We start from the raw sequence: 72089 nt of genomic DNA, 5'->3' as shown, positions 1-72089 counted from the left end.
ATCAAAAGATGAAGAAGTTACGAAAGATTAAAGAAAATGAGTTTTTAAAGGAAATGTTGGAAAAGAGTTAATAAGTGAATTTTGAGAAGGAATTTGACTTGTTATCAATAAAAATAAGAGAGTTATGAAGTTGGAAAGGATTTATAACAAAGTTGAAAATTTTAGTAAGATTCTTAATTTTAAGAATCATGATGAGATATGGAAGATAAATATGGTTTATATGGATATAAGTTGGTTTAAGTAATGGTAGTTGAGTTTAAGGGCATGATAGGGGATTAAAATAGAAGAATTGAATGAAGAGTTGAATAATTTCGTACTTAAAATGGAATTTCTGAGTTGTGTGCATCGATGCATATTCAATGTGCATCGATGCACTCTCAAATAAACAAACATCGAATACAAGTAGTGCATCGATGCATAAGTAGTGCATCGATGCACCCCCTTAAAATACAAACATCAAATGTATTTTATGCACTGATGCACAAGTAGTGCATCGATGCATCGTTAGGGAATGTATCTATACACTGTGCAGTGCATCGATGCATACCTTCATTAAAAGATGAAATTGGCTTTTCTCTTAGCCTAAAGAGTGATAGTTTCGAATAGTATATTATGTATAAATGTATTATTATGTAGATATAGAATGAAAGCTTGTTCCGGAACAAACTAAGGATTAGGATTGATTCGAAGCAAAAGCGGCACAGGTGAGTGCATACAAGTTAGTTTATGATGTTTAATGGAAATAAGACTTGCGACGAGTCTATTTCCTATATTAGAATGTATGAATTTATGATCATATGTATATGTTTGATTTGAGTATATATGATATAAATTACAGTAGGTGTTAAATGATTTGTGTGAATACATGTAGTGTGATCAGTTATAGGATCTAATATGATCTATGATTGTATGGGAAGTGAAATAAGTTATATGATGGACCATACATGTTTCAGGGTATAGGTGATTAATTATGAGAATCTAATATATTTATGACTACATGAGATGGGTGATGAGTTAAATAAGACCAGACTATAGAGTAATATGAGAATATTTAAGAGAATAATATATAAGTCAGAAGATAATAAATTAAGAGACTTTATGAAACTGGTATATATATAAATTAGGGGACATGAGCATAACAATGATACGAACCTATAAGATAAACACTATAGGAAAAGTGATATGCTTAAAGAAAACTATGATATAGAAGTTATAAAATGAAGAACTATAAACCTTATGAGGTTATAGGAGCTATAGAACTAAATAAATGGATAGAATTCAGAATTAAATAACGTGAGATGTGTACAAGGGAATTAAGCTCTGATATGGATCCATGTGAGTATAAGTAACGTGATTGCATAAACTATATATATTTATATGTTTGGTATATCCATTTGATTCCTGGGTATGTAGATAATATATATGGATATAAGCTATGCAAAGTGATCTATGTGACTAGATTATATGAAATCTAAGTGATATGACTTATAGGTTTTTCTATTATAATGTTACATGTTATGTATGTATGTGATATGTGATAAGAAATGATATGAATTATATAGGCGAAAACATTATTTATGAGATAAGACATATGACTATGAGTTATGTGAAAAGCTATGTGATACGTGATATGTGAAAGTAAATTTCATGTTTATGTGAATATTTGAAATGAAATAAATGATAATGCCCATGTTATGTGTCATGAGAGCTAGGGGTATAGTTGGCATGCCAGAGTCGGGGTCTACGTGGTCCTTCGGGACATATGTATATTCTTTGGAACATTTATGAGGTCTTTGAGACACATATTTGGTCCTTGGTATATGTAAATGATTCTTAAGGAATTTCTATGTGGTCCTTATGGATATTATATGGCACTACGGTGCCTTTCTACACGGCACTTCGGTGCAATTCTACGTGGCACTACGATTTCTATGCAGCACTTCGGTGCATTATACGAGCTGTGGTGACAGCATTAGTGCACAACCTCTATAGACTATCTATAGTCTCACAAGTGTACCATGGGCTCAAAGAGATAACATGAATACAATATATATTTATATATATATATATATATATTATATATATATATATATATATATATATAATGTATGCGCTTTTGGTTACAGGAATTATGATTTATGGGTGTTTCTTGGTGAAATGATATATGTGTGATATGATATATAAATAAGTAACATCAGGTGATAATAATTGGATGATAATGATAGAAATAGTTATAATAATATATGATAATGCTAAGAAAGTAGATGATGATATATGTACATGAGTGTATTTGTTATATAAAAAGGTGTGATTTTGTATGAAATTGTTATGTGATTTTGTATGAAATTGTTATATGATTTCGTATGATAAGTTAGTATTAAATGTTCATGTGGTTTGTTATATGGAATGTTTTATGATTTCTATTATATGTTTTATTTGCCTCACTAAGTCATCGACTTAGCGTGTGATTGTTTCACACGTAGGTTTGAGAAGATATAGAGAGCATTGGGGAGCAAGACAGGTCAGTATATCCTTTACAAAGTTCAAATCAGAAAATATATGTATTTGGCATGTAAATAAAAATTTGAATTCGATATACTCGAATTGGTTTTGTAAAATCATATGATACTAATTTATGTAAATTAGTCAATTGTATTTAGTAAAAGTTTTACAATTATTCACTATTTTGTTCAAGTAAAGGTTTTGAAAAGTCAATGTGACATCTCGGACTCGTAGCCGGGTCGGGTACGGGTTGGGGGTGTTACACATAATCTAGATTTATTTAAAGGAAAGTTATCTTCAAGGAACTCAACATCTTCATATTCACAACTATAGAAGTCATGCAAACACATGAATTTGTATGCCTGACTTCAAGATTGAATATGACTTCAAGATTGAATACAATTAGATTTTGTATGCGACACATAATCTAGAAACTTGGAATATGGTTGATAAGTAAATTTTAAAGTTAAATTTGACTTGTCAATGGTTAAATTAAAAGATATGAAGTGTTAGAAGTGAATTTAGAACATGTTGAAATTTGAGTATGATTCTTGAATTTTATATAGAAGATTGAATTTTGAAGTTAAAGAGGTATTGAATGAGTATTAATTGGTTTAAGTAGGTGTATTGTAAGTTAAGGATATGAAAGGGGTTGAAATATGGCACAATTGAGCTAAAAGGAAGTTATTTTCGTGCTTAAAATATAATTCTGGGCTAGAGTGTATCGGTACACATTCAACATGTACCAATACATCAAGGGTAAATTTCCAGAAATTATTCAGTGTGTATCGATGCACCCGTTAAAATGAAAACATCGAATGTAATTTGTGTATGATGCATAGGTAGTGTATCGATACACACGTTAAGGAATGTACCGATACACTATAGTGTGTATCGATACACTCAAAAGGAAAAATGGAATTAGACCTTTCTTTTAGTCTAAGAAATGTAAGATTAGAATATGTCATGTGGAATACTGATATGTATAATGTATGATTATGTAGATATCAATCGAAAGTAAGTCCATATCAGGCAATAAGTAGTGGGCATTGAAGAAAAGATAAGAGAACGGTATTGGCTAGTGAAGCCAGGTGAGTGCATCTTATTTTGATATAGGATTACATAGAAATTGGACTTACGATAAGTCCATTTCCTATAAGTCTAATGTATGAAGGTATGAACAAAAGTATGTGAATGACATGATTTATATGTATGCAGGCTTATACATGTTGATGTGTTTTTGGTATGAACTGTAAGATTATATGTTTATGTGATAACAGTGATAACATGAAAATAGGAGAGAAGTCATGTGGTATTAACCTAAGTAATTATATGAATGTTAGTTTATGTGGTTGATACGACTATTATGTATGCATGAATACATGGATAGATTAATAGAGGTTATATATTATTTGGTGTGATAAGGATATATAAATAGTTATGTGATAACAAGGTATAAATGATATGATATACTAGATAAGAAATTAGGAGTTTATATGTTATGTGATATGAACATATGAAGATATGACTAAGAGCCATGAGATATATGAAAGAGAAAGTATATGTGATACTTGAAAGTGAATCATATGATTATATGAATATGGGAAGTGATATGATAAAAACTATGAGCATATGAGATATGACTATGTGAAAAGATATAAAAGAGATTGCCCATGTAAGTGTTAGGAGAGCTAGAGGTATAGTTGGCATGTCAAGAGTCGAGTGTCACACCCCAATTAAGGGGCTAAAATTTAAGAAATTATAAAATGGTGATTTTAATTGGTATTTTGAAAGAAACGGTGGATTAAATTAAAAAAATTTCAAAGTTGGCATACCGTTTTAAGAAGTGCAGGAAATTCAGTGACTAAACACATGATTTAACCATTTTTTATATGATGAAATATAAACTCTCCCTCGTGCGCAGGTTCTGCAGATTTTCCAGTTTTCCCTCCCCCTTTAACCATCCTTTCAACTCCGATTTACTCACCGTCTGGTGTCCATTTGACGAACCAAAACAACCATCGTGTTCGTTGTCGACCGATGAACAAAACCCCTCAAACATTTCGTAGTGAATCGTCATCGTTCGTCGTTAATTTCAGTCGGAAGTATCGTCAGTATTAACTCGATTTCAGTTGGTTTTTCTTCGATTCACGACTATCCGACCATCCGTTTTCGACATCTCTCGTACCATCGTGTTCCTTGCATCGTTCTGAGTCCATTGGTGTCCTTCGTTTCTCTGTCGTCGCCGACGCGTGGAGGGGTGAGAAAATCAAAGTTTTCAATATTTCAGAATCGAGCTATCCGCCGTTCAAAATTGTGAACCGAGCTCGGTAAGTGTCTCAAAATGCCTTAAAATAATTATTAGGAATTTTTTCATGAATTTTTCGACACCGTATCACTGTTCACGCGTCGCCACTGTGCGCAGGGGTGTTAATTTTGTAATTAATTTCTGTTAGGGTGATATTTATGTAAAATTTGGGTGTTAGTTTTGTAAATATTTTTAGAAGGTGGCTAATTTTGTAATTAATTTCTGTTAGGGTGATATTTGTGTAAAATGGTTGACTGTTGACCACTATTGACCAGAACTTTGACCAACGTTGACCGGCCATTGAACGACCATTGACTTTGACCGGGTATACCTATTCTGACGTTTTTCGATGTTCTGAATCCATTTTTGGGGTCTGTTTTGCCAAATTCAAACCCATTAAGTTGGTTTTCACTGATTAATCACCCGATTCGATCATTTTTTCGGAATTAAGCCTGTTTTTTATGAAATGTTTATTTTTATGTATCTGAGGAATTTTTGGAAGATGATTTCTAGATAAAGGGTATTTGAATGGAATTTAATGGTTGATCAGTATGGCACGAAAATCGAGATAATACTTTACTACCTCTTTATGCTTTATGGAACATGTTGATATTGGTAAATGCATGAATAAGATAATATTGGTCACTTTTGTGGAGTTAATTAATGAAGTTCTACACTCGATACGAATGCGGTAGAAAGTAAGTAACTGAATATGGCTCAGATGACTATTATAAGAAATTGGAGGACAATTGGAATTAAATTACAAGTTCTGGAATTAAATGATAAAGGAATCAACCATGGATATGTAGATTATAATTTTTTCTCATTAAAGGTACTTAGATCATAAATTATGAGAATATTTTGATTAGGTAAAATTATGAAAATACCCCTATGTTATTAAATGACAATAATTATCCCTGAAAGTGGATTAATAACTCTAAAAAGGCATATTGATATGATAAATTTACAGATGTGTATAAAAAATGCTAGTTTTGCTTGGAAAATTTGGATAACCGGTTTTTAACCCCAAGAAGGTTTGTGCAAGATACTAGAAGTTTGTTAAGGAATCATTTCAAGATAAGATAATGTTCGGGAAAACAAATGAAAATAACATCTCTAATTTATAATTATTTTTGTTAAGAGTTAATACCGAAATTATTTGGTTAAGAAATTACAAAAATGGCCTTGAAAGGTAAAAATAGTCCAAGTTGACTCTGAATGGGAAAGTAACCTCAGAATTTGTACTTAAACCGATAAATTACTGATTTGATTGTTTAGACTTACCTTTGTATGGAAAATTCCTGATAATTCGTTAATAACATCTGAAAAGACTTTTAACCTGGAAATCTCCGATTTGAGAATAAATTATCAAGGGTGTTCTTTTGTCAGAACTATTCAAAAGGACTGGAAAAGATGATACGTTTGAATTTAATAATAAGATCGGACGGAATAAATTATTGGACTACAATGGAACTGTAAAATGACCAGAATTCCCTTAGAATGCAAATGACCAAGAATATCACCAAGCTCAAGAATGAATGGATATCCTCGAGCTCTGAAATGAATGGAATAAAACTCAACACCAAAATGACCAAAATACCCTTATGACCTATACTGAGTAAATGTCTTGGATTAATTAAGGAATCCAAATAAGCATAAGTGTTGGACTACCTTTAGAAGTTATGGAACACAACTTAAGCTAGTTGATCAATCGTAATAATATGTTAGTGTCTGGACGACATAGATATTACTTGAATACGTGTTTGTCTTCTCAAGTGTAGCTTGATGATAATTTTGTAAGTATTCAGTTCAGCTAAACTCTAGATCGCATTCAATATTAAGAAGTGGATATTTATTAGATAAATCAACTACGACTACCAAATTGAATTGAACGGAAGTACAATATGTATATGAAATTCAGAAACGTCTGAATTACTATAGAAAACCACGAAGTAACTGTAAAGGACTTGAATGCTAAATGAACTAAGTAACCTCAAGGACTGGGGATTAAGTAAGAGATTGGAATAAGTTTGGAAACAAGGATAAACTTATGTGATGTATCATCCCTATGGATTATGAACCATAAATCAAGTACGTCGACATTTTTTGGTATAGTTGAAACATGGAAATGAAATAAAGACCATTAGAATATTTGTTTGCATCCTTAAGATCTGTTCAGTGATGACTCAGAAGATGGTCTATGGATAAGAATATTTGGTATTAAAGAGTAAATACCCTGGAAGGTTAATAAATTGACAAGTTGATAAGTATTGGTTCTGGGAGATATTCATCTGGAGTTGTTTGATAATCGGATTAATCACCATAGATTGTAAAGATTCTGAATACCTTCAGATTTCATAGAGCTTCCAAAAAGTGTCCGAATAAGATGATCCCGATAAATCATATTATGAATAACTGATGATTCTGTCAGTTAATGAACTTCTCAAATAGTGATTCTAACTTCCGACATTCTATCGGTAAACTGAAGATTCGTGTTTCTCTACCTGAAGATTATCCAGTATCTCTGAATAATATTTGTAAAGGCTAGTGTGTTCCATAATCACATAAATATTTTATCTGATTTCTGACTTGAATTCTATTCTGATACATGACCTGGATTCTGTTCTGATTTCTGATCTGGATTCTATTTTGATATCCGATTTGAATTCTGTTTTGATTTTTGATATCTCTGTTTAATGACGGAGAAATGTTTTATCTGGGGGGGTTTATTATTGGAGGAAGATTATCTGCAGAATCCTCGGCTTTGTGCTCAGGGTCTAAATGGCATGTGCGGTTGGGTGTATAGTTCTGGGGAACCTACACATTTATGATGTGAACGGATGAGGGTATATATATATGTTTAAAAAAAATTGTATCTTTTTACTAGTTTTACGGGAACACACTAGATAACCTATTCTGATCTCCTTAACCTAGACATTCGAAATATTTCTATTTGAACTGAATATTATCTGTTATTACCTAAGATATCAATGGGATCTCATCTCAGCCTAAAAATCTATGGATGTTCGGAACCAATAAGAAAATATATGTTTATCTGTATCTGTACGTTCTTTAGCATCATCTGGTAGTTTTGTATTACTCAGCTTTCCAAAGCTCATTCTGTTACTCATCTTTTCAGGTTAAAAGAATCGTACCAGTATATCTATCGACATCAGTAGGGGAGTTCTTTCGAGTTTGCTTACAGAGTATGGTACATGTGATTAGGGGGCATGTAATTGTATTTTGTTTTATATTTAAGTCTGAAAATCTTTTTTAATTTTGCATACCAATTAATGATTTTATAAGTTTACATGTTTTGATAAAAAGTTTTAAATTTTCCGTTATTTTTACAATGGGTCGCTCCGGTGGCCCTAATGTGACACTCCAGATCGGATCGGGTTACCCGTATCGGTCTGAGGGGGTTATATTTAGTGGTATCAGAGCTATGGTTGAGTCAAATATTTTTCAAGATAGACCGACCGGTCGAATTTCAAAAAGATGTATGATCAATACATGCCCTTAGACTACAATCATACTTCTCTGAGCCAGAACTCCAAGGTTGAATCCCTATCTGTAATGAGTAAACCTAAGTTTTCTATTCGTTAAGACTCTAACTTTTTAAAAAGGAATACCAATAACGTCTGTCTAAACTCTGTAAAGTATCTAATGAGCCATGTGAGAGCTACTCATCTGAGAAATTTCGATTCAACTCCGGAAATGAAATTTTGATATGCTACTACTCTATGAGCCTATTCTTATAACCAAGGTTGAATTGATTTCACAATGATAAATGGGTTTTGATTATTTTATTGGAATGAGGAAGAGTTATTAAAAAAATGTATACTCAACTGGTTAAGGATTAGTGGAGGATCCATATTACTATAAAAGCTACTTGAAGGTATGGAATAATTGATGAAATTTTCATTTATGTAATTATGTGACATGAATGAATTTCGAGGACGAAATTATTTTAAGGATGAGAGAATTATCACACCCCAATTAAGGGGCTAAAATTTAAGAAATTATAAAATTGTGATTTTAATTGGTATTTTGAAAGAAACGATGGATTAAATTGTAAAAATTTCAAAGTTTGCAGACCATTTTAAGAAGTGTAGGAAATTCAGTGACTAAACCCATGATTTAACTATTTTTTTATATGATGAAATATAAACTCCCCCTGTGCACAGGTTCTGCAGATTTTCCAGTTTTCCCTCCCCCTTCAACCCTCCTTTCAACTCCGATTTACTCACCGTCCGGTGTCCGTTTGACGAACCGAAACCACCATCATGTTCATTGTAGACCGATGAACAAGACCCCTCAAACCTTTCATCGTGAATCGGCGTCGTTCGTCGTTAATTTCAGTCGAAAGTATCGTCGGTATTAACTCGATTTCAGTTGGTTTTTCATCGATTCACGACAATCCGACCATCCTTTTTCGACACCTCTCGCACCATTGTGTTCCTTGCATCGTTTCGAGTCCACCGGTGTCCTCTGTTTCTCCATCGTCGCCGGTGTGTGGAGGGTGAGAAAATCAAAGTTTTCGATGTTTCGAAATCGAGCTCTCCGCCGTTCAAAATTATGAACCGAGCTCGGTGAGTGTCTCAAAATGCCTTAAAATAATTATTAGGAATTTTCCGACACCGTATTATTGTTCACGCACCGCCACTGCGGGTGTTAATTTTGTAATTAATTTCTGTTAGGGTGATATTTGTGTAAAATTCGGGTGTTAGTTTGTAAATATTTTTAGAAAGTGGCTAATTTTGTAATTAATTTGTGTTAGGGTGATATTTGTGTTAAACAATCGATTGTTGACCGTTGACCGGCGTTGACCACTCTTGACCAGAACTTTGATCGGCGTTGACAGAGCGTTGAACGACCTTTGACTTTGACTGGGTATACCTATTCTGACATTTTTTGATGTTCTGAATCTGTTTTTGGGGTTCGTTTCACCAAATTCAAACCCGGTAAGTTGGTTTTCACTGATTAATCACCCGATTCGATCCGTTTTTCAGAATTAAGCCCATTTTTTATGAAATGTTTATTGTTATGTATCTGAGGAATTTTTGGAAGATGATTTCAAGATAGAGGGCGTTAGAATGGAATTTAATGGTCGATCAGTATGGAACAAAAGTCGAGATAATACTTTACTACCTCTTTATGCTTTATGGAACATGTTGATATTGGTAAATGCATGAATAAGATAATGTTGGTCACTTTTGTGGAGTTAATTAACGAAGTTCTACACTCGATATGAATGCGGTAGAAAGTAAGTAACTGAATATGGCTTAGATGACTATTATAAGAAATTGGAGGATAATTAGAATTAAATTACAAGTTCTGTAATTAAGTGATAAAGGAATCAACCATGGATATGTAGATTATAATTTATCTCATTAAAGGTACTTAGATGATAAATTATGAGAATATTTCAATTAGGTAAAATTATGAAAATACCCTTGTGTTGTTAAATGACAAGAATTATCCCTGGAAGTGGATTAATAACTCTGAAAAGGCATATTGATCTGATAAATTTACAGATGTGCATAAGAAATGCTAGTTTTGCTTGAAAAATTTGGATAACCGATTTTTAACCCCAAGAAGGTTTGTGCAAGATACTAGAAGTCTGTTAAGAAATCATTTCAAGATAAGAGAATGTTCGGGAAAGTAATTGACCATATGATCTCTACTTTATAATTATTTTCGTTAAGAGTTAATACCGAAATTATTTGGTTAAGAAATTACAAAAATGCCCTTGAAAGGTAAAAATAGTTCGAGTCGACTCTAAATGGGAAAGTAACCTGAGAATTTGTACTTAAACCGATAAATTACTGATTTGATTGTTTAGACCTACCTTTGTATGGAAAATTCCTAATAATTCGTTAGTAACATCTGAAAAGACTTTTAACCTGGAAATCTCCGATTTGAGAATAAATTATCAAGGGTGTTCTTTTGTCAGAACTATTCAAAAGGACTGGAAAATATAATACGTTTGAATTTAATAATAAGATCGGACTGAATGAATTATTGGACTATAATGGAACTGTAAAATGACCATAATACCCTTAGAATACAAATGACCAAGAATATCACCAAGCTCAGGAATGAATGGATATCCTCGAGCTCTGAAATGAATGGAATAAAACTGAAAACCAAAATGACCAAAATACCCTTATGGCCTATACTAAGTAAATGTCTTGGATTAATTAAGGAATCCAAATAAGTATAGGTGTTGGACTACCTTTAGAAGTTATGGAACACAGCTTAAGTGAGCTGATCAATTGTAATGATATGTCAGTACTTGGACGACATAGATATTACTTGAATGCGTGTTTATCTTCTCAAGTGTGGCTTGATGATAATTTTGGAAGTATTTAGCTCAGCTAAACTCTAGATCGCATTCAATATTAAGAAGTGGATATTCATTAGACAAATCAACTACGACTACCAAATTGAATTGAACGGAAGTACAATATGTATATGAAATTCAGAAACGTTTGAATTACTATAGAAAACCACGAAGTAACTATAAAGGACTTGACTGCTAAATGAACTAAGTAACCTCAAGGACTGAGGATTAAATAAGAGATTGGAATAAGTTTGGAAACAAGGATAAACTTATGTGATGTATCATCCCTATGGATTATGAACCATAAATCAAGTACGTCGGCATTTCCTGGTATAGTTGAAACATGGAAATGAAATAAAGACCATTAGAATATTTGTTTGTATCCTTAAGATCTGTTCAGTGATGACTCAGAAGATGATCTATGGATAAGAATATTTGGTATTAAAGAGTAAATACCCTGGAAGGTTAATAAATTGACAAGTTGATAAGTATTAGTTCTGAGAGCTATTCATCTAGAGTTGTTCGATAATCGGATTAATCGCCATAGATTGTAAAGATTTTGAATACCTTCAGATTTCTTAGAGCTTCCAAAAAATATTCGAATAAGATGATCCCGATAAATCATATTCTGAATAACTGATGATTCTGTCAGTTAATTAACTTTTCAAATAGTGATTCTAACTTCTGACATTCTATCGGTAAATTGAAGATTCATGTTTCTCTACCCGATAAGATTATCTAGTATCTCTGAATAATATCTGTAAAGGCTAGTGTGTTCCCTAACCACATAAATATTTTATTTAATTTCTGACTTGAATTTTATTCTGATACATGACTTGGATTCTATTCTAATTTCTGATCTGGTTTCTGATCTGATATCTGATTTGAATTCTGTTTTGAATTCTGATATCTCCGTTTACCGACGGAGAAATGTTTTATCTGGGGGGTTTATTATTGGAGGAAGATTATCTACAGACTCCTTGACTTTGTTCTCAGGGTCTAAATGGCATGTGCAGTTGGGTGTATGGTTCTAGGGAACTTACACATTTATGATGTGAACGGATGGGGGTATATATCTATGTTTAAAAAAAACTGTATCTTTTTACTGGTTTTACGGGAACACACTAGATAACCTATTCTGATCTCCTGAACCTAGACATCCAAAATATTTCCATTTGAACTGAATATTATCTGTTACTACCTGAGATACCAATGGGATCTCAGCTCAGCCTAAAAATCTATGGATGTTCGGAACCAATAAGAAAATATATGTTTATCTGTATATGTATGTTCTTCAGCATCATCTAGTAGTTCTGTATTACTGAGCTTTCCAAAGCTCACTCTATTACTCATATTTTCAGGTTAAATGAATTGTACCAGTATATCTATCAACATCAGTAGGGGAGTTCTTCTGGGTTTGCTTACAGAGTATGGTACATGTGATTAGAGGACATGTAATTGTATTTTGTTTTATATTTGAGTCTGAAAATCTGTTTTAATTTTGCATACCAATTATTGATTTTATGAGTTTACATGTTTTGATAAAAAGATTTAAATTTTTTGTTATTTTTACAGTGATTCGCTTCGATGGCCCTAATGTGACACTCTAGATCGGACCGAGTTACAAATATATGTCTGAGGGGGTTACATTTAGGGTTACCTATATCTTTCAAGATATATGGATAGTTTACTTATGTTCTTCGGGACATATGGACAGTGTTACCTTTGTTCTTCGGAACATATGGATAGTGGTCCTTCGAGACAAATGCATAGGTCATTCGAGAAAAATTTCACATGCCCCTAGTGGGATCCCATACGATCTGTGGTGACAGCATAGTGCACAACCTCAATGTACTCGCATATCTTTAGTTCTTACATATGTACATGGGCTAACAAAGAGATAACTTTGAATATAATGTATGTAATATATATATGATGTGTGATAGGAATTTTATGACATGATATATGTGTGTTATGGGTTAGTGTATATATTATATGATATACATGAACATATATTAATATATGTATGAATGAACATAAATGACTTGTATGATGATATAAGAATTTGTTATAAGATATAGAATATGAACGTAAGAGATCGTATAAACAAGAGATAAGAGATATAAAGGATAATACTATAGAAGTATGATAAAAACATAAATGATGACATGTATATGTGTATGTATGTAATTGTTATATGAAAAAATGTATGAGTTGTATGATATGATAGTATAAAATATTAATGCATGGTTAGTAGATATTAATTATATTAGATGTGCTTTATGCCTCACTAAGTCATAGACTTAGCGTGTGATTGTTTCACAGGTAGGTTCCAAAAATCGAGAAGAGAAACGATGAATATCAAGACAGGTCAGATTCTCCTTTCCACGGATCAGATCAGAAAATAAATGATTAGTATGTATTTTGTTTAATATATATATATAGTTGGCATGTAATTAAGAGATTTAAACAGTTTACGCTCTGATATGTTTTGTAAATTAATTGTTTTAATAAATTAGAAATTCTTTATTCTTTGGGAATTAAAGACAAATTATTAAGTGCAACTGTGAAAAATTAAAGTAATGAAAGTAACATGGAAAAATTTGAAGGTATATGTAGATAATGTTTATATCGATATATGCAGTGAAAATTTGAGGATGAATTTTCTTTAAATGAGGGGAGATTTGTAACATCCTAAAAGTCGGGTCAGTGACCAAAATAGAAGTTTTGAAAACTTAGTGACCAATCTTAAAAAAGAGTAAAAGTTTAGGGACTTAATTGGAAAATTTTGATGTTGGATTTAATAATAAAGTTTGAATGTAATAAGGGTATTATGGTCATTTTTGCAAGGAAGATTTTTATTTCCCTTTATAAAGGGTATTAAGAACGTGGGAATGGAGAAATTTCTCCAGAGTCTTCTTCCATTTTTCTTCTCCTCTTCCCGTGGCTCCATTGATAAGGTAAGTTGGTTTCAAGTTGGTTAATTCTCTCGTTTAAAAGTTAGTTTTGATTCTTGGAGTGATAGAAAAGCTTAAGGAAGGCTTAAGTTAGGTTTAAAAAAAGAATGAAAGAGTTTGAGAGATTAAATATTTGGAGTTTTTGAATGAAAACTTAGAATATGGTTGATAAGTAGAATTAGAAGTTAAATTTGACTTGTCAATGGTTAAATTAAAAGATATGAGTGTTAGAAGTGAATTTAGAACATGTTGAAATTTGAGTATGATTCTTGAATTTTATATAGAAGATTGAATTTTGAAGTTAAAGAGGTATTGAATGAGTATTAATTGGTTTAATTAGGTGTATGTAAGTTAAGGATATGAAAGGGGTTGAAATATGGCATAATTGAGCTAAAAGGAAGTGATTTTCGTGCTCAAAAATATAATTCTGGGCTACAGTGTATCTGTATACATTCAACATGTATCGATACATCAAGGGTAAATTTCCAGAAATTATTCAGTGTGTATCGTTGCAAAGGGAGTGTATCGATGCACCCCTTAAAATGAAAACATCGAATGTAATGTATCGATGCATAGCTAGTGTATCGATATACACGTTAAGAAACATACTGATACACTATAGTGTGTATTAATACACTCAAAAGGGAAAATGGAATTAGACCTTTCTTTTAGTCTAAGAAATATAAGATTAGAATATGTCATGGGGAATACTGATATGTATAATGTATGATTATGTAGATATCAATCGAAAGCAAGTCCATATCAGTCGATTAGTATTGGGCATCGAAGAAAAAAATAAAAGAATGATATTAACTAGTGAGGCCAGGTGAGTGCATCTTATTTTGATATAGGATTACATAAAAATTGGACTTACGATAAGTTCATTTCCTATAAGTCTAATGTATGAAAGCATGAACATAAGTATGTGAATGACATGATTTATATGTATGCATGCTTATACGTGTTGATGTGTTTTTGGTATGAACTGTAAGATTATATGTTTATGTGATAACATGAAAATAGAAGATAAGTCATGTGGTATTAACATAAGTAATTATATGAATGTTAGTTTATGTGGTTGATACGACTATTATTTATGCATGAATACATGGATAGATTGATAGAGGTTATATGTTATTTGGTGTGATAAGGATATATAAATAGTTATGTGATAATAAGGTATAAATGATATGATATACTAGATAAGAAATTAGGAGTTTATATGTTATATGATAGGAACATATGAAGATATGACTAAGAGCCATGAGATATATGAAAGAGAATGTATATGTTATACTTGAAAGTGAATCATATGATTATATGAATATGAGAAGTTATATGATAAAAGCTATGAACATTTGAGATATGACTATGAGAAACGATATAAAAGAGATTGCCCATGTAAGTGTTAGGAGAGCTAGAGGTATAGTTGGCATGCCAAGAGTCGAGGGTTACCTATGACTTTCGAGACATATGGATAGTTTACCTATGTCCTTCGAAACATATGGAAAGTGTTACCTATGTTCTTTGGAACATATGGATAGTGGTCATTCGGGACAAATGCATAGGTCCTTCAGGACAAATTTCACATGCCCCTAGTGGAACCCCATACGAGCTGTGGTGACAGCATAATGCACAACCTCAATGTACTCAAATATCTTTAGTTCTCACATATATTCATGGGCTAAGAAAGAGATAACTTTGAATACAATGTATGTAATATATATATGATGTGTGATAGGAATTTTATGACATGATATATGTGTGTTATGGGTTAGTGTATTTGTTATATGATATACATGAACATTTATTAATGTATGTATGAATGAACATAAATGACTTGTATGATGATATAAGAATTTGTTATAAGATATAGAATATGAACGTAAGAGATCATATAAACAAGAGATAAGAGATATGAAGGATAATACTATAGAAGTATGATAAAAACATAAATGATGACATGTATGTATGTGTGTATGTATGTAATTGTTATATGAAAAAGCGTATGAGTTGTATGATATGATAGTATAAAATATTCATGCATGGTTAGTGGATATAAATTACATTAGATGTGTTTTTATGCCTCACTAAGTCATAGACTTAGCGTGTAATTATTTCACACGTAGGTTTCGAAAATCGATAAGAGAAACGAAGAAGAGCAAGACAGGTCAGATTCTCCTTTCCACGGATCAGATCAGAAAATAAATGATTAGTATATATTTTGTTTAATATATATATATATATATATAGTTGGCATGTAATTAAGTGATTTGAACAATTTACGCTCTGATATGTTTTGTAAATTAATTATTTTAATAAATTAGAAATTCTTTATTCTTGTAAAAGTGATTGTTTAAAAAGCCAATGTGACACCTCAGACTCGAATCCGGGTCGGATACGGGTTGGTGTGTTACATTTAATGGTATCAGAGCTAAGGTTTAGCCGATTTTAGGCTTAAACCGAAAGTAAAAGAGTTTTAAATATGTGTACATGCCAACATAGAGTGAAAATTTATGATCTGATAGTGTAAGGAGTATTCTCTCTTGCTAATAGAATTAGCCTGTTAAGTTATAATAGAAGTATGATTATGATGATTTTGAAATGAAGTTAGAGGTAAACCTGATGGTGATGACAATTCACTTGCCCTGACCAGGAAGAATGAAGAGCGGACACCTCAGGAAGTGCCTCGTAAGATCGAAAGTTGATTTTAGAAAGTTGAAGTCATATCTGAATAGTGATAGAAAGTGTTCATTGTTTTGAATCGGAAAAGTGATATGGAGTTGTTTTGTTATTTCGTTGATAAGATAGAATATGGTGAACAAGTGTCACTATAAGAGCGTTAAAAGATCAAATGATGTAGTGAGAATTGGTAGAAGAGTTCAAGAATAAGTGTATCAGTGATAAACGTATAAGATATATATATAAAGTCATAGCTTATGAGTTTGAAACGAAAGGATAATATTGTGTATAAGCAAGAGTGTGGATATAATAAGGGTTAATATTTTAGATGGAAAGAGTTAGCGTTGGCTAACAAGAGTATGTGATGAAAATGTATTGGAATAATAAGATTTTAAGATATTGTTAGGATAAGATATGCAGACATGAAGTGGATGTGGATACAATTGTATATTTTGATCATATTAATGTGAGATAGTGAATGAGGTGAAGATTCGTATGTTTGAGAAAAGATAAGGATTGATAAGAAGAGTCTAAGAATGAGTACATTGGTGATCAGTTTATAGGACAAAGCAAGTAAGAATGTTGAGTTTGAACAACAGAAACTACATAGTGTATGATAATAAATGTGGACTTGATAAGTTATGAAAATTATTGTTGAGATAATTCCGTTTGGAAAAGATGTATATGATTGTTTGATTAAGGCTTGTACTCCAGATTGAACAATTGATATTGACTAGCTGTAATATTAAATGTGATAGAGTTGTAAGATTCGGAAAAGATATAAGACTGAGTTAATCAAGTATGATGTGGATTTGGATATGGTGGTATATTCAGAGTAAGTAAAAGAAGATAAGGATTTGTGTATCCAAAGAAAGCTAAAGATAGTAGTAGAATATGTATATTGTAAATAGAATAAGGATTTTGTATAAGAACAAGATTTTGGGCAATTCATATGTATTATAAGAGTTATGAAGAAGTAATAAAGATTGATAATCAGAGATAGGCATAAGTGATATGAAAAGAGTATGAGAGTCTGAAGAAAAGACATGATCTATATTACAAGGAGATCTTGATTTTTGGAGAAGTAAAGGGATAAGGAAAAATTGATTTAAAGGATTAAGTATGACAAAGGTTACATGAAAGCGTAGGTTATAAGTTCGATATAGAAGTAAGAGAAGTGTGTAAGGTAAGGTGAAAAGATTATTTGATTCCGTAAAGTATATGTTTAATTATATTCGATGAAGATTTAAGGTTATATTTCCCGGTCAAATGGACGTTATCAGAGAAATAAAAATTTATTTATACGTATTAAGGAAGTTTAGAATAATTCAATTGATGATGAAATAAAAGTTCGGTTATTATTATAAGGCAATTAGAGATTGATGGGGAAATAATGGATTTATGATTTTGAGTAATAAGAATAGATGTTACTATCTACATGATGAGTAACATTATATGGATTTTATAAAGGTCAAAGGAAAGTGTAGAATTGAATGAGTGAAAAGATAGGAATTTGATTGAGTTCATCGGGAATTAAAGACAAATTATTAAGTGCAACTGTGAAAAATTAAAGTAATGAAAGTAACATGGAAAAATTTGAAGGTATATGTAGATAATATTTCTATCGATATGTGCAGTGAAAATTCGAGGACGAATTTTGTAATAGCCTCAATACCGGGTTAGTGACTAAATTGTAAAACTTCAGAATTTGGTGACTAAAGTATAATAATTGAATAGTATTGTAATTGGTATAGGGTTAAATTGCAAGGAAGAAGGAATAGAAGGATAAAATGGTCATTTGCATGGGAAAGAATTAAAGAAGAGATATTTATATATTAACTCCACGTGGAAGAGAAGAAAGAAAAACAAGGTTCCAGAGTTCTCTTCTTCTCTTCTTTCTCCACACGTGAAGAAGGCAAAACAAAGGTGAGATCTTTTAAAAGCTAATGGTTTGCTGAAATTTAAGTATGGTTTTGATCCTTAGATGCTAATTAAGCTTATGGAAAGCTTAATTTGTTTTAAAGTAACAAGATGAAGAAGTTATAAGAGATTAAAGAAAATGGGTTTTTAAATGAATTTATGGAAAAGAGTTGATAAGTTGAATTTGAAGATAAATTTGACTTATCATCATGCTAATTAAGGAATATGAAGTGTTAGAATTGTATTTAGAACATATTGAAATTTGAGTATGATTCTTGAATCACATATGAGGGATAGGATTTTGAGGTTAAAGATGATTTTCATGGATATAAGTTGGTTTAAGTAATGATGGTCGAGTTTAATGACATGATAGGGGTTTAAATAGAAGAATTGAGTTAAGAATTGATCATTTTCGGGCTTAAAATACAAATTCAGGGTTGTGTGCATCGATGCACATTCAATGTGTATCGATGCACTATCAAATAATTGAACATCGAATGCAATTCGTGCATCGATGCACCTACTTAAAACACAAATTTCGAATGGGATTTATGCATCGATGCATAGATAGTGCATCGATGCACCCGTCAAGGGATGCATCGATACATGATGTAGTGTATCGATGCATACCTTCATTAAAAGATAAAAATAGCTTTCTTTTTATCATAAGGAGTGATAGTTTAGAATATATCAATTAGTATACTGATATGTATCAATGTATTACTATGTAGATTTAGAACGTAATCTCGTTCCGGAACAATCGAGAGATTAGAATTGAGTCAAAGCAAGGCTAAGGTGAGTGCCCATACTGGATAAAATTGTATGGAGATAAGACTTGCGATAAGTCTATTTCTTATAGTTGAATTCCTGATTTCATATTCATGTACATGCATCCACATATATATATATTGTATACAATGATTTCATGTATAGTTCATTCATACTTTACTATGATATTATATGAAAGAATGAAATTGTCAGATGATCAATCCAGGTATGTGAAATAATTAAAGTGATCACATATGTGTATATGAAGTGAAATACATGTTTATATGAAAAGTGATGAGAAGATATGAAAATGAGAAATGTATTCATATTTAAGCCTATGTGAGTTAATATGAGAGTTGTAGGTATAATTGGCATGCCAAGAGTCGAGGGTTCTACGTGGTCCTTCGGGACATATATGTAATTCTGTGGAACATATATGTGGTACTTTGGTACACTTATTTGGTCCATTGTATTATGTATATGGTTCTTAAGGAGTGGTCCTTCGGGACATATACAGTGGTCCTTCGGGATATAGTGGTTCTTCGGAACAATCAGTGGTCCTTCGGGATATAGTGGTCCTTCGGGACAAATATTCAATGCCCCTTGAGGGAATTATACGAGTTGTGGTGATAGAATAGTGCACAACCTCTATGTACTCACATACCTTTGTTCTCAATAATGTACATGGGCAATCCAAAGATAAATTAAAACGAAATCAACATAAAAATATATGTCTTATATGTGCTTACTATCATCATATATGTTATAGTATAATAAATATATGCAAGTTAAGATGTCATGATCAATGGTAAGGATGCATGTTCATAAATTCATTTTTATATGTACGTATACATATATTTATGTTATGCCTTACTAAGTCTATGACTTAGCGTGTAAGTGATTTACACGTAGGTACCAAGAATCGAGAAGAACAGAAATAGGAGTGGCAATAACAGCAGCACTGCCAGAATATCAGATCAGAAGTAACTGATAAAGTATGTATTTTGTCGTGTATAGTATGTTGGCATGTAAGTAAAGTGTCAGTTATAAATGCTCTGATCGATTTTGGTTGTTTTGGTTATTTTATGTAAATAAACCGCTTTTGTGTTAATGAAGGTTTTAAATTTTCCTTGAATTTTGTCAAGAGTCAAAGTTTGAAAAGTCAATGTGACACCTCAGACTCGTATTCGGGTCGGATACGGGTTGGGGGTGTTACAAATTTTCTTTGAAGGAGTGGAGATTTGTAACATCCTAAAAGTCAGGTCAGTGACCAAAATAGAAGTTTTGAAAACTTAGTGACCAATCTCAGGAAAGAGTAAAAGTTTAGGGACTTAATTGGAAAATTTTGATGTTGGATTTAATAATAAAGTTTGAATGTAATAAGGGTATTATGGTCATTTTTGCAAGGAAGATTTTTATTTCCCTTTATAAAGGGTATTAAGTACGTGGGAATGGAGAAATTTCTCCAGAGTCTTCTTCCATTTTTCTTCTCCTCTTCCCGTGGCTCCATTGATAAGGTAAGTTGGTTTCAAGTTGGTTAATTCTCTCGTTTAAAAGTTGGTTTTGATTCTTGGAGTGATAGAAAAGCTTAAGGAAGGCTTAAGTTAGGTTTAAAACAAAGAATGAAAGAGTTATGAGAGATTACATATTTGGAGTTTTTGAATGAAAACTTGGAATAAGGATGATAAGTAGAATTAGAAGTTAAATTTGACTTGTCATGGGAATGGAGAAATTTCTCCAGAGTCTTCTTCCATTTTTCTTCTCCTCTTCTCGTGGCTCAATTGATAAGGTAAGTTGGTTTCAAGTTGGTTAATTCTCTCGTTTAAAAGTTGGTTTTGATTCTTGGAGTGATAGAAAAGCTTAAGGAAGGCTTAAGTTAGGTTTAAAACAAAGAATGAAAGAGTTATGAGAGATTAAATATTTGGAGTTTTTGAATGAAAACTTGGAATAAGGTTGATAAGTAGAATTGGATGTTAAATTTGACTTGTCAATGGTTAAATTAAAAGATATGAAGTGTTAGAAGTGAATTTAGAACATGTTGAAATTTGAGTATGATTCTTGAATTTTATATAGAATATTGAATTTTGATTTTAAAGAGGTATTGAATGAGTATTAATTGGTTTAAGTAGGTGTATGTAAGTTAAGGATATGAAAGGAGTTGAAATATGGCACAATTGAGCTAAAAGGAAGTGATTTTCGTGCTCAAAATATAATTCTGGGCTAGAGTGTATCCGTACACATTCAACATGTACTGATACATCAAGGGTAAATTTCCAGAAATTATTCAGTGTGTATCGATGCACAGGAAGTGTATCGATGCACCCCTTAAATTGAAAACATCAAATGTTATTTGTGAATCGATGCATAGCTAGTGTATCAATTCACACGTTAAGGAATGTACCGATACACTATAGTGTGTATTGATACACTCAAAAGGGAAAATGGAATTAGACCTTTCTTTTAGTCTAAGAAATATAAGATTAGAATATGTCATGGGGAATACTGATATGTATAATGTATGATTATGTAGATATCAATCGAAAGCAAGTCCAGATCAGTCGATAAGTATTGGGCATCGAAAAAAAGATAAGAGAACGATATTAACTAGTGAGGCCAGGTGAGTGCATCTTATTTTGATATAGGATTACATAGAGATTGGACTTACGATAAGTCCATTTCCTATAAGTCTAATGTATGAAGGCATGAACATAAGTATGTGAATGACATGATTTATATGTATGCATGCTTATACGTGTTGATGTGTTTTTGGTATGAACTGTAAGAGTATATGTTTATGTGATAACATGAAAATAGAAGATAAGTCATGTGGTATTAACATAAGTAATTATATGAATGTTAGTTTATGTGGTTGATACGACTATTATGTATGCATGAATACATGGATAGATTAATAGAGGTTATATGTTATTTGGTGTGATAAGGATATATAAATAGTTATGTGATAATAAGGTATAAATGATATGATATACTGGATAAGAAATTAAGAGTTTATATGTTATATGATATGAACATATGAAGATATGAGTCAGAGCCATGAGATATATGAAAGAGAAAGTATATGTGATACTTGAAAGTGAATCATATGATTATATGAATATGAGAAGTGATATGATAAAAGCTATGAGCATATGAGATATGGCTATGTGAAACGATATAAAAGAGATTGCCCATGTAAGTGTTAGGAGAGATAGAGGTATAATTCGCACGCCAAGAGTCGAGGGTTACCTATGACTTTCGAGACATATAGATAGTTTACCTATGTCCTTCGGGACATATGGACAATGTTACCTATGTTCTTCGAAACATATGGATAATGGTCCTTCGGGACAAATGCATAGGTCCTTCAGGACAAATTTCACATGCCCCTAGTGGAACCCCATACGAGCTGTGGTGACAGCATAGTGCATAACCTCAATGTACTCGCATATCTTTAGTTCTCACATATGTACATGGGCCAACAAAGAGATAACTTTGAATACAATGTATGTAATATATAAATGATGTGTGATAGGAATTGTATGACATGATATGTGTGTTATGGGTTAGTGTATCTGTTATATGATATACATGAACATATATTAATATATGTATGAATGAACATAAATGACTTGTATGATGATATAAGAATTTGTTATAAGATATAGAATATGAACGTAAGAGATCATATAAACAAGAGATATGAAGGATAATACTATAGAAGTATGATAAAAACATAAATGATGACATGTATATGTGTATGTATGTAATTGTTATATGAAAAAGCATATGAGTTGTATGATATGATAGTATAAAATATTCATGCATGGTTAGTGGATATAAACTACATTAGATGTGTTTTTATGCCTCACTAAGTCATAGACTTAGTATGTATTTTTTTTAATATATACATATATAGTTGGCATGTAATTAAGAGATTTGAACAGTTTATGCTCTGATATGTTTTGTAAATTAATTATTTTAATAAATTAGAACTTCTTCATTCTTTTGTAAAAGTGATTGTTTGAAAAGTCAATGTGACACCTTGGACTCGGATTCGGGTTAGATACGGGTTGGGGACGTTATAATTTTTTTCCAACAGATTGCTTCAAAAATCACCGCAGATATGACATCATCAACATTCTCAGCAACGTTAAATTATGGTTTATTCTCATTCTGCCAATTGATCGATGTTGGCATTGGTAGGTTTTGTATCTGGCCCGTTAGTACACATAACAATTGAAGGGCCTTGGTGGAGCCTTATACTTCACAGGCTTCTTAAAATCGATAGTCTTATGGGTTTTAACTTTTTGCTTTTGGCAAACTCGTCTTTTGGACATATTAAAATTTAATCTCGAGGCAGACCCTGATTTAACCATATTAGTCTTAAAAGATAGATTATTAGAAGTATTCAACTTATCCTTAAGAAAGTTGGTTTCCTCCATCTTCATGTAGCTTACTATCTCCTCAATTTCGAAGACCCTCTTCTTGTGCTTCAAAGAGTTATCATAGTCTGACCAGGACTTAAACAAATTCTCAATGAAGATATTTGCTTGAAGAACTTCATACAATTTAATGTTCTTTACTAGGAAATTAGAGACCAACTTCTCATAATCATGAACCTGATTCATGATTGGCTCGTCATTGGACATATGGAATTTAAGCCACTCGCCGACCACATACTTCTTTGTCGACATCATTGGCTCCATACATTTTCTCCAGCGTGTCTCAAATGCACTCTGCATTCTTATCTTTGAGAAACATATCAAACATTTTATTCAATATATGACTCAAGAGATACCCACGAACTGTCTTGTTGTCCTTCTTGTTCTTGTCTATGGACACTTGAGCGGGGGGAAAACAACTACAAACTGAAGAACCTCACTAGTGGAAGTAGGAGTGGCATCACCGCTAACAACATTAAAGGCATCATCTATTGACAATGAAATGGGTTGTGGCAGCGGCTTGAGAAACAAGTAGTAAAAGCCATGTTACTCGAAGAAGATGATTATCCATTGGGACCACCTTCAATAATTGGTCCCCGAGTGTGTCAAGCTTAGACAAGTCTAGAATAAGCTTTGACCTGGGATTTGACATTTTGCAGTATTAAAATCATTTCAAAATTGTTGGAAAATATTACTACAAGATTAAATCGTTAGCATTGAGTGGATAATAATAAACAAAATCAATAATAAAAAATAGTTGTGTCGTGGTATGAACCACTACCTTAGAAAGGATTTCGTCTCGATATGTGTAATTGCAGTAGTATGTAGCTCCGAGCTCCGAATAATCATACACTCAAAAATGACAGTGGTACTGATCTTCTCTTAGCACCAGAAAAAACAAGCTTAGGAAAGCTTTAAGAAGAAAAGAGGATTTCTTAAGAAATCGAGAGAAATAGAAATGATTTTGAGAAATTTTTTTGTTTGGATGATTAGATATGTCTCTCAGACTCATTATTTAAATGCTATCAGAATTAATAAGGCATTAAGCACAAACACCTCTCACGCTTATAAATCATCAATTAACGGTTGTAAACACAACCTATAAATCAACTATTATAACAGCCGATAATCAGCAACTGACTAGGCGAATAAATAGACCACCAATTCCGTCCAGGTTCAGGAGTTGATATCAGAATGAAAACAGTTGAATTAATCACAAAAAATTATGATAATTAATCAAATAATTCTGAACGCCTAAACATTAAGAGAAAATTCTTATGAGTTTACTCTAAAAAGAAAGAACATGGACATATCAAAGACACGTATTTCTATGACAACTAATCAAAATCAAATCAAAGCGAACCAAATCAACCGGACGACAATTACAGCAGCGTACGCGTGCGAGGGCCTTATCTTCTATCATTAAACAATGAATGAAATGAGTGGAATAATAAATACCCTTCTAAAGAGATTTTCCTTCCCAATGTGAGACATACATGCTTTAACCCCTTGAGCATTACCAAAAGTGATAATATGCATCATGGTCAAAAAATTTTGAGGTCAAACTGAACTAAAAAATTCTCTAGGTACCAAAGCAATAACAATGTACAAGTTCAATGATAGAAATACCATTTAACTATTGAAAAAATAACACCATTAATCTTGAGTAATTTTGTGTCGCATTTTTAAAGTTAAGGGAACAATTTGACCTTACTTGCTAAGTTCATTGAGTAATTATCGAGGAAAGATTATGGTTCATTTGTTTGAACTTATTAAGTTTAGGTATTAATTTGGCAGAGTTTGTTAAATTTAAGGGTTAATTTGATAAAATTTATTAAGTTTAAAAGTCAATTTAATTAATTTTACGGTTAACTACATGGTTCATCACTTATCTTTATATTTTGTCCACTTTTATTCACTCATTTCAAAAAACATAGTATATAGTCATTTTCGCTTATATTTAATTAAGATATGGTTACTTTTGTTTTTATTTAATTTAGATGTGCTCACCACGAGTTAAATACCGTTAACAATTAATATATTAGGTGACAAGGTATTTTGGTATAATCATACATTTGATCCATGTTATTTATATATTCTCTCAATTTAGTCATACGTTTAATAAATTAAAATAAATTTAGTCCTTTAATCAAATGATACCACATGGCATTGGTGCCATGTGTCACTAACGCCACATATCACTATTCGATTGGAGGACTAACTTTATTTTAATTTAATATATTTACTTTCTACCAATACTTTGAAAAGTTAATCCTCCAATCGAATGGTGACACGTGGTACCAATGACACGTGGAATCATTCGATTGAGAGATTAAATTTATTTTAATTTTGTTGGGATTTTTGATGAAGCTCAATGATCAACCGAATGATTTGCCAAGAGGGGTTGAATTGGTTTTTGAGTTTAGGGAGTAAGGAGATTAAAAAGATAGACAATTGGCACAATGATTTATAGTGGTTCAACTTCTCAACCAAGTCTACATCCACTACCTTAGCTCCTCACTAAGGACAAATTCACTAATTTGTTATTTCTTTTTACAGGATCAAGTGATAACCTTTACACTCCCTAGCTTTTCAAAGACTTGGCTAGAACCAATCTCCTTTTACAAAGGTTAAGAAATGTAAACAAGAAAACCTCCCTAAGGTAGGGTGTTTACAAGAAAATTAAGCTCATAAGAAAACAATTAAAAATTTGCAATGAGCTTAAAAACACAAATATTTACAAGAGAAAGGGAAAATAAGAATAAAAGCTCTTCTCTTGTGTTTGATTGCTTGGATAGGTGTTCTAACCCTTCTTCAAGTGTCTTCAACTTGTTTTTATAGGTTGGAATGTGTTTGTGGCTGCTTCGCCGTTGGAGATTATTTTTCTACAAAACAAAACTACCCAAGACAGGGAGTATCGATACTCCTTTAATGAGTATCAGTACTTCCTTTATAATTTTTAAATCAACTAGCCGTTGCAAACTGTTGGGCTTGACCATTATCGATACTATGCTCATGGTATCAATACTACTGTGTAAAGTAGTATCGGTACTTTTTTGAGTATCGGTACCTATTTTGCATTCTGGAATTTGAGCAATTTGGAAAACACATGGTAGTATCGATACTACATAGAGAGTATCGATACTTCTCTTACCTTTGGTATAAGTACCACATGAACAATATCAATATTGTTTATACAGTAACGATATTGTAAGAACATTATCGGTACTACGTACCCAGAAAATCAATTTTGTGCTCAAATTCTATTTTAATAGACTTTGAATTATTTTTGAAAACTTTTGAAAATTTTGAACAAATTTAATTCAAGTCCAAAAACATTTTGCCTTAATTTGTTATATCAAAACATTATAAAACATGGTTCTACAATCTCTCCCTTTTTGATATAACAAAACATTTGAAAAATTATTTTTGGCAAAACATACCCTTAATAAAATATTTCATGAAAAAGAAAAATATTTGGAAAATATTAAAGCTCCCCCTTTTTCATTCTTGAAATTGAAATTTTCAAACATATACTTCTTCCCCTTTTTGTTATATAAAAAATAATTCAAATTTAAAGTTAAAAAATAACAATGGAGAGTAAAGGTAAATTTTAGCATGAAATCATTTGAAAAATCAAAGCTCCCCCCTCAATAAAAGCATTCCAAACAAAAATTTGACTTTAAAAGCTTGACACTTAAAATACATTGAATTTCAACAAAGATGAACAAACATGTTAGTAACATAAGAAATTCAATATATCCAAGTCTAATATACTTTATGCAATGCCAATTGTTGTATTTAAGTGCATGTGCATAAAGCTATCCAAGAATGTTATGCATTTGAAAAATTGATAGCAATTGTTAGAGAGATATCATTTTCAACAAATCACATGCATAAACATTTAAATTAAGGTCAAAAATTAAAATTTGTAAAAACAAAGCATTAAAACCAATTTTGACCAAAATTCATTATGATAAACAAACATTTATGAAAAATCATTAAAACTTTGCAAATGTTCATCACAATTCTTTTTAACATACAAGAGATAGAAAACATAAAATTATTTAAAATCAAAACTCATGCATGCATATAACAAATAGACAACCAATTAATCAAAACAAAAGCATTAAGCTTAGAGGTTACCCATTTCTTTTCAAGTGTGGCTAGAGCATTTTAATGTCTTCACTTTCATCACCATTACTCTCACACATCTACAAGAGACATTTAATTAGATTTTGGTATCCAAATTGCTTTGGATCCTTGAACGTTAGTTTCAATGCCCCTTGTTCACTTAGGAATCCATACTTGTTTAATTTTAAAATGTTTTCATTTGCTTGAAGGACAAGTATGTTCGTTGTGACCATGATAATGACAATGTGAGCATTCTATCATTATGAAATTGGATGAATTATTTAAAATAATTTCATTTTCTTTTGTTAAGCATTCAAGCTTAACTTTTAAATCAAAGCATTCTTTTTCAAAAAAATTAATTTTTACTTTTGAAAGCTCTAAATCCTTTTTCAAAAGTTCATTTTGATTTTCAAAATCCATTTTTGCTTTCAAAATAAAATCGTTTTCAACTTTAAATTTTGAAATCATTTTCTTATATTTGGAGTTCATGGTCTCAAACTCCAAAAATAATTCATCAGTATGCATCTTGTAACTCATTGAAAGAATATGAATTAGATTAACTAGAGTTAGAAGATACCTCGGGCTCTTCAAGAGCCATTAAGCACACCACATTTGTTGGTTCTTCTTTCTTGTTTTCATGAATCACTTCGAGCTTATTCCAAAGCTTATTGGCATTTGAACAAGAAGAAACACCTTTATAGACATCGGAACCAAATGCACAAAACAACATGTGCATGGCCTTGGCATTTTGTTGGATGTTGTTTTGTTCTAGGGCACTCCACTCCTTTATATTCTTCTTTGGAGAAGAGTAGACATTCTTGATTATCTCCCATGCATTAAGATTATTGGGTTGTATGAATAGTTTCATTAATTCCTTCCAATGACGGTAGTTGGCTCCATTGAAGTATGAATGCTTGTCGATCTGTTGGGAGTTTTCCATATGGAACGAGCCAAAGGTGAAAGCCATTTTCTCAGTTACTTCAAATATGGATAGAGTTTCTTCAAGGATCGTCTCAAGGTTGTTAGACCTTCTAATGAGTCAAGCTATGATACCAATTGTTAGGATTTTCGATGAAGCTCAATGATTAACCGAATGATTTGCCAAGAGGGGTTGAATTGATTTTTGAGTTTAGGGAGTAAGGAGATTAAAAAGATAGACAATTGGCACGAGGATTTATAGTGGTTCGACTTCTCAACCAAATCTACATCTGCTACTTTAGCTCTTCACTAAAGATTTTCAAACAAATTCACTAATTTGTTCTTTCTTTTTACAAGATCAAGAGATAACCTTTACACTCCCTAGATTTTCAAAGGCTTATCTAGAACCAATCCTCTTTTATAAAGGTTAAGAAATGTAAACAATAAAACCTCTATAAGGTAGGGTGTTTACAAGAAAATTAAGCTCACAAGAAAATAACTAAAGATTTACAATAAGGTTAAAAACACAAATATTTACAAGAGAAAGGAAAAATAAGAATAAAAGCTATTCTCTTGTGTTTGATTGCTTGGATATGTGTTCTAACCCTTCTTCAAGTGTCATCAACTTGTTTTTATAGGTTGAAATGTGTTTGTAGCCGCTTCTAGCCGTTGGGGGTGATTTGGAGCCGTTTGGGATTATTTTTCTGCAAAATAAAACTGCCAAGGACAGGGAGTATCAATACACCTTTAATGAGTATCGGTACTTTCTTTATAATTTTTAAATCAACTAGCCGTTGGGCTTGACAAGTATCGATACTATGCTCATGGTATCGATACTATTGTGTAAATTAGTATCGGTACTCTTTTGAGTATCGGTACCTATTTTGGATTCTGGAATTTGAGCAATTTGGAAAACACGTGGTAGTATCGATACTACCTAGAGAGTATCAATACTTCTCTTACCATTAGTATCGATACCACATGAACAGTATCGGTACTACGTACCCAGAAAATAAGTTTTGTGCTCAAATTCTATTTTAATGGACTTTGAATTATTTTTGAAAACTTTTGAAACTTTGAACAAATTCAATTCAAGTCCAAAAACATTTTTCCTTAATTTGTTATATCAAAACATTATAAAACATGGTTAAATAAATTTGTTTAAAGTAAGACTAAATTAAGAGAATATATAAATAATAGGGACCAAATGTGTGATTATATCAAAATTTTTAACGACATTTAACTTTTAATGATCACATCTTAACTAAATAAAAACGAAAGTGACCATATATTATGTTTTCTGAAATCAGTAAGAAAAAGTAGACAAAACACAAACATAAATGACCAACCATTTAGTTACCCCTTATTTTTATTAATTTAGAGATTAATTTATATTTTAAGAAGAAGGAAAGTATTAAGTAATTTACTTATATACTATTCATATATATATATATATATATATATATATTTTATTAAGTAATAGGTATTATTGTTTAGCAAATTTCGATATTCAAATTCAGATAAAATGAGATAATATGAATATTCTTAATCACTCGATTAATTAATAGATCTTTTATTTGAAAACATTTTATTAATGTTTTAGATGAAAAAAATATTGGACTTTTGTTGAAAAACATTAACATTTTGATGGAAAGGTAAGACCAAAGTAAGGTCGAACTTACTGTAATTAAGTGTCTTCCAAAAGCACCGGCATATGGTTTTGATACCAATTGATGGGTTTTAACTATTAATAGAAGCTCCAACTAAATGGTTTCTACGATAAATGAATTGCTGTTACTTTTTTAAGACTCGAATTCGAACACCATGAATATCATAGGTGTGAGTGTCCAATGTCCAAGGATTAAAAATTATCTTTGAACATATACTACCTTATATATACTTACCCGAACCAACAAAAAAAATAACTACTAATAGAAAAGGGGAAAAATGAAGTTTAGCGATTGAATTGATTGTTTTGGTAAACTAGTTGAAACAAAGATCTACATTTCCTATTTGTAGCAATAACTTTGAAAGAGCCAATATTTACACAAAATGTATGACTAGAAAATTAACAAGAAAATCCATCTGCTGCAAATTTGGGTTGATAAACTCCCCCTCGTCACTAAGTTTCAAAATCTGCTTAAATCTCTTGGAGTTCCCAATTATACTCTTAATCATAGACTATATAAATTTAAAACTTTAAAACATCAATAAAAAAATGTGTTTTTCAAAAAAATACAGCCAACGCATTTTTATAAAAAAATATATACTTTTTTAAATAAATTTTCGAGTTTTTTTACCTAAATAAAAAAAGAAAATGAAATTTTCTAATAAAATTACCTGTTTTATGTGTTTGCAAATCTCCTTTAAAAGATTATGTGTTTGCAAATCAAACTCAGTTTCCCGATGTCACCACCTCCATGACCCAAAAACACCAAATGGTGCAGTTCTCAATTTGTAATTTAAGAAAAAGCAAAAGTAACCCAATATATATAATTAATATAAAGATTAGGTATCCCATTGGGTTGATGATGGTAGCTGTTGTACATCAGTTAACGGCTGCTTCTTGTTGAGGATTTAGGCAACAAAAGTGAAGGTGAACCGCCACCAAATTCTCATCTAATTCTCTTGAAAAAGAAGCCCCACTCTCTACATCAAACCATGGTGCACAAGGTGGAATGATAATGCTATTCCATCTTTACGTTTGGTCGGGACACTCGCTTAGCTTAAAAGCCAGCCCTTAATTATAACCCATTCACTACCCACTACTCTTCATTTACTTAAACAATAACCAGTCTACCTCATAAACTGCACTCCCACCAATAAGTAAATAAATATCATTTTATTTTGATAACACATAATGTGAGCTGTGAAGAAAGAAAATGTAATATTTTATGCAATGACTAGTTGTTTGTTATGCCATTGGTGTAAATGCTCCCAAATGGAAAATTGGGTCACGTTGTCCCTTAAATCCTGCATTATTCATGATCTATTAAAATTATTACAATTAAATCATATTTTATAAATAATTTTTTATGATTTGATATGTATATAAGTATTTAACATGAATTTATTCATCTCATTACAATATACTAAAATTTAATTTTAAAATTTTATATTTGATTTCGGTATTTATCTTTGACTTCAATTATAGATAAATTCATGTATACTTGTAAATAAAGTTACTCAAATTCGGATCATGTTAAGAAAATAACATTTATTTTACCATCGGAACAACTTCTTAAGTTGAATTTATATTAATATTTAAATATAAATCAACTGTATTTATCACATTATTATATTCATCATGTATGTACATGTTATAATTGTCATACTGGTGTCATTTTTTTTTCATTTTTCATGTCATGTGTATTAAATATAATTTGAACATAATGATCAAACATTTAATTGTTGAACCATACCCTTTAGCATAGTTTCCTATATATTTAGTTCACGGATCCAATCTCAACACCTCTAAGCATCCTAGACCCTTCCAAATAATCAAAATTTCCAATACAAATTAAAAACACAAATATTACTAATTTAAAAATGAAGCCTCCACTGCCTTCGTCTTCCTCAGCTGTTCTTAGAAAGCCTCGTCTATCTCCTTACCTCTTCACTTTGTTAACTTTCATTGTTTTCGTTGCTATTCTCTATGGAGAAGACTTCATCTGCATTTTTGGACAGTTTGAACCAATACCAGGCCGAGCTATCTCTAGTCCAGGTGATTTAACTCACTCATTAAACCTAACCTCCTTCTCTCTCTATTTTCTTGAACTGCTTTGGGTTTGACTGAGCTTTGGGGTGGAAAGAGCGAAGTTGCCATTCGCTATAGGGAAGAGTGAGGAGAAATGTGATATATTCCAAGGGAGGTGGGTTAAGGACGAGTTGACTCGTCCTCTCTATCAAGAATCGGAGTGTCCGTACATCCAACCACAGTTGACGTTTCAAGAACATGGAAGACCCGACACAGAGTATCAGAAATGGAGATGGCAACCCCATGGCTGTGATCTTCCTAGGTAAAATCTTAATACGTATTATGTTCTTTCATTTTTTTCGTCTAGATTGGTATAATTTCGAAAATGATTTTTAACGAGTTTTCTATTTTAATTGAACAGATTCAATGCGACATTAATGTTGGAGACCCTAAGAGGGAAGAGAATGATGCTCGTGGGAGACTCATTGAACCGAGGCCAATACGTATCATTGATCTGCCTTCTTCACAGCCTCATCCCTAAGCATGCAAAATCCATGAAATAGTACAAGAATGACGCCATCACTGTTTTTCGAGCCAAGGTGCGTACGACAACAATATAACTACCTTAAAACTTGTTTAACTTTCCACTGGTTCTCATCTTGTAATTGTTCTTGGTGTATAGGATTACAATGCCAGCATCGAATTTTACTGGGCTCCGTTCCTTCTAGAATCGAACTCGGATAACGCGGTTGTTCACAAGATATCCGATCGGATAGTGAGAAAAGGCTCCATAACTAAGCATGGGAAGCACTGGAAGGGCGTTGATATTTTGGTTTTCAACACCTACTTGTGGTGGATGACTGGATTGGAGATGAAGATCTTGTATTATCTCATATCTTCTCTGAATTGTTACATTGATATATTATGGGTTCTGTCAATAATGGTGCATGCTTTCATCAGGAAAGGGTCGTTTGAGGATGAGGAGAAAGAAATAATTAAGTGCCGACCGAGGATGCTTATCGTATGGCAATAAAAAGCATGCTGAGATGGTTGAAGATAAATATGGATCGCAAGAAGACCAGAGTGTTTTTCACCAGCATGTCACCTACTCATGCAAAGTGAGTATACATTCTGATGATGAGTTTGAGCAATATTTTCGGATGAAAAAATAATATATTTTTACAGGGGAGGTGAAGCAGGGGAGAATTGTTACAACCAAACAAGTATGATTGAGGATCCGAAATTGGGGTTCGGACAGTAGAAAAAGCATAATGCAAGTGATTGGGGAAGTGCTGGAGAAACCCAAGTTTCCGGTCACATTTCTCAACATCACTCAACTGTCGAGCTACCGCAAAGACGCGCACACGTCGATTTAAAAGAAACAATGGAATCCATTGACGCCGGAGCAGTTAGTCAACCCTTTTAGCTATGCCGATTGCGTGCATTGGTGTTTACCGGGCCTTCAGGATACTTGGAACGAGCTTCTCTTTGCCAAGCTATTCTATCCTTGAAAATACGTTCTCTCATCGTTCAAGTCGTTTTCTTCTTTCTAATTGATTTTTTCCTCCTCAAGCAGTCATTTAAGAATTTGTTTCTAATTTTCTCCACTACAAGATTTTGGTGTTTGGGGGTGGTGTCAACTGGTGGATAAAGGAAGAAGAAAAATGAGCTCGAGAGAGATTTACGAGAAATGGATAAACAAAATGATGCACTTTTAATGAAGGTCGCCTTTAATATTATCGCCAATAAACATAAGCTTTGAGTGCGTTATTTTAGAGCTAAATACAAAATTGTGGAAGATATTCCAGAGACGCTTAACAACAATAAGCGCTCACGTTTATGGAGAGGGGTAATATTAGTTTGGGATGATGTTCGACAAAATATTTCTTGACACATTAGGATGGGCGGTTTCTAGACTTCTGGTTCGATGCAGGGGTGAAAGAACTTGACCCCCTTATTGATTACTGCAATGCGGCTGGTGCAACCAGCCTTGAAAAAGTGATGGTAACAGACATGATGGATGAATTAGGCAACTGGCTTTAGGATCTGTTTAAGCACATTTTGTCAATTCGTGTGCTTCTTCTAATCACCGCGAAGAAAGATCCTATGCAGAATTTGTCTAACGATTCTGTTGGATGGACATGAAAGAGTGATTTATGTTTCTTTGTGAAGTTCGCTTATGGTATTTGTCTCAGTTATGCATGTGGGCTAGGTTCTTCGTAGGTGATCATAAAATGTGATAGTTTGGAGGCTATTCATATGGTGAAACAGTACCATGAAGCCCATCAGCAGCATGATTGTGGCTCATATTATATATGGTTTATTTGTAAAATAATTGGAGTGTAGAAATTCAACACGTCAATCGTAAAAGAAACAAAGTTGCAGACGCAATGGCAAAGCTGGCTCGACATCAAGATTTGGAGTGTTCTTGGTTTAATGATCCACTTGTTTCGTTAGAATCTTTGCTGCATAAGGAGGGTACCGCTATTCAAGCTTTCTAAACTTACTTGTTAGTCTATTTTAGGAAAGTCTAAATGACAACAACCTAATTTAAGGTTAAGGAACGGCAGAAAATTAACACAATTAAAAATGTTATAAAAAACCTAACATTTTTGTTGGGTGTAACCTAAAATGTTAATTTTATCTTAGCATTTTCAATTGAACCGAAAATGTTATATTTTCCTTACATTTTCGGTTGACGACCGAAAATTTTACTTTTTTCATAACATTTTTTATTGAACCGAAAATGTTAGAAAAAATTAATATTTTAGGTTATGTCGAACCGAAAAGATTATATATTTTTTATAACATTTCTATTACGTTCGTTCCCTGTCGTTCCTTAGCATTAAATTAAGTTACCCCTACAATAGAATTACCTATCTATTTCCAGTGTTTATCGGAAAAATAAAATGATAGTTTTGGACCGTCATCTAATAACATTTAAAAAGAAAAAAAAATAGAGAATCATCTTAAATTAAAAATTAGAGGGGAAAATTTTAATTTTAATATGATAATAAAACAATTAGCTTTTAATTGTAATTATATTTTAATTAGTTTTTTTATTACATCTTGTCTTTCTTGTAGGAATGGTTCTCGTACACACAGCCATCTCGTACTTTATGCCTCCAGGCTTTATCGAGGTTAAGAAATGAATGTTGGTTTTTTTTTTGTCTAGGAAGGGAAATAAATGAATCTAAAGTCATCTATCTTGGAAAATGTAGTGTTAAGGAGGGATCAACTCTGTCTGGGAAGGTAAAAGTATCATGCAATGTATATCATGCAAGTTGAGATACAATGTATATCATGCAATGTACGATGTATAGTTGCTAATACAAAGATGAAAGGATGCACATGCAAATGCAAAGATGTAAAAATGGGAATGGAAAATGCAACAAAGGAATTGATCCCAAAGTAACTGTCATAAAACAACTTCCAAAGAACACACAATGTCTCAATACACCGAGGCAGATGGAAACTACAAATCACGTCATACTACTCGATTTTATACATTTTCATCGAATGTGCAAGGAAACATCCTTATTCTATTTCATGGCTTGATGGACAATTCCAACGCTTCGACTTCTTTTCCAGAAATGCATTTGTTGAGCGACCATATGTGACTGACATCATCCACTGTCTCGTGTTGTTTATCCTTGTTACTTGATGACTTCAAACATATTATTTATTTTCTTCTAGTTGTATCAACATCGTCGTAGCACCCTTGAAAAGCTTGTTTTATTGCATCATTTGAGCTTCATGTATTTCAGCTTGATATACCTCTTCAGTTGTTTCCTCGAGCACCCTTCTAAAACATTGATGTGTTTTTGCATTTCTATTCTACCTCTTCAAGTGACATTGTCGTATTAAAAGCCTTCTAATGTAACTATTAACTCGGGAATCAATACCTTCTATGACATGTATGAAACATGTGTTAATTTCAAGATAATTATCTTAGAACAACTTTCAAAGAACTCACAACGTCCCAATATGTCAAAGCAGATAAAAATATCTACCCCTTCGTGTGGGATTGTCGTTTTAAAATCCTTTTAATTTGATAATTACCTCGAGTATTAACAACATGTTTATGCACAAATAAAGCAACATGACATGGAAAATATGTTAGCAAAAATAATAATCAAAGAGAGGAAATGTATGTTAGTGAAATATGAAAAGATTTAATTCAACTCGTAAATGAACCATAAAATACAATGAATAAAACACACAGAGAAAATTAAACCCTAACCGCATAATTTCTAGTTCACATGTATTCATTCAAAAATAATCTATCGAATAAATTAAAAAACGAAAGTTAGAGTTTATTTCTCCTTTGTGTACACTTATTTGGGTACTTATGGATTGAATTTTGGCATGGCCTTAGATTGGGCGGGTTTCTACAGTTTACTATATGCATAGTTTTGATTCTAAGAGTACATGTACTCGAATTGTCCTTTTTGGTGCCCCCTTGGGCGAGCCAGACCCTTAATCCTAACTCATTATAGGCTTAAGCAGATCGAGTTCAATTCGAGAGAGCACATTTCCCTATGCCTGACACGGAGAATAAATTCTCACGAAGACATAAGACATATGAACCTCGAAAGCTACTTGCTAGGTCTGACACAGAGAATAAATTCTCACGAAGACGTCGCTTTCACTCCCTTCAAAGGGGAAAGAGCTCTAGTATAAAACTTATGTTATACAATACAAGTGTCGTGTGTGAGGAGAAATTCTCAAACTTTAGAAAATCAACCACACAAAAAATCGAACTAAAGTGAATCCAAAATTTTAATATATGAAAATAATAAAATGCAAACATTAGTATACAAAGATATAAAATAAAATAAAAAATTGAAAGAAATCAAAAGAATCGTTAATTAAATAGAATTGAATTCTCAATTTCCAACTATAAAAAATGGTTGTCCCTTGTTCCCATATGTAATGGGGTAAGGGGGAGGTAAGATAGTAGGTTGTCCCCAACACCAGGTTGAGAGCAGCTTCCGTAGAAGACCTCCGAATTATGACATGCCCTCCGTGGGACTCAATCCCACGATCTCAAGGTTAAGAACCTTGTGCTCTACCAACTGAGCTGGATAGTATATAAAGATAATATATAATCGATTGGGCTTGATCCACTAAGTCCCAGTGGAGTCACCAAGCTATCGTAACCAATTTTTAGTGATACGACGTGTCTCGACTTATTTGTGAAAAATTCAATTTTTGTAAAAGAAATGTCTTGGAGTCACCATCGACCTTTTGGGTTAGGTAGGTCGAATACCTAAAAAATTCCTTTTAAAATTGTTTTTATGAAAAACATCATTTTAAAAGATGCACAAATCTACGTATAACCAAAAATTCATTATTTTTTAATAATAAAAAAGGGGTTTGAGGGTCGATTACGTGTGGGGAAGGATAAGTACCCCACAATGCCCAAAATTGGTACCTCATCGATTATAAATTGTCTCTAATAGTGGAAATCTAAGAATTTGAATATAAATTTAAGTTACGATCCTATTATTCCAAATTCAACCATACAATTTTTATTTAACGAAAAATTCTAAGGAGAAATAGAAAATATTCCAATATTTCCAATCGAAGAGAAAATAATCCCTAAAATACTTTAGGACGAATATTTATCTTTCCAACTGAAATAAAAGGAATATAATAATTTTTCCCAAGAATTCGAGAATAAATAATTTGATTTGACCAAAATAAGAAATTAAGCCAATTTATCCAATTTATATTAATCATGCTAGATAATGAAAGTTTAAACTAGAATGAAAAAAATATAAACACAATAAAAAACAAAGACCCAAAAATAAGTATCACACAAATATAAGTGTTTAAATAAAATAAAATCATAAATAACATAAGGATCAAAATGCAAAATAGTAAAATAAGGCGTGATAAATATATGAAACGTATATATATATATATATATATATATATATATATATATATATGGGACTAAAATAAAATAAATAGAAACTAAAGTGCAATAATTAAAGGACTGAAATTAAATAGCTGAAAAATATGGGACAAAAATAAAAGCTCAAAAAAATTAAAGCAAATAAAATGTAAGGACTAAAATTAAATAAAGAAAAATAAAAGGCAAAAATTTAAATGTACATAAAATTAAATACAAAAAATAAAAGAACAATACAAATAAAATGTTAGTGTTAATTTTTAATATTTAACCCGAACCGTAAATAATGCGAGTTATACCCAGGGCGGGTCGTCCCAAGTTCGTACAATGGTTCGGATATAAAATAAATAAAAATTAGCGATTGGTGGTTAGATGTTAGTAATTAGCGATTAGTGTTAGAAATGTTAGAAGAGTCCGGACCATAGTAATGCGGGTCGTACCCCAGATCGGGTCACCGCAAGGTCATATAATAATTCAAACAAATTAATAAAATAAATAAAAAAATAAATAAAAAAAGTTAGGAGTTAGTAGAGTTTAGACCATAATAATATGAATCGTACATCGGATCGGGTCATCATAAGGTCGTATCAAATATTAGAAACAATAAATAAATAAATAACAGTGGTTAGAGTGCAATAAAATAAAAGTTAGTGGTTAATATGCAATAAAATGAAAGTTAGTAGTTAACTTGAAATAAAGAACATAGCAGAATAGTGGCCAAATTAAAATAAAACAAAATAAGGGGTCAGAATCACAATAAATACAACAACAGATGCATAGTGACCAAGATGTAAAAATAAGGCTAAAGATGAGGGATCCTAACATAATGTTTCCTTAGAATGATTACCAGAAAATGAAGACACAATAAAACTGGGGGTCTATACACGCAATTTACTCAAAAATGAAACAAAACACCCCCACCCAAACTAAGCACAAGCACAAGCACGTGAACTCAACTCCCTTCTCTACCATACGGCCAGCCCCATTTCAGGCCATCTTATCATCGCCGGCCGACGATATACGGCCACCAACACTCTCACAAAAACGCCGGCCACGGCGTGGGTGACTGGAGAAACTATCTAAACAAGGCAAAACAACCCCTAAAACAGCTTCCTTCCCTTCTCTTTTCACCTTGGCCGAAATGGCTAAGCACCACCGCCACCGCCCCATGGCGGTTCCTCTCACCGGAAACCTTCCAAGGTGACCAAAGACAAACAAATAAACTAAAAAACATATCACAATTCCCTACCCACTCTCTAAGACGAAACTAAAAAACGAACCTACGGCTACCGACCTCTACCTACAATGTCGACGGGGGCTGACCTCCGGCGACAGACTACTCACCACTCTTCCCTTTCACCATGTTAATATTAGATAAAAAAACAGTATGGAAAATAAAAAAATCTGAAGAAAAGAGAGAGCTTTGTTATTTTTTTTCATTTTTTTTAACTTACAAAAAAAGGGGTCTCATACATAGCAGGTTGGAGTTATTATAGCCCAACTAATACAATATTAAATTATTTTTTTATAATAATAAAATAATAAAAAATGGTGGTTACACCAGCAAACAGATCTTTACTGACAGTTTTCAAAATTTCATCGAGCGGCGGCATGAAGAATCAAAGAAAGAAGGAAAAAAAAAAGACCCAAAAAGAAACGAAGCCAACCAAAGAGACAAACTACAAACCCAAAAGAATAGGCCCAATAAGAAACGAACCGGGCTAAAAACGATATATTTTAATTGTACAAAGTACAGCTTATATAATACAAGTCTCATCTAACCAATGTAAAACTAACTTGTAACTAACTAACTTGTAACTAACTAACATCTTACAACTAACTCTAACCGATTCTTTTCATCACCACCCGATCCGACTCTTGTAATATCAACATGTTATACTTTACAATTTTAAAGTAAATATAAGATTCGAAATCACATAAAATAAGACAACATAAATATTCTTAACCACTTGAACAATTAATCGATCTCTCCTTCCCTCTTCTTTTATCCTTTCGATTTTCAGTTATACCAAACACACTTTAGTATATTTGTCTTCTTTCTCAGGCAATATGTATATGTTATTGTTGAGTTCGGCTGTTCAGGTGTGCAAATGCACACTCTTAATTGTCTATTTTTTTAATAAAGTGATGTCATTTAATTTAATAATGTAGCTCATGAAGATTAATTTACTTTAATATATATATAGTGCATGATGAGGCAGAAGGTATTTTAACCATCTCTCACAGTGATTCCATCAATGCTCATGAAATCTAAATTTAGATATTGAACTTCATATTTTCAAACAAATTATAAAAGTGATTAGGAAAGCCACTTATTTTAAACCGGACTCTTAACATATTTTAACAGACGGAAAATCTTGACGGTGGTGAAGAATGAGGCAGAAACCATTTCTAAAGTTTATATTATACGCATAAAATTGAATGGGCTCAAACTCATGCTGCACTCAACTATATGTTTATAGATTGTGTTACTAAATGATATTATAGCCTATTTACCTCTTGTATAAATATTTGGATATGTATCAAATATTAAAATATTTTTATAAATTTAATAAATAGTATTCATATTTTAACAATAAATAAAGTTTTATTAAATAAAAAATAAAATACTATAAAGACAATATAATTCTAATGTAGAAATCTAAAAGACTTAAACAAAACACTCTCTTGAATACGTACTTCATCATCTAATAAAAACCTAACAACTGTCAATAATTTTCATATCCATATTCAAATCTAGACACAATATTAATGTGGGCATGGAGATTGAGTGAATCAATTTGACAGACTGTTAGTGAATGCTTTTGAAAGCATCGATAAACTACCACAAAAGGGATTTATCTATATGAGATTGTCGAATTTACTTAAACCGTCGACCTTTATTAACCAAGAGGTACACCGTAATGAATGCAACACGAAGTCATACTATTATAATGATAGACAATATTATACCATAAAAATAGACGGACAATCGGTGCCATAATGATAAACAAAAAAAAGCTTCAAAATTATACAGAAAATTCAAATCCAAAAAATATATTTATTTAGGTGACACAATAAAAATTAAACAAAGGAAAAGAAAATGAGAGGTGAAAATAGTGTACCGTCGCCTAAAATAAGGAATTAATTAAAATAATAATATTTTTTTAAGAAAATGACATTATTATCTTTGTCTCTGGTCGAGTCACAGTTTTTTCACCTTCAATACGACTTGACTCGACCTCACCTCTTAAAAATTTTGACCCGAATATGATTTTTTCTATAAAAAGATCCAACCTTATAAGGTCGGATCAAAACCCGTCGAATTCGAGTTAAATTGCCATCGTTATCTATACCCATTAGGAATACTCTTTTTTTTTTCATTAGTTAGATTTAGTATTTAAAAGAAAAATAAGAGATAAGAATTACACTATTTAATGTGGATTAATATATCTATAATATATTATATTAATCTAAAATAAGAGTATTTGAAAACAGAATATAGAATAACATGGAATTAATATCATATAAGAAATTAAGACTAAAAATCAAATAGTTTGACATCTTAAATCAGCAGAGCATGTGTGTAGTAGTGATGCCATTAATCATATTATATATAATACATAAAATCATTCTTTTGTTGATGGGTGACCTAAGTATGGAACAACTAAAACAATATTATATATTAACATGTTCCCTCATTAGAAGCCGACGTAAAATTTAGGTTTGAGTCAATCGCCATTTACCTTTCGGTTTATTTTTATTTTTCTGCTTTGTCTCTCAAAAGGATCGAAGGCCACAATTTACAAAGGGCTTGCGTAAAATTGGACGTGGCATAATTTGACAATATAGATTGTATCATCAAAGTTAAGTTTGTCGGTGGTGGATACATGAAAATGGCCATTGAAACCCTATTTTTTTAAATTAATACCAATCAAACACTCCAGGTCTCAAAGCCACATCGAAAGGCCGTTAATCCTAGCTTCTTCCCTTGACCCTAGTTTAAGGGGTCATCCCCTACAATAAAAGGAAAATTATTAATTTCCCCTTATTTAATAATTATATTTATTTTATTTTTGAACTCATAAATTTTATTATTATGATAGATATCATGACATACTTGGAACGTCTTCGGGTCACATAACATCGGAGCCTACGTCCTACTAGTTTACTCCTTAGAGTACTTGGAACGCCGGGGTTACTTAGCATTGGAGTCTACGTCCAACTAGCATTTAAAATGTAAAAGCACTGACATAACACATCTGGATGACTAACCACATAAGATGATCGTCATACATCTAAGGAAGTTTGGGTGTCATGATCGTTTCCCGAACGTCACACAAAGGCTAGTGTTATGTCATCTTTATGTCATTCTCAAAATATCAAAGGTTATTAATGATTCTCACTTTTAGTCTTAATAGCGAAGTCCCACCCTTAGCCCTTTTTTTCCAAACCCTTTGACATCTAAATGGGTTTCATATTGAAACAATGACAATGGTATTGATTTTGACCGTTCAGTATTGATACTATCCTAAGTATCGATACCAAAAATGACTTCGATGTTCTGAAAAATTACTCAATATCAATATTCTCACCTAGAGAATCGATACTTTAATAGAAGGGTATCGATACTACCCCGAGTACTGATACATAAAATGGGTTTTATGTTTTGGAAAATATCCCTGGTATCAATACTCTTACTGGGAGTATCGATACTCTACTTATAGTATCGATACTCTCATGAGTATCGATACCAAAATTGGCTATTGGAATCTAAATGGTTATATCAGTATCGATACTAAGCCTAGAGTACGATACTCATGGGGTATTATCGATACCACATGTACGAATATTGATACTCTTAGCTTAAAACACTTTTGTTTTAAGCTACACAAAGAACAATATCAATATTGTTTATCCAATACCGATACTCGAGCCTAGAAACCTCTATTTCTCACAAAAATACAACTCTCAACCCAACCATTTACCCTTCTAAGGTTGTTAAACGCTATTTAAAGCTTATAGGAGTTGTAGGGGATCATAATATGTCTTTTAATATCCTTCATATACCTTAAAAACATCTAAAGTCATGATAACATGAAATTTGCACAACATGCTCAATGAACCCATACAAGCAAGAAAACACAAGAAATGACTTGCAGATGGTATAAGAGAGTCATATGTGTGTTACCTTGATCCTAAGTTACACTTTAACATCTTGGGATTACCCAAGAAAAAGCTTCTCATTGCCTTTGCCCTTAGAGCTTTCCCTCAATTTATTCACTAATCACAAACAATAAAATGAGTTACTAACTCTTCTAAAGGCTTAAGAAGATTAGAAACATGATTCCTAATCTCTAAAAATGAATTGAGAACACTAAGGAACCCTAACACCCAAAACTCATCTTAAACCCCCACTAATGGTTTTCCAAGGCCAAAACCCAAAAGAAAGAACTTGAAAGGAAGCTTGAGAGGTAAGGATTTCACTTCTTACCTTCACATATATAGGTTATGAAATGAGATCAACAAGTTATCAACTTTTCATAAGCATAAGAAGGATAAGAAAGATTATTTTTTTAAAAGAGAAAAAGAAGACAAAGTTAATGAGGAAAATTATATATGAGAGAATGCCCAGTTTCCCCCTTTTTTGCCTAGTAACATTACCAAAACTGATTGAAAACATCATTTAAGACAAAGAAGAGGTTATTATCTCTATTAGTCAAATCTTAACCCAAGACTTCTAAATAGTTTCTTGGCCTATATAAAACTCACTCGGGTTTACTCGAAACTCTAACCCATAAAACAGAGCATTACAACTCTCTAATTCTAAAAAGAAATTTTAACCTCAAAATTTACCTTAATAGAAAAGACGGGGATACTGAAGTTGCATATCTTCTTCGGTTTCCCATATTTCCTCTTCTATATCATGATTCCTCCACAAGGCCTTCACTAACAGAATTCGTTTCTTCCTTAGCTCCTTAACTCCTTAACCTCTTGATCCAAAATCATTATTGATTCTTCTTCGTAAGTTAAATCTTGGCTTACCTCTACATGTTATAACGAAATGATGTGGGACGGGTTGAAACAATACCTTCTAAGCATCGACAGGTGGAATATATTATAGATGTGCTCCATCTCTGATGGTAAGGCTAACCGGTTGGGCCACGGGTCTAACCCTCTCTAAGACTTCATAGGGTCCAATAAAACGCGAAGTCAATTTCCCTTTCTATCCAAATATAAGTACCCTTTTCCATGATAATACCTTGAGAAACACCTTGTCACCCACTTGAAACTCTATATTTTTACGTTTCAAGTATGCGTTTGATCTTTGTCTGTCGAAGATATCCTTAAGTCTCCCTTGAATCAACCTAAATTTTTCTTCCACCTCATTGATCAAATCCGGGCCAACTTATTTCTTCTCACTTAGGTAAATCCAACATAAGGGAGTTCCACACTTCTGACCATACAAAGCTTCATAGGGAGTCATTTGGATGCTCAATTGATAACTATTATTATAGGCAAACTCTATCAACAAAATGTGATCTTTCCAACTACCCTTGAAATCCAAGACATAACATCTAATCATGTCTTCAAGGATCTGAATTACTCTTTCAGACTAATCATCGGTCTACATGTGGAAAATGATACTAAAATGCAATTAGGTACCTATAGCCTCATGAAGTGCCTTTTAAAATCTTGAGGTAAATCGCGGATCTCTATCGAAAATAATTAACGTTGGTACCCCATGTAATCTCACTATTTCTCGTACGTAAAGATGAGCCAACCATTCTAATGACAAGTCTATTCTAATTAGAAATAAGTGAATGGTCTTGATTAGTTTATTCATTGTAACCTAAATATCATCATTATTTTGTTTCGTTAACGGTAAACTTGTTATGAAGTCCATTATCACTCTGTCCCACTTGCACTACAGAATCTGAATAGGTTGGAGTATACTTGAGGGAACTTGATGTTCCGCTTTCACTTGTTGGCAAGCCAAACACTTGGAAACGAACTCATACACTTCTTTTTTCATACATGGCCACCAAAATAGTCGTCAGAGTTCCTTGTAATATTACATAGGGGATGAACGACAAACGAACTATAATGTGCCTTGTGTAATATTTTACTATGCAACTGTTCATTTGATGGGACATACAAACGGTTATGAAAGTACAACACGTCTCTATCTCTCAACTCAAAATCAGGTACCAAAACTTGGTAGACTTGCTCTATCCTACCTTTCAACTTGTGGTTAGAACTCCGTATTGTTTTTACTATGCTCACTAATTCGGGCTCACCCAGTCATCGACTTTTGACTTAGAGCATATGTGACCACATTTACTTTCCCAGGGTGATAGTCAATAATACAATCATAATCTTTCAAAAGTTCTACCCGCCTTCGTGTCTCAAATCTAGCTCTTTTTGCATGATTAAATACTTGAGGCTCTTGTGGTCGATGAAGATATAATGTTTTTCTCTGAATAAGTAGTGCCTTCAAGTATTTAAGGTGAAGACTACTACAGTAAGTTCCAAATCATGGGTGGAATATTTATGCTAATGCGGCTTGAGTTGAGATGCGCATGCCACAACCTTCCAATATTACATTAATACACACCCTAAGCCGTTTAACGAAGCATATCTAAACAGAGTGTAATCCTTACTAGACTTTGGCTAGGTCAAAATAGGTACTTCGGTTAAGATAGCCTTCAACCGATTGAAGTTTTTCTGACACTTATCATCTCATAAAAATGGAACCCCTTTCTTAAGTAACTTAATCATGGAAGCTTATATTGTAGAGAATCCATTGACGAAATAATAGTAACACCTAACAAGGCCTAAGAAGATACGTACCTTAGATACATTCCTTGGTGATTCTTACTCAAATATGGCTTGAATCTTTTGTGGATCCATCTTAATGCCATATGCAGCTACTAAGTGGCCTAGAAAGCTCACTTCTGGCAACCAGAACTCATAATTGTTAAACTTGCCATAAAGTTGACACTCTTTAGGATTTTACAACACAACTCGAATATGATGGTCGTCTTCTAATTCTGACTAGGAATGCATAAGAACACTACTACAAACTAGTCTAGATACAGATAAAAATCATGGTTCATTAGGTCTACGAATATCATCAGGGCATTTGTGAGCCTAAACGACATTACTAGGGATTCATATTGTCTATAATGATTCCTAAAAGCTATCTTTGCTACATCAACATCCTTTACTTTCAATTGGAAATACTTAAACCCCAAATCAATCTTTAAAAACATATATTCTCCTCTGAGCTGGTCAAAGAGGTCAACAATCCTTGGGAGGGGATATTGGTTTTTTATAATCAACTTATTTAATTATTGATAATCGATGCACAACCTCATCAATCCATCATTCTTCTACACAAATAAGATCAACACACTTTAAAAAGAGATACTCAGTCGGATGAAGCCTTTGTATAAGAGTTATTGGAGTCTGACTTTAAGTTCTCTCAACTCTTCCAGTGTCATACGATAAAGAACAATGGACACCAACGCTGATCTAGACAAAATTTATATTCCAAATTCCAATTCTCAGTTCGGCTATAGCCCTATTAACTCTTCTAGAAATATATCCGAAAAATAACGTACGACTCAGATATCTCCTAGTACTGGGCCTTGAACTTTTGAGTCAACTATGTATGCTAAGAATGTTTGGCCTTCCTGATCTAACAACCTCTGAGCGGTCAACGAAGAAATGATCCAGGACGTACACTCAAGATCCTTACCCGGCATTACACTTTGCTCTCATCAACCTTTCTTAGCTTAAGTTTTCTTGCTCTACACATCATGGTTACATCATGCTCAGTAAGCCAATCCATATCCAAAATTACATCAAACTCCCTAAAGGGTAAATCCATCAAATCTGCTAGAAATGTTTCACCTTAAACCTCCACAAGACAATGACAATGGATCTTCTCTACAAGGACATATAATCTTAAAGGGTTGAAGACTCGAACTCCTATCTTTAGGTTCTCAGCATGTATACATCTCTCATGAGCAATGTCACTATGAATATATGAATGAGTATACCCCGAATATATTAATACGATCATATAAAAAGAAACACTATAAATATACATGAAATAACATTGGTGGCGTCGTACTCCTCCTAAGATCGTATAGCATACTGCCTCGAAGCCACTCTCTACGCGGACCCGATACCAAACCTAACAGTACCTCAACTATACTGGCCAGAAAGTGAACCACCATCTTTTAAAGGTCCCCAACCTCTCTAAACAGATGGTGCCAACCTTTGAGTCGACGTCTGAATATTACTCTAAATTGTATGGCAATCTCGAATAATATGGTTTAACAAGCCACATTCATAACAAGACTTTATCACCTGGTGGCACTCTCCTGGATGTCTATTACCAAAGTGCTCGTATCTAGGGTGGCTCACACTCCTCGTCGGCCCACTAAGACTCATCACTAAAGCTGAAGCTAATGGTCTCCTTATAAACCCTGATCTACCCTCACAATCTGATATATGGTATGACCTCCAAGTATCTATAGGGGGACCTCCAAGATCCTTGAGAATCTCTGGCTCTCTTAGTCGGAGCCTGATATTATCTAGTCAGTTCTGATGCCCTCTGAGTCTTCCCTACAGAACTACTCATCACTCTAGCTCTCGTAATCTAAACCCTCTCAACTGCTTAAGCTTTATGCATAAGCTCAACGAAAATCCTCAAGGCATTGACTGCTAACTGTGTATGGATGTCTATATGAAGACCCTTCCTAAACTTCTAACCCCTCAAAGCCTCGGTAGCTACCAATTTTGGTATATACCTGCTCAAATGGAGAAAGTCCATCTTATACTCTATCACTGATCTATCACCTTGAGTCAGCTAAGTAAATTGCATCATAGTCTCCCACTAATCGATGAAATCACCCTTTAGCAGAGTAACGATGCACTCTATGTTCCCCTTGCTGGTGAGATAAAGTTGACAAATGGTATGTAGGGTTTCTCTCAACTATTGGTATATAGCTATGGGGTCATCCTCCTCAGAACCATAAAAATATATTGTCTTGTACCGATGAAGCCTCTTGATCGGTAACTCATACGAAGGTACAGTGGAATGAGCGTGTGGTGTGAATGGAGCTCTGGGAATGACACATGATATGTGCCTCAAAGCCTGGGTCAAATCCCAGAAGAAAGTTACCTCATCGACCTCTATATCAGTTAGAACTTCGAACTCTACCGAGTTAGACATAAACTCGTTGCCTAGATTGTTTTCTAATGACATGCGACTTTCGTCTCTTCACTCATTACTAGGAGAATCATTGTTGTCCATTGATCTAAAATTCGAAAGGAAAAGATATTAGCATCGTTATTCCATATTTTTAAGTACATTTGATACTTTTGAGGCATGTACTGACTGAAACTTATTGACTCTAAACCGTGAATCATAAGAAGACCTAAACTTTACGCTATGATACCATTAAATTTAATGCCCTAATCTAGTTTAACCTGAAGATCGATGGATTAAAAAGTCACACGTGACTGCCAAAGTGGCTAACCCAAAGACTTCTTTTTAAAATGATATTTAACATGATTAAATAAATCCATAAAATAAACATAAGTTTGGACATTCAAATAAGACGTTTATAAAATAGGAGCTCAATCGTTAAAATTCAAAATACATAAAAGTAAGAAATAGAGCTTACGACTCAAATACAAATAAGGTCTCTGTGAAGTACATACCAACTACTAAGTATCTAAGACATACTCTGATCAGAATAATCCAAGTTGGAATTCACGTTTGGCAATGACTAGTCGTTCCGTCTTTCTAAGAACATGCAGACAGAAACACATTCTAAATGCTGAGCTCACAAGCTCAGTACCACACAAATAACTCCAACATGTTATATGCATTCATCACATGACTATGCGAACAAGTATAAGCATGAAATTGCAATCAATCCAACACACAATAAAACTAGGCATCATGGTGTATTCGAAAAGTCATATAGCATCTTGGGACTCACATAAGGTGCCCTAGATAAGACTCGGGTCACACATCATCAAAATCTTCATCTAGAATGGCCCTCAGTGCCCAGTACCTATGACGCCTTTGGGTCACATAGCATCAAATCCTATGTCTTACTAGTCTACTCCTTAGAGTACTTGGAAAACCTCCGGGGTCACTTAACATCGAAGCCTACGTCCAACTAGCATTTAAAGTGCATAAACACTAACTTAACATATTTAGATGACCAACCACACAAGACGATCGTCATACATCTAAGGATGTTTTGATGTCCTAATTATTTCTCGAACGTTAAACAAATGCTAGTGTTATATCATTCTCAAAATATCAAAGGTTATTAATGGTTCTTCTTTTAGTCTTATTAAAGAAGTCCCAACAACCCTTAACTCTCTTCCTAAACCCTTTGACATATAACTGTGTTTCTTATTCAAACAATGGCGATGGTACTGATATTAGTCATTCATTATCTATATTAACCTTAGGGTATCAATACTACCACGAGTATCGATACCAAAAATGGCTTCGATGTTCTAAAAAATTATTCAGTATCAGTACTCTGACCTAGAGTATCAATACTTTGATAGGAGGGTATCGATACTACTTCTAGTACCGATACCAAAAATGGGTTCGATGTTTTGGAAAATATCCCCAGTATCGATACTTTTACTATCGATACTTTTACTAGGAGTATCAATACTCTACCTATATTGTCGATACTTCCATAAGCACCGATACCAAAAATGGCTACTGAAATCTTAATGACTATATCAGTATCGATAATAAACCAATAATATCGATACTTGTGGGGTAGTATCGATACTACATGTACGAATATTGATATTATCAACTTAAAACACCTTTGTTTTATTCTACATAAAGAATAGTATCGATATTATTTATCCAGTACTGATACTTGAGCCTAGAAACCCCCTGTTTCTCACGAAAATATAACCCCCAACACAACCATTTACCCTTATAAGGTTATTAAACATTATGTAAAGCTTATAAGAGTTGTATGGGATCATAATATGTCATTTAACATACTTCATATATTTTAAAAATGTTTAAAGTCACGATTACACGAAATTTGCACAACATGCTTAATGAACCCATACAACCAAGCAAACTCAAGAAATGACTTACATATATAAGAGAGTTATATGTGCACTTTAATACCTTGAGTTTACCCAAGAATAAGCTTCTTATTACCTTTTCCCTTAAAGCTTTACCCCACTTCTTTCACTAACCACAAATAATGAAATGAGTTACTAACTCATCTAAAGGCTTAAGAAGATTAGAAACATGACTCCTAATCTCTAAAAATGGATTGGGAATACTAAAGAACCCTAACACCCAAAACCCATCTTAAATCTCCACTTATGGTTTTTCAAGGACAAAACCCAAAATAAGGAATTTGAAAAGAAGCTTGAGAGGTAAGGAATTCAATCTTACCTTCATAAATCTGTGTTATGAAATGAAGCTAACAAGTTTTGACCTTTGCAGAAGGAGGATAATGATTGTTTTTTTTAAAGAGAAGAATAAGACAAAGTTGATGAGGAAAATGAGATATGAGAAAATGCACAACTTTCCCCCCTTTCTTTGCCTGATTACATCACCAAAATTGAATGGAAATCAGCCTTTGAGACAAATGAGTGGTTATTTACTCTATAAGTCTTCTTCTTTCTCAGCCCAATTCAAAAACACCCTTTTTGAGCCTTAACAGGCTTAGGCCCAAACTAGAACAAGTCAAATCTTAACTTAACACTTTTAAATGGTTTCTTGGCCTATATAAAACTCATTCGGGTTTACCCAAAACTACTAACCCAAAAAACAGGCATTACACCAATCTTCTCCAACAGTCGTCTAATAAGGCTAATTTTAGGATATATTGTTCATCTTTTCAAATAAATGCTTATTATTATTTGGAATTTTGAATAAATACCTCAAACTCCTCAAATTTGAAAAAGTCCTCAAACCCCAAAAAAAAATTGTGTTTAATTGTGAGTTTTAAATAATTTTGAGAAGATTTTAAAATGATAAAATGGTATAGTAATAAGGGACGAGTTCACCTATATCTAGATTAGTCTCAAAAGACGTTGAAGAATATTGATTTCCAACGACAAATGACAATGAGTAAAAAGACTAATTTTTATAAAGAAAATGATTAGATGAAATCATAAGTTATTTTTAAACTTTTATATCCATACACATTAACATCAAAATAATCATGTCATCACATTGTTCCGAATTTAACAGCCCAATATTTCAATTGAACCCAAAACTAAAGTTCAATACTTACTTTGAAGCATGAACTAAGTGGCCTCTGTTGTAAAAAAAATGTTATTATTCCTTGAAGATCTGAGTTCGAGCACCATAAATATAAGAGATATGAGACTTGTGCTTACCCCAGTTAATAAAAAATAATAATTACTTTGAGCATTTTACGGTTCAATATTAAATTCGATATAAAGCCTTAAGTATAGTGGTTGATAGTGTGGTTTACCCTTTTAATTATTTTGTAAATACATCAAAGACATTCATGCAGCAATCTTTCAAATTGCATTTGTGGAATAAAAAAATTAGTGGCGACAAAAGAGATTCAACCACTGAGGAAAAAATAGACTTGTTTGTGGAAAGATTGCTTAACAGCATTCTGCCTATCACAATTCTTAATACAAGGATATGATGGTGATGTTCATTGAGTGGTTGAGTACTCTATAATTTTTACACCCAAAATTTCACAGTTTGGGTGCAGTCTTTTAGTGGCTAATTTAGGTAGTTTTGGGACCATTAAATTCTTTCCGTGTTTCATTTAAGCCTCAAATCTCTATCAAAATCAAATTAGAATTTTTTTTAAAGTCATAACTTAACGGGTAGTTCTGTCCTACAACAACCTAAGTAAGGTTAAGGAACGACAGAAAACGGAAACAATCTAATGTTAACTTTTTAATATTTTCGGTTGAACCGAAAATATTACCCTGTCAACCGAAAATGTTATAAAGAAGGTTTTCAACCGAAAAATGTTAAGAAAAGTTTAACATTTTAGATTGTGCCCAATAAAAAAATATTATGATTTTTATAACATTTTCGGTCGCATATTCCATCAACTTTGAATTAGATTGTCTTTCTTTAGACCACCTCTAACTTAATTGTTTTCTTTAATCAAAACTAGTCATGACTACCTCAAGAACACACTCGACTCCAAGTTTAATGAACATGATTCTTAAATAAGATTAGAGACCGACATATAATTTTATAATAATATAAATTTAAAAATATGTTTAAGATATATAAAATGTGAAATTAAAAAGTTTCAAAAAAATATAATTTTACATCAATAATAAAGAAATATATCTAAATTATATAAAACTCTGAAAGTTGTTAAAAGAAATATTAGAACCCAACCCTACCACGCCATCCCTGCATATAATATATGTTTCCATAAGTGGTAAACTTTTAATTTGCTTAATTTGGGCACCTGTCAATTTAATTTCCATGGTATATAACATGTACATGCATATACCACTATGATCCTGCCACGTAATCCAATACCATGCAAGGAAAATGAATGCAGATGATCGTAGCCTACTCGACGAGTTTCATTATATAAACCCCACTTCATCCCCACACAAGAACTCATCAGTTGTGCTTCTTTTTGTGGTTTTTGCTACAAGTTTCCCTGCAATTCTCTCCAAAGTATAAATCTTTGTTTGTTTTACTGGGTTTTTATTTTTCTAGGGAGTTTTGCATCAAGAACTGGCTAACACAAAGGATACAATTCTGGAGGAAGACAACAAGAACCAAGACGTGGTTCTTGCCCTCTACCATGCCTTAAACACTCGAGACGTCGAAGCCGTTCACCGAATCCTTGCCCCCGACATCGAGTGGTGGTTCCATGGCCCCCCGACGTACCAGTTTATGATGCGCCTCCTCACCGGAGCTTCATCGGACGACACTTTCCGTTTCGAGGTCGATCCTCCCTCACTCACCACCTTCGGCTCCACCGTCGTTTTGGAAGGGTGCGATCATAAGCGTTGCATATCTTGGGTGCATGCCTGGACCGTCACCGATGGGATAATAACACAGGTGAGGGAGTACTTCAACACTTCTCTCACGGTCACTCGCATTGGAAACTCTAGCCAATACCCACCGCCCATCTACGATTCATCGTCACCTCCTGGTTCTTCATCCACGGATGAGATCACCCCTGAGCACTGCACTTCGGTGTGGGAGAGCAGGTTTTCCAACAGGGTTGGGAAGTCTGTGCCGGGTCTTGTTTTGGCAATTTAGTCATTTGCATGATCAGCCGATTTCGATACGTTTGAATAAAGGAAAGGGGGTTTCGTGTCATTTCCTGATTGGTGTTGTACGATTTGTGTTTGTTTCCCACAGTGTTTTTTTAGTTGTCTGTTTGGAGATTTGTGGACCAAGTTGTTGTCGTGATGAAAAGAGTTCTCATTGCAAATAAATTCTGTTGCTTTCATTTCCTTGAACTAATTTTCTAAATCTATAACTATTTGATTAATTTGATGAAAGATATTTCGAACTACTTCAATTTTTGTTTCATAAGATAAATTAAAACTATATATAAATTTTAAGATACGAAAAAAATATATAAACTTTCATTAAACATAGAATTACATATAGAAATTTTGATTTAGTTTATATAAAATTTATAATTTTATTTATTTTTAAATTAAAATTTCTATCAACAACCAGTTGATCTATTGGGGTGAGGTACTAGGTCCCTTAAGCAAGGTCAGGGATTCGAATCCTAGCGTTTGGATTAATCAGTTAATAGATCGGATACCGCTGATTAATTTAAAAAAACTTAAAATTTCTAATTTTATTGTTCAAGTACATTTGATTGACTAATCAAACTGTCCATATTTAGTTCTTTATATTTCTTTTTAAATTTATTAATAGCACACATCCCCTTTCTTAAAGTTTTTCTTTCTTTCACTCTAAATAATTAGAATTTATAAAGAATAATTCCAATTTTATTCATTAACGTAATAGCATGAAAAATTATTAGATGGATCCGACTCATCACATCATCTGTGGTTTCAACTAATAACATTTTCTCATCTTTTTTTTTAAGGTTAATCTTTATTCATTTCCTAGGTGTAAATAAAGAGTGGACAATTATTTAAAAATTATTTTAAAATTGATGGATCTATTTCATTAGGACTATGAATTACATAGTGAGCCGGGATCACAAAATAATTTCTCAGCCGGCACCATCATCTATGTGAGATTGATTTTCGCTAAATTATGTAAAAACAAATGCCGAGATAACGTTAAAATAAATTTATTATATAATTATATTTCCACAGATAAAAACAAAAGAGTAGAGAAACATGCTTGAGAAATAATTTTTTCAAACAGAACAAAAAGGTGCATTCCCTTCACTCACCCTGCCAAGTTAGTAAAGAAATAGACTCTTCACATGGACAAGGTCACAGATGAATCGAGTTCATAAAAATTTTAATTTTTATATATTTAAAAGAATATTTTTCATTGATAATTTATTTTTACTTTTAAAATTTTAAATTTATTTTCTCTTAAAATTTTATAAATTCAAACCCTAATATAAGTTCTTATATTTGTCCCAAAACAAGATGGAAAATAAATTACTTTAAAGCAAGGTTTACCATTAAAATAAAGAAAGCTTGGTTTTTACTCTAAAGAAATGAAAATCTGGAACATAATTTTTTTTAAATTCATGTGCAAAAGTAGCCACTGTTTGTAAACTAAAAAACTAATCTAAAGGAAATTACTTGTAATCAATTTGTTTGAGCATGGCTGGAACTATCTGCTTGGTGGGAATACTTTTGTGTAGCCACTGTTTGTAACCGACTAGAATTCCAATTGAACTTCAAAAAATATGAACTTGTAGAGTGAGAATCATATAATATGACTATGTTTACGTTAAGCGAAATCGATGAATAATCTTGCTTTGATGGCTAAAAACGGATGGGAGATCCATAATAGACAAGATATGTTGCGGTATAGAATCTTCAAGGAAAAATACTTGAAACATATAAGCTTCACGGAGGCTGGACCACAGGCGAACACCTCCTCGACGTGGAGAGGGATCCTGGCCACACGTAAAATTTTCGTGAAAGGGAGTAAATGACAGATAAGATCGGGTGGACAAACCAGGTTTTGGCATGACTGATGTTAATAAAATCTTATCCGGTAAAGGGGACGAGATGGTGAAAAATTTTATTTTGAAAGAAAAATCGTGAGATCTTCAGGAAATCCGAAACAACATCTCGATAGAAACCTGGAACCAGATTAGAGGAGTCCCGATTCCACCAGGATAGGGAGTTCAAATCAAACAAATTTGGGATGAATTGTCAACACATCATCAAGTCAAACATTAATTTTGATGCTAGGGAGTTCAAAGAGTGGATGAAAGGGAACTGCCGATATGAAAGGAAGCTGGGAAATGTTATGGAATGAGAATTCTCTTTCCGACGATGATCTGGGGTCTGTGAGAAAACAGGAATGAAAGGTCTTCACAAGTAAGGGCGAAAACCCGAGTCAAGTGGCTCTTTATGGGCATAAGTTGGCAATTAGGGACATAAGAATGTCATTAACGACAACGCATACAGGAACATAAGAAAAGATCTATTTTGGGTCAAGTGGAGAAGGCCACCAGAAAGGATCCTAAACACGGAAGGAGCGTACGAAGCAAGCACCGGGTTGGCAACTGCGGGAGGGTTGATACGTGATAAGAACGGAGCCTGGGTTGGGGGTTTCATGCTGCGTATCGGCAGCTGAGTTGTGAGGATTAAGAATGGGGCTTATACTTGCAAAAACCCTAGGGGTGACAACGCTTATCGTTGACATGGACGCGAAGAGGATCAACCTGGTAACGTTCTGGTAGAAGACTGTAGGAGTCTAGTTAGGGAACGATGGATTTTCGAGGTCAGACACACATGACGAGAACGAATCATATGTGCATACCAATTAGTAAACAAGGCAATGGTACAGTCTAGGGTGATTAATGAGTTGGGTAACTCGTGAGCAGTTCGAATATGACTTGGTGAAAATTCGATAAAAGCTCGACCCAGATTGACTCGAGCTCGAGACCTTAACGAGCTGAGTCGAGCAAAGTCCAACTCAACTCGATAAATTCGCAAGTAACTCTTTAATTTTTTATAACTTTTTAATAGTTATCTTAAAAAATTATTTCATTCAAAAAATTACTAATTTACTAATAAATAATAAAAAATATACATTACTAATCTATTAACTTCTAATAAATAAGTAAAAATATTAAATTATTAATTAATAATTATTACTTTACTAAATCAAAAAATAAACCCTAATTATTATTTTAATATATTTATGAATTATTATTTTGGTGTTTAGATTTTGAATTTATTTCATACACTCTTTTGATAATTTTTGATTAAATTTATTAATTTATGTTTATATTAAATTATATACATTATTAATATATTTTACTTATAGTTAAAACTAAAATAAAATTTTTGTGAGTTTAACGAGTAACGAGTCGAGTAACAAATTTTCTTAATGAGCATAAGTCGAACAAAATTTTAACGAGCTTAACGAGCAACAAGTCTAGCCGAGTAACAACTTTTTTTAACGAGCACGAGTTGAGCACGAGTTGAGCACTGTCCAACTCGCGATTGAATCGCTCGATAAACACCCTTAATCCAGTCGAATAACATTGAAATCCTCAGATAACCTGAGTAATTTGATAAACTTATTGGAGAGAGACGTCAGAGGAGAGGGTTTGGTAAGAATGTAATAGTTGTATGATCTCGTTATATACTACAAAATAATCATATAATTTATAAAACATTGAAAAGAATTATTTCAATGTAATAATATAATAAATAATAAAATATATTTACATCAGTTCAAAATTTTATTTTAATTACATTCTTCATTCGAATAAAATTATTCATTATTTTTTTTAAATGTATATAATAGAACAAAAGAAATACGTAATTTTAGAGTTCCACTCAACCACTGTATCTTTGAACACATGCCTACCTCATGATTCCACACAGATCGGATGAAGTTAAATTGGGGCGTTCTTGCCATGCCGCCAAATACTGAAACGGGCGAGTGAGGCTACCATGCTCCTCCTCCTCCCATTTTAAAAGGATAGGTCTATGATCCGATCCCAACCTATCTAAGTGTAACACTCGAGCATCAGCAAAATTGGTACACCTTTCATTATTAGCCAACCAACGATATAATCTTTGGTGTAGATTACCCCTAGTCCAAGTGAAAGCCGGACCAGAGAAACCTAAATCCACCAAACCGGAAGAATAAATTAAATTGGCGAGAGAACAACTATCATTAACTCGAACATGAGCACCTCCCATCATGGTTTTCAGAACCGGATCAGTTAGCGAACCGGCCATGCTATCGGTTCACTGGTTCAACCGATCGAATCGGTCCGGCCGATCGAAAGAACCGGACGACGTCATAATTATTTAAAAAATAAAATAAAAATACCAAAAATATTTAATAAAAAAATATTTTTTATATCACAATTCATATTCAAAGCAAGTCATAACATATATAAGTTAAAAACCATAAAATCAAGTGAAACAAAATGATTCAAATTAACTACAACATAATATTTAAGGTAAAACATATTAAATAATAAATATAATTATATAACTATAATTAAAAAATAAATTTGGGGCTAAAAAAATCATAACAAAATGATATTGTTTGGTTTAATTTTTTTTTAAAAAAACAATCCCGCATTGCTAAGAAACATAGAAGATCATCTCAACTAACTTCTATAAATAATAGAGGTAATTTGGCATTCAAAATCATAGAGCCTTTCGGTAAGCATTGAGTGAACTATTCTTTCACTTCAATCAATCTCGAATTTTAGGCTTCAATCGAGCTTCTAAATTTTTTTTGAGTTCAAACCTTTTCGAGTTCAAGTTTCAATATTATATTTCGAGTTTGAGTTAAACTTCATAATTTTTAACTCGTGAGTTTGAATCGAGTTGAGCTTACTTTTAAATTTTTCAAGTTCGAGTCGAGCTCAGCAATACTCGAGTTTGACTTGGTTCGTTTAACAAACGACGTCGTTTGGTTTAATTTAAAAAAAAAAATGGCGGTTTTTTCCGATTTTTAGCTGGTCCGGTTTGAACGGTTCAACGGTTATGGCTGGTTCACTAGTAGCGGTTCAACCGATCTAGATTGAACCGGATTAGGCAACGATTCCCGGTTGAACCGACCGATCCGATCCGGTTTTCAAAACAATGCCTCCCATACGCTCAGTCGAATTCAAAATCACATTCAGGTCACCTCTAGGAATACGTAATTTTTTCTCTGAATAGTCTGTTGAAATTATTTTAAGGTGACATGTGTTCAAACAAATTTCTAGTCATTCACAATTCATACAAACCCAAATGTAATCGCTTAAACTCAATTTTTTTAAAAAGAATAACACTTTATTTTATGATTGAGACTAATTGATGGGTTCAAGAAATATATAACTTGTATTTTTTAAATTGAAAGCAATTGTTTTTTTATACATTTAGGGTAAATACAAAGTAGTATATGTTTAAATACTTTAAAAATTTTGACAATAAATGTTTATACACCTGACATTTATAGTGTTCGAACATAAAACACTAAGGGGGTAACTACAAGTTTCTTAACCTGCGTGAATTGAAAGCAATTGTAAGAGTTTGGATACCTTCTCCAAACCTAAGCCTAATTTGTTAATTGTGGGTGTTGGGCACTTGAGGTTTTGCATATGAATAGTAAGCAACCACGTTTAACCCTTGTCTCCATGGCCAACCATGAAAAAATAGACTTACCATAAATGTGATCGAACCTTTCTTTTAAAAATAAATTTTCCACCAAACAAAGTCATCATTTTTTTTCACTTGTCAATCATTTCCTTTTTTTAGAATAAAAGGAGGAAAAAGCCAGGTATTTACACGCACCTTACACGAGTATAGGGAGGGTCATTACAATCTCGACTTAGATCATATAAATCATCCGGAAGAGAAATAGAATCATGGACAACCAAATCACAGTGATGACTGAACTTAGATAGCTTGTCTGCAACCATGTTGGCCTTGCGCGGGATATGAGAAAATACTACATTCTAATAATCCTCAAGAAGAAAGGCTATGGAACGAACAAGTGGAAACAGGCTATGAAGAAGCGGAGGAGAGAACAATTGAATTGCAGCAAGATTAATCCTACCATGAGGGGACAATGATATCCTTGAAATCTTGAGACTTCGCAAGCTTTAACCCTTTAAAGATGCCCTACATCTCGGTCTGAAGGACTGAAGTGATGTCGATGTTCTTATAGAAAGAGAGCAAATGAGACCCTTCGTGATCTCGTAAAATTCCTCCGATTGAGCTACTCCTAGTGACTTGGGAGACAGTCGCGTCTGAATTAAGGCAGATCCTACCATGAGGGGACTGTTCCACTGAATATTGTCCACAATTGTCGCTTAGTTCTTGTGTTGCCTTTGAATTGGAAAGTTGTAGAGATGTGCCCACTGAATGCAAACGTGGAGAAGATTGAGGTTCTCCATCGCTTCACTCGTGAAGATGTGAGCGTTCTTGCGTTTATAGATCTACCAAGTCAAAGAGGTGAATAACTTTCCAGGGGCCATCACTCAAAGAGCAAGGTTCAAGTGGCGATATTCCATGAACGAGCCAATCCTGCAAAGAGAGGTTAAAGGAATTTTACCCTAATGCCCTCTCCTGAAATCTCGGAACCTTCTCATCTCCCAAAAAAAGCAACGACATAGAAATGAGGCCCCTCTTGACCACCGCCACCCCACCTATAATCTTATTTAAATAAAAATTAGTGCTATGGGGTCCCTCAACTCTTCTTCTATTTCATTTGGACTACTTGTCCAAAAATGTGGTATTGATACTCACCCCGGATACTGATACCGTAAGGTTAAAATTAGCTAAAAATGGTGAGTAGTATCGATATTACTAGGTTAGTATCAGTACTCTCAAGCTAGAGTATTGCTACTCTTCGAGTATCGATACCAAAATTTGCTTCGATGCTTTGAAAAATACCTTAAGTATCGATACGCCTATGGGGAGTATCGATACTCTTAGTATCGATTCTTTTATACTAAAATTCCCTCCTTTTGTTATTCGCAAGAACAATATCGATACTATTCTTCCAGTATCGATACCAAAACCCATAAATGCCTTACTTAGGCACGAATCCCCCTTAAAGGCCCTATTGAGGTCCTCAAATGTTATTAAAGTCTTATGTATATAAAATAGGATCATAATTGGCCCTTAACCATGCTAAAAACACCAATATATGAAATCTACCATGAAATGCTTAATCATGCTACAAGACTCAACTCTCTAGCTAAAATGCATTCTCATGGCTCACAAATGGTATGAAGGAGTTGTGAATGCCTTAGTTTCTTAGTTGTTGAGAATGCCCTCAAATCACTCAAGTGTCAATTTCTCATTCCTTCTAGCTTTGGAGCTCTTTCTCATTTCCTTCACTAATCAAAGTCAATAAGATGAATTACTAGCTTATTTAGGAGTTTGGATTGAAGTTAAAGACACTTCCTACAACTCAAATTCACTAAAAGCAGTTTGAAATACACTTGGATTCGTAAACCTCCCTAAAACTCGTTTTTGGTTTTTATGGCCAAAACTTACAATTGGGGGGCTTAAATTGAAGCTCTTGATTAGGGTTGTAAATGAGACAAGACATATCGCGAGCTACTCGATATCGACTCGATCAAGGCTCGATAAATACTCTGATCGAATGGACTCGACTCGAATTCTTAACGAGTCGAAACGAGCTACTCGATATTCGACTCGAAAAGCTTGTGAGAAGCTCAAAAATATAATATATTAAGATTTTATTTTTAAAAAAATAAATTATTAATAATATTAATATTAATATTTATGTATTGATTTTTTTTAAAAATACAGTAAGATTTTCATGTATATAAGATTCATGTTCGAGTTTGAGTTTGAGGCTTCAATCGAGTTAAGTTTAAGAATTTTTTTTCATTTCGAGCTGCTCATGAGCTTCAGTTCAGAATTTCGATTCCAATTCGAGCTTGAAAATTTTAAGCTCGCGAGTTTTCGAGTTGAGCTCCATTTCAGAGTTTTCGAGTCGAGTCGGCTCGTTTACACCCCTACTCTTGATATGGAGATTTCATTCCTTACCTTAGAATTCTTGAACAAGGCTTGTATAAAATAAAGCTTCAACCTTTGACTAAACCTTGGAGAGGAAGAAGACGAAGAAAAAGAAGAAGAAGAAGAAGAAGAACAAGAAGAACAAGAACAAGAAGAACAAGAAGAAGAAGAAGAAGAAGAAGAAGAAGAAGAAGAAGAAGAAGAAGAAGAAGAAAGAGAGAATATGAAGAAAGAGTGTTTGGTGAGTTAATCAGGATGGAAGCCTATGTGATTTCCTTCACCAAACAATGATTTTTATCTCATAATTTGAACTATGGGTTAATAGCTCTTATGGTCATTCCATTTCCTCCACATTTTAAAATTATCCTTTTTGATATTGTTTGGGCCTCCAAACTAAGCTCAAATCAAGCTCTAAATGGGTCTAACTATCTTACAAGGTAATTGGGCTCGTCTAACTACCTCACGTCAACTCAAAACTCCTAACTCGAGATCTGGGGCGTTGCATGGAGGCTCTAATATTAATCTTCTTTTGTTTTAATCAATTATTGAATTAAATAATCGAAATGGCCCTTTAGAAATTTTAATGCGAAACCAAATCAAATTATTCCCTAAATTAAGGGTCTAAAGTGAAAATAAGCCTAAGGTGGAAGCTATAATTATTGACCTAATTAATTTTCACCAATTATTGAATCGAATAATTGAAATGGACTATCGGGCATTTTACTGCGAGAGATAAATCGAATTATTCTCTAAATTAAAATACTAAAATGAAATTAAGCCTAAAGTGGAGGCTCTAATAATAATCCTAATTTATTTTAACCAATTATTGAGTCGAATAATCAAAATGATCCTTGGGCGTTAAGGCGAGACCAATTTAAAAATCTTCTAACCAATTTAAAGAAATAAAGTCTATAGATTCTATCTAAGTCAAAGAAACTTATTATAGGATTAAATTAAAAAATAATAATTCCCAAATTAAAAGCAAATTAAATAAGTAAAAAGACTAGATTAACGTAATTCTAGAATTATAATCTTGATTAATAAATATTATAAATACTAAAGTAGGGATTGAAATATAAGGAATTCAAAATTAAAGGACAATAATAAAAATGATAGAAACTTAAAGGCAATAACCTAAACTGAGATAAGAACTATAATAAACATTAAGAAAATTAAATGCTAAAATTTAAATAAAATAATAAATAAATAATATAAAATAGCGGCTAAAATGTAAACCTAATAAAACTAAAACTATCAACACTAACAAACAAAACTCAAAGGCCTAAAAATTAATTAGGGCGATGATTTAAGTTAAATACCACAGAAAATGCATTTCCAAGGTGCGAATATGATGGGGAATAAACAAATATGGTGGCAAGAACCGAAATAAAACAACGCAAAACTTTAAACACTAACTATAAAATCTGGGGCTATATTGAAAGATAATCAAATGAGCAAGGCCTTAGTATAAGAATAAGCCTTAAAGGTTAAGTCTGCAACTTTCCATCTACTCAAGTAACAAAACATCAAAACAGAGCATTTAATGACTTCATTTATGCCAAAATAACAACAACAACAACAAGAATAATAATAATAATGCATATTATCCCCAAATTCATGGCAGTAATACAATTCCTTAAGTAAAAGTAAAACAAAGTTTTTTTCAGGTAAACCCTATTGATTAGGGTTCCAGTGAAATCAAATGGTGCCATCGTTGCTTCACATGGCCATTTTCGGGTGGCCGTCCTCCATTTCCGACAATCAAAGGCACAAAGAAGGAAGTTCAAAGCTTCACTTCGCCTTAGATCGCCTTGGAAATACCAGGTAAATTCGGAAACTCTAAAGCATTCTTAATCTACTAGGGTAAAGAAGGCTACCTTCGAATGGAGCCTTCTATTTTGGTTTTCATTTTTGCTTTCTTTATTATTCTCCATTAAAACTCTTTTTTTTTTACGAAAAAAAAATTGTGTTTTCTTTTTTAAAAGGAAGAGCTTTGTATTTCTCTGTGAATCGAAGGGAAAAAATGAACCGGGAGCTTGATTCCTCTCTGGAAAATGTTGGTTGTTTTTATTTCCTTTCTTTGAAAAATGCCACGCTATTGTTCATTCTCCTCACTCCCTATGGGTCCGTATCCTTGGGGAAAGGCACAAGTTAACTGAAATTTGTCTCATCTCTTTTACCCGCTCAAATTGCTCTTCATTCTGGGGATCCTTTGCAACTGTCTGACTCTCCAATCGTCAAAACTTTGCATGGTCACCCGGTAATGATTCTTCGATTAAATTCTGGACTGACATTTGGATCCCAGAGTTGGGTCCTCGTCACCAGTGGAGATCCCCCAATGCTATTATCAATGTAGAGGCCTCCTTCTACATAATTTTACAGCCGATCTTGGAGAATGGAATTGGCAACTCTTTGGTGAACAGGTTGATCTTGCCGCTCTCCCTTGTATTCAAGCTGTCTATCCTCCCCAGGCTTCTTTGGGAGATGATCATTGCTACTGGATCGACAATGCTAGGAGGGAATTCTCGGTTAAGAGTGCTTATCAACATATTGTTCAGCCCTATTTGCAACCTCCCAATGAATACTGGAATCTGATTTGGAAATTAAATGTCCCTGAGCGCGTTCGAGGATTTCTTTGGTTATCATTTCATGATAAGCTTTTAACGAATCATAACCGTCTCAGGAGGTCACTTGCCTCTAGCTTCTCATGTTCTCTCTATGGAAATCATGACTTGACTCTCATGCACATTTTACGTGATTGTCCCATTACTCGTAGGTTATGGCTCTCACCCCCGAGAAATCTCCTGCATGAAAATCATTTCTTTGATTTATAAACAATTTTTGTTTTTTTTTTCAGAGGTTATGTCGAAACGATCTTTTACCCGCGTGGGGAAAGGTTCTTCTCGTTTCGAATATGATCTTTGAATCGATCGGTTTGAACTAAAACGTGGTTTGATAGCCGCCACCAATATTTGATTAGGGCGTGATTGGACACCTAAAATATATTTGTCATTTTAATAAAATATTAATCTTATTTAAAAAGACAAACTTGGAGTTTGCGTTACCAAAATTTGAGTTCGGGAGTCGGTTACGTGTATGGAATGATTAGCACCCCACAACGCCCTAAATTGTTACCTAGTCGATTAATTAATTGTCTTTGTAATAAAATGTACAAGCTCGAGTCTGATTTAATTTAAGATCCCCTAAAATAACATTTTTCGAAATTTTAGATGAAAGATAATAATATTTAATTATTTTTTATCGAGAAGAACCGATCTATCATACCTTGAAGCAATCGATTCTTACTACAATTGAAATAAAAAATATTAAAATTTCATTCTAAATTTCAAAATAATAATACCCAAAATAATTTTTAGAGAGAAAATAATAATATTTAATTATTTCTGATCAAACATTATTATTTTAAAAACCCTTTGAAAACGCATGCAAAAGTCAAACAAATTAAAAAGCCTATCAAACAATTGATTAATTATTTATTTTACCAATATTTAATGAGAATAAGGATATTCAATTAATTAAATATCTCGAGACGAGAACATAGATTCGATCTAACTGTCTTTTCTCGATGAATTTAATTAGAAAAATATGATTTTTTCCTCAATCCCGAATTTTAAAAATGGATTTGATTTAATTGGTGTTACTTGACGGGATATACTTTCATTTTAAAATTATCGAAAGTAACTTTCTTATACGTTAAGACAATCACTTTATGACAATATTAAAATGATCGAATATTACCCTTAATCAATTTATTTTGAATCGAGTCCGGTGATGTTGATGAGGATATCATATAAGATTTATTATGACTAAAATGAATTAATATGCAAACAATATGCAAAAATTAAAATAAAAAAAAGTAAGACTAAAACATAAATAATCAACAATAAGCCTTGCAATCAAATAGATAAAATAGATCTTCGAGAATTAAGGTGATGGCTAAATTAAATATTCCTAATTTAAAATTCATGGACTAATTCTAAAGAGATATTAAATTTACAAATTAAACTAACTCGAGCAACCTAAATTCAATGTTAAGTTAGACCAATAAAATTATAATTTAGTATATAATAGGAGTAAAAAAAATTAAACTTAAAGGTAATTGATTAAATTAATTAGCATAAGATATTATGACTACTTAAAAAATGTTAAGGAATAAAATAAATATTAAAAAACAAAAATTAAAGTGATTATAATTAATTAAAACAAAAAAATGTGGGATTCAATCAAATATATGTCAAAATTTAATAAACATGAGCAAAAGTTAGTGGAATACATTTTAAAGTGGAGCATCCATAATTATAGTGTTCTACCTTTCCAATTTTTATATTATTACTTTTAATAATGGTATCACTTTGTGTCCTTATTATTATTATTAATTATTTTATTTTATTTTAAACATTAGTATATATTATTAGGATACATATGTGACTAAAATAAAAAGTAATAAATAAGTACAAGATTTAAAATATTTAAACATAAAAGGTAATAATAAAATAAAATTGCAATTAAATAATAACCAAAATAATAATATAGGATTAAATACAAAATATAAATCATTGGTCATAATTCGAAATATCACAAAAATATAAATACTGATAGTCTAATTTATCCTTAATTATTAATCAGTTATTAATATATAAATTATTATAATTAAAATGACTAAATACGTTATTTACCCTAAATATATGTAAATATGTGGGTAGTGACTAAAATAAAAATAAATAAAATGCGAAGATAAAATTAAAAGATATAGAAACCTGATTAGGGAACTATAATAGAAGATTATAGAATACAGGGACCACATACATAATTTATTAATCCTGAAATTACACAGACACTCATTTCCCAAAACGACGTAGTTTTGAGGATGGTATAAATAGGCCTTAAATGGTTATTTTCCCTCATTTTTCTTCATTTTCCTCTTTTGCTTCTCTCTCTAAGGAGAGAAAAGCTTTCCCTTCTCTCTAAACTCCCTCACCAGAGGGAACTCCGGTCACCGGTCAACCACTGGTCGGTTACTATTTCAGTCATCGTCTGTAACTATTAACCGTCGCCGGTTACTATTTCAGGCACTATTCACGGTCGAAAAAAAATCAAAATTGCTCAAAATGTAGATCTATTAACCCTCTACCCGAATCCGAACTTCTTTTTCGCTAAAAGCTAATCAATCGGACTAGATCTGGAATTTTATCTTCGGTTAACGATGGTTTCCGGCGACATCTGAGCTCCTCAGTAAGTCTTCTGTCTCTTCATTTCCTTTCGGTTTTGTTTATTTTTTTCTGTTGCTTTTCCTTTCCTTTCTCTCGTATGGATGCTTGCTCCTCCTCCTTTTCTCTTGTAGGATCGAAGCTTTTTATAGACCTCGGAAGGCCTCGGACAACCGTTCATTTTGGTGAGTCACCGGATCTACGATGGTGACTCACCATAGGGAGTGAGGTGTGTGGCTGGTTTACATCTTCTGGAGTCTTCTGTGCGGCGATGATGCCATGGCGGCGGAAAGTTGGAGGGAGCAGTTGGAGAAGATGTGGAAACCCTAGAAGTATCTGAATCGGGTCTTGGGTCGGGTCTGGATCTGGGCCTCCAGTTTTGTAAATGGGCTCCCAATTAATTTTTACTTGGGCATGGGTTTTGGGCTAAGCCTGTTGTAATCTGTAAAATAATAATATTAATAAATTATTATTTTTATTGTTAATAATAATAATAAATTAATAATATAATAATATTATAACAATAATATTAATAATATTGAAAAACGAGTGTCGACAGCTGCCCCTCTTTGTTCTATTCTTATTAACACAAGAATAAGGCAAAGACGAAAAGACAATACGCTTTTCGTCTAGTCAATCTCAAGGTTTGAAATATGATTAAGAAATATGTTCCGCTATTACTCAGGGAAGATTAAATCGAGGTAGATTTGTTCGACTTGCACTAAGGGAATATCAAATCTTGGTAAATAAGGATCTGTTCCGTTTCTTCTTAAAGGAAATATCAGATCTGGAAGGAGTTTGATCCATTGAATTGGGGCAGACTTATTCCACTTACTAGAGAAAATCAAATCTTGGAAAATAGAGATCTGTTACGCTTACTCTGAAGGGAATATCAGATCTAAAGGAGGTTGATCCATTGAATCGGAGTAGAGTTATTCCACTTACTCTGAAGGGAATATCAAATCTTGGAGGAGTTTGATCCAATGAATCAGGGCAGACTTGTTCCACTTACTCTGAAGGGAATATCAAATCTTGGAGGAGGTTGATCCATTGAATCGGGGCAGACTTGTTCCACTTACTCTATAGGGAATATCAAATATTTGAGGAGTTTGATCCATTGAATCAGTGCATATTTGTTCCACCTACTCTGAAGGGAATATCAAATCTTGGAGGAATTTGATCTATTGAATCGGGGCAGATTTGTTCCACTTACACTGAAGAGAATATCAAATCTTGGAAGAGTTTGATCCATTGAATCGGGGCAGACTTGTTCCACTTACTCTGAAGGGAATATCAAATCTTGGAGGAGTTTGATCCATTGAATCAGGGTAGACTAGTTCCACTTACTCTGAAGGGAATATCAAATCTTGGAGGAGTTTGATCCATTGAATCAGGGCAGACTTGTTCCACTTACTCTGAAGGGAATATCAAATCTTAGAGGAGTTTGATCCATTGAATCAAGGCAGACTTGTTCCACTTACTCTGAAGGGAATATCAAATCTTGGAGGAATTTGATCCATTGAATCGGGGCAGACTTGTTCCACTTATTCTGAAGGGAATATCAAATCTTGAAAAAGAGAGATTTGTTCCGTTTACTTTGAAGGGAATATCATATCTGAAGAAATTTGATACTTTGAATTGAGGTAGATTTGTTCCATTTACTCTGAAGGGAATATCAAATCTTGGGAAAGAGATACCTGTTCCGCTTACTTTGAAGAAAATATCATATTTTTTAGGACTCTGAATCAGTTACTTTTTCAAAATTTTCTTTTTTTCCAGAAAGTATTTAAATGAGAGACTTCGGAAACTGTTTTCTTATTTTCCAAACAATCATACGAGAGTATCCTGCTCGAAGAACTTATGAATGACCCAAATGACTTATCATCTTGCTCGAAAGACTTACAGATGACCCGAAGGATTTATAAATTTTGAAAATAGTTTACTAGGTAAGAAACCATTCTTACTTTTCAACAATTTCAATTTTCAAATTTAAATGAGAAACATTTCTCATATTGCTTTTACTTATAAAACAACTTAATGATTGAGGAACATGCTCCACTTCAAAGTAATGCTTCCTCTGTGAATTGGGCCCACCCTATTCTTCAGGTTCTACCTCCTTAAACATGATTCCCTGTATTTAAAGTTTGAATTTTAGCTTCCACTTGTTGGGATTTTGATATAATGGATTTTTTCTTTTCCTTGGAAGATCTGAAAAAACCATACATCTATGTGTGAAATGCGAATTCAATGCAATGCATTTTCTTTTATACAAATAATGTTTTCATGCATGCATAAATGTTGATTCAATTTTTTTGACTCCAAAGTGGAGAACCATGTATTCTATCTCTTAATCGTTATTCTATATGGTTTATTCTGATATCAGTGTAGCAGTTTACAAATCTTGGAGATTTACCCAATCATCTTGTCTTTGAGTCTTCTTTGCCCCTAATCTTCATTAGTCTCAGAAGAGATGTTTCATTTCTTGCAGTGATCAGTAATATGATCTTGATATCCCATTCTGACTTTGCCATTAATTGATGCTTGATTGATTTGCTTTACAACGTAAGCTCTGCTCATATCCAGGGTTTTCCCCTTATACTTCAAGTTGTGAGACACATTCTCAATGTCTTCTCAGTATGAAATTTGTTATCTCGACATGATGTGAGTCTTTGGTCAAGCCCCAAAGTGGGTACTTTTATGGCTCCTCCCTACTTGGGTGCCAAATTTTGACTGGTCGTATTCTTATATTCTTGCTATATACTTGGGATATGCCCTTTTTAAACAAGGCGATCATATGCCTCTTCAACGGATCACTGCTCCAAGGAATTTTTGCATTTGAAACTGTCCTGTTTAAAAAAAAAATTCTTTATTTTATTTTAGAAATCAAAGAATGAAAGAATTTTGTAAAGGATTGCCCCTTAATTTACGCCACACTCAAATCGCAAACACGAGTTCACAAAATATCAAAAGAATCAACGACCCTTTAACATTTCAAAATTATATCTCTTTGATAAGTATCAAAATTGATGGGTTGGCTTCAAGTTGACTTTCCTATTTTCTAAGGTTTCGGCCATTGAGATATTTGTTTATATACCCGTGTGAACCTTGACCTGCCCTTGTTTTCGGCTTGGCATATTAAGTGGATGCAGATAAAAGGAAGCAACTAGCATATTCAATCGCTAGACTTTTTGGAACACTTATATTTCAGTTCTCTGAAATCTTCCATTTGTGCAAGCTTTGTAGACTCCTCTAACAAAGACAGTGCAGAAATATCGGTCTAAAAATGAAATTCATGAGTACTTGTGTGAAATTAACTATAACATGTGTTCTTTGACTCCCTTAGTTCATCTTTACCGAAACTCCATATTTAGTAAATTGGATTTAATTTGCCATTGTTTGTCTAGTTGAATTTAGCTTTATTGTATATATATATTTTATAATTGCCTTTGTTTGGCTAGCTGAAGGATTCATGTCATCACAAAGTCTTTGAATTGACAATCACAGTGGAGCAAACACCGAATTGCCAAGTACCCGATCAATGTCATGGTTTGAATATAATCTATTCCTAAAGGCAGGGCTTTCGAGTTTCCTCTATAGCCAATTACTTTAGCGGAATAGCTCGGCTTTATTGTATACACATATAATTACATTTTGGGTATACGGACTCAATTTCTTAAGCTTGTCAAGGAGAATTTGTTATAGTCTAGGTGTTGTTGAAAGTCAGAAAATCTCATCCTTAGAGTTCAATTTCCAAGCAACTAACCTAAACTAGATTTACCTATTCGATTATTCCATCTGTGAAGATCATGATCATCATTGAATATCACCAACAAAAGTAGAAACCAATCAACTTTGCAATCTCATGTGCAAGATGCCCCATTTTGTCCACATCCTTACATACCTAAATGCCAAAACCTTAATAGTCACTTCATGTGGAGAGAAGGCTATCTTGGTCCATGCAAGAGAATGATATGGTGTTCAAGTGTATATTCTGGGGTAAGGTACAGGGTCATTGTTTTATCAGTTTTCAATCTTGTCATTTTTTCAAAGATTTATAACTCTGATTAACTAAAGAGTTTTTAATTCAGTTAATATTTGAAGAATTGCAAGATTGCAAATTTGATTCAATGCTCACCATCTTTAAAGCAACATAAATTTATTTATACGCTTACAAAAAGAAAGATAAATAAAAGCACAAAAAATGAGTTCAAACAGGATGTTGCAAAAGGAAAATGCGATGGCGGTAAAGTATGCATTCCCTTATTCAGCCATAATGCCCTATTTCTCCTAGAATTATGGGTATTCATTTGGATTAGGGTACTTACCCTTACTTTCTCCTTATTTCTCAAAAACTGCATTGACACCTGCCCTTGCATGATTTGGCAGTGGGTTCTAAACCACATTGGGATGCTCGTTGTCACCGAAGTTGATGACATTTCTCTGTTTTAATCCATGTACAACCTTTTTAAAAGCAAAGCAATTTTTGTTTGAATGCCCAGGAATCCCCGCGTGATATTCGCATTGGGTATTGATGTCAAACCATTTCGGGTGAAGTATGGTAAGGCGACACCACATGCTTGTCGTACAAGATTTGGAGTAAATCCTTGTAGGTCATAGGGATGGGGTCAAATTAAATCCATTTTCTTTCTTGACTTAGTTTTCTTTCCCCTTACTAGATAGGGTTCTGTATGGATAACCCAGTGGCTTGAGGTCGAGACACAATAATGTTGTTGGAGTCATATTTCCTCATGTTACTGATCTTATTATCATTCCTTCTTACTGGCAGCTTCTTGCTAGATTCTCCTCCATCTAGCTTCTCACACCTAATTGCCACCTCAACCATTTCTCCTGCCGTGACCACATCAGCAAAATTCCTGATTGAATTTCCTATGAGGTGGCCAAAGAATGGGGCTTTTAGAGTGTTCACGAAAAGCATATTAATTTCTTCTTCCTCTAGCGATGGATGAACTTGCATAACCATATCCCTCCACCTTTGGGCATATTGCCTGAAGCTTTCGTTGGACATCTTCTTCATGCTCTGTAACTGGATTCAGTTTGGCCTTATATCTTTTAC

At 33.0% G+C, this 72089-nt stretch overlaps 1 protein-coding gene and 1 pseudogene across 1 annotated transcript; both read left to right on the top strand.

Moving 5' to 3' along the window:
• Nucleotides 1–32401: 32401 nt before the first annotated feature.
• On the top strand, nucleotides 32402–48221 carry LOC120116837 (annotated as a pseudogene).
• A 5053-nt stretch (nucleotides 48222–53274) lies between these two features.
• LOC120116727 (senescence associated gene 20-like) lies at nucleotides 53275–54103 on the top strand. Its single transcript, XM_039137134.1, has one exon. The coding sequence runs from the start codon at nucleotides 53539–53541 to the stop codon at nucleotides 53908–53910; it is 372 nt and encodes a 123-aa protein (XP_038993065.1). The 5' UTR covers nucleotides 53275–53538; the 3' UTR covers nucleotides 53911–54103.
• Nucleotides 54104–72089: the final 17986 nt, after the last annotated feature.

This window comes from Hibiscus syriacus, unplaced genomic scaffold (genome assembly GCF_006381635.1).
Source record: "Hibiscus syriacus cultivar Baekdansim isolate YM2019G1 unplaced genomic scaffold, ASM638163v2 tig00110303_pilon, whole genome shotgun sequence".
Lineage (NCBI taxonomy): Eukaryota > Viridiplantae > Streptophyta > Magnoliopsida > Malvales > Malvaceae > Hibiscus > Hibiscus syriacus.
The sequence above is the reverse complement of the archived record's forward strand: the minus strand, read 5'-3'. Positions and strand labels throughout refer to the sequence as shown.

What these genes read in the sequence shown, in the direction of transcription:
- LOC120116727 (XM_039137134.1), top strand. Translation starts at nt 53,539, where the DNA reads ATGATGCGCCTCCTCACCGGAGCTTCATCGGACGACACTTTCCGTTTC.